Source organism: Brienomyrus brachyistius, chromosome 18, assembly GCF_023856365.1.
Source record: "Brienomyrus brachyistius isolate T26 chromosome 18, BBRACH_0.4, whole genome shotgun sequence".
NCBI classification, from domain to species: domain Eukaryota; kingdom Metazoa; phylum Chordata; class Actinopteri; order Osteoglossiformes; family Mormyridae; genus Brienomyrus; species Brienomyrus brachyistius.
The window spans coordinates 1,062,651-1,131,635 of NC_064550.1; the positions used below are offsets into that span (position 1 = coordinate 1,062,651).

Consider the following 68,985-nt stretch of genomic DNA (forward strand, 5'->3'; position numbering starts at 1 on the left):
TCCCACAATGGCATCTTTGATCACCTTAGCCCTGCCATTTATCAGTTCTAAGAAGTACTGTGTAAAAGTGCCCATGTTTGACTGACTTGGCAAAATAAAAGTCTAAACCCCCAAAAATTTCCAGCTGACAGCAAGATGTTGATATCTGAGCTGGCGTCTCCAGATTATTTTCAATCATTTTTTTTTTACTGCTGTTGAAACAGTACACAAGGCCGTTATCAGCACATGAACAAAAAATGAATTGTGATCGTCCTAAGCAGGAGAATGCTGTTCTCAGTGGTGCCCTACGTCTGACCGGCAACACCAGTGAGCGTAACGGTTACGTGAATGAGGTGCAGGCGGGGACAGTGTTGCGCGGTGAGCGGCACCACGAACCGCTCTGGGACCTGGGCATGGTCTTGCTTCCAGGATAACATGACAGCAGCTACTGCTCTGCTTGCACAAGGTCACGCCGTGCTCGACTGTGACTCGTGCATGAACACCGGGCTGTTTTATCCTTAGGCAGTCACTCTGAAAAGAGGATAATCCTGTCAAAACAGCGCGTGTGCCAGAATATGCTAGCTATTTATGAAGATTAAAAGCGCTTTTCTGATCTCTATCATCTATTGAAGCAACAATGAGGCTTTCTCAGTTGGAACAGATGCTGTACCAGAGCTAATGCTGTGGAACAGTAGACAGCGAGTAAGGCCACACAGCTCTCTACTGCCCCCGTGTGGTGAGGTGACAGCTCTGCTAATGAACTCAATCTTACAGCGTGACTCAGTAGGCGGCAGTATTGTCTCACACTTTCAGGGCTTGCTGCTCTGTGTCTGCAGTGTTTGGATGTTTCCCCTGAGCTGATACACCATTAGGGTAACTGGTGTCATTAGGGTAACAGAAGCCAACTAATTCAAAAATAATGACATGAAATCTGAAAAGTAAAAACAGTCTGGCAGTTTTCATTTTGGGACTTTTTTTATCATGATCGGCCATGTTGAGGGAAGAGGAGACAGAGCTGCTCTCTCCCCATCCGATGGGGGTTTTCTGGTGAGGGCTGCGGTTTCGGTGAGCTGCTGTGTCAGTGGTGTTTCTGCGTGGCCTGGTTCAGTGTCACGAGACCTTTCGGGCCGGTCTGAAAGTCACTCGGCGTTTGAAGAGGATGCTGCCTCTCAGCATGCGTATGACGGTGTCGCTCCTCTAGTATCCCAGGGGAAATACCTCTGACGACAGGCCGTAATTAGTCAGCATGCATGCAGACCTACAGCCGTGGGAGGAGGACTGGATCCGCATCCATAGGGGAAACCCCCGGTGATGAATGATGTGTGACATATTAAATAGCAGTTTGAAGACCTCTGCCTGACACTGAATGTCCACAAAAACATAGGCAGTCTTGTCTTTATTTGGAAAAACCATTTTCAAAATGCAACTTGGGGGGGGGGGGGGGGGGGGGGGGTTACAGTAAAGGGTTAGTGAGAGAGAAAAATATCCTAAACAGGGATGAGGAGGAGCCCATGAGGCAGAAACGGCCCAGGGTTGGAGCACAAGTCACTCAAGGCTCTTCACGTCAAAGCCGTTGCCCCCAGGTATCACCTGAAGGAGGGCGAGGTCATCCTCAGGCCCCCCCCACGAAAACAAAAATGCTTTCCACAGACACAGTAAATAGTACAGCTTCTCAAGGAACACCAAGGTGCATCAACAAAACCGCCAGTCACATCATCTGAAAAGATAACCAGCACAAAAAAATAAGACAAACGCCAAGGAGAGTCGGAGAAACGCACAGGAGCATGCGGGTGCGCACACACACACACACACACACACACACACACGCACACACACACGCATCAAAGTCTCCAGCACCTGGTCCAGTTCATAGTCGCACTTAGTTCTGCTCCCAGCTTTCAGCTGGCCTTACTGTGACCATGTGAAAAATGACACTCAGCCCTGTGATTCGGAACCTCACACAGCATCAAAGGGGCTCTTCTGACAGCATAGGGTGAGTTCATCTCCTCGGGGGGGGGGGACAACTTCAAAAAAAGCAAGTACCGGACTCAAGTTCAGCTGCTGCCTCCCACTGAAGATGGGGGAGACCTGGAGGAGGACCAGAGGAGGCCTGGGAGGAGGAACTTTAGTGCTTCAGCCTTATCAGAGCTCCTGCAGGCGGTATGGAGGAGCAGAGCAGGAGCGATCGCCGAGGCGCAGGCTATCGCACATAATTAGGGCGTCGGTTAAACAGCGTAAAACAAAACACAAATGGAAATGAGTCAAACATTGAAGATATTTGTAAATTGGGGGGAACCACGGGGTCACAGGAAAAAAAAAAAAAAAAAAAAGTTCTTTATTCCTGCTGGAAAATTCAGTGCATGATCAGCAGCAGCGATGGGATAAGCCCATAGCGCCCTCCAGTGGCAGACATGTGCAAAGGTAAAAAAATAAAAAAAATAAAAAAAGGCAGAGCTGCTGGTCGCCTGGGATTTGGGAAACCAAGCTATCTAGACGATCTAGAGTCAACTGATATGCTGTTAATCTGCTGCTCTAGAATCAGCATTAATCAGACTGGCAGGTTTTGGTAGCCACCATACTGACGTCTTACTAGAAATGCTATGGGTCACATCCACTCAGAAGCCAGCATGCAGGCCACATTAAATCAGGGCCCCCACATCGCTTGCAACGTATACCGGAAACTGACAGACAGAAAGAGCATGGCGTTTTACAGGACAGAACTGACAGAGCGAGTCACAGAGAGCGAGTCACGTGGAGGATGCCCTAGTAGGTGGTCATTATAGCCTGGCTGGGGCGAGCTTCTCTGGACCTGCTCATGGAGCGCAAGAGCAGGATGGGCAGATGCCCCGTTAGTCCAGTCAGTGGTTTGCAAAGGACGGGAGGTGAGAAAGTTAATGGCACTCCTGGGATTGGGGCTGTGCGTGTTCTCTGATCTGAAAGCAAACGAATGGCTGAGGGTCTACAGAAAAGCACTTGGGTTAGCTGTGGGGTCCTTCTGATTCCTGTAGCGAGCTGCCAACCACACCCCCAAGATCTGGAAGGGGAAAAAAGAAGCCATGTGTCACCAACAGGAGGGGGAGTCAGAGAGAGGCCGGCGCCTCACCAACAGGAGGGGGAGTCAGAGAGAGGCCGGCGCCTCACCAACAGGAGGGAGAGTCAGAGAGAGGCCGGCGCCTCACCAACAGGAGGGAGAGTCAGAGAGAGGCCGGCGCCTCACCAACAGGAGGGAGAGTCAGAGAGAGGCCGGCGCCTCACCAACAGGAGGGAGAGTCAGAGAGAGGCCGGCGCCTCACCAACAGGAGGGAGAGTCAGAGAGAGGCCGGCGCCTCACCAACAGGAGGGAGAGTCAGAGAGAGGCCGGCGCCTCACCAACAGGAGGGAGAGTCAGAGAGAGGCCGGCGCCTCACCAACAGGAGGGAGAGTCAGAGAGAGGCCGGCGCCTCACCAACAAGAGGGAGAGTCAGAGAGAGGCCGGCGCCTCACCAACAAGAGGGAGAGTCAGAGAGAGGCCGGCGCCTCACCAACAAGAGGGAGAGTCAGAGAGAGGCCGGCGCCTCACCAACAAGAGGGAGAGTCAGAGAGAGGCCGGCGCCTCACCAACAGGAGGGAGAGTCAGAGAGAGGCCGGCGCCTCACCAACAGGAGGGGGAGTCAGAGAGAATGAGATCAGGGCTTTCAGATGAACAGTCTGATCTCAGGAAGCAGAAGACACTCAGGAACAGATAATTAAGCATTAAGTAGCATCTGCTACAGTACGACATTAAAGCTATCGCGAGATGAATTTTGGTGATCTCCCCCAGTGACGTTTCACGAGGAGGGCTCAGGCTAAGCTGGCAGGCCCAGGGTGGCACCAACAGGATAGAGCTCACCTCCATGAAGCTGAAGAAGAGGCCGATGCCGCCCAGGATCTTCAGGGCCTCCGTGGCATGCTGGAGCATCAAGTCACCACATGGATGGCAGTGGTCCCCGAGTTTGCAAGGCTAGCAAATATGAAGGGGGTGGGGTTACAGAACAGTCTAAAATAGGGCTGCACAAGATCACGTCGCAATGTACACCCATGCGCGTTAAATCGACAGGGCTTTAGATTTAGATAGAAAATTTGTCCGTAAATCATGGAAGAGTACTGAAGTAGCGGTGAAGAAAGAGACAGCTCAGCTGACATAACGTTTTTTGAAAGAGGAGATATTGTGGATAAACAAGGTAAAAAGACAGTGGTGTGGCGGCAGTTTCTGCACTTTAAAAGTCCAACGCGTTTATTTAACATTAGAATACCAAATTTATACAAACAACCAACTAGCTAGCTATGGCTTCGTTAAAGCTAATTGCTAGCTCTTTTTTTTATTATTCTGAGGGTGGATGGGGGCACCCCAAAGTTACTTTAAGTGCGGGCCTAGTAACAAATGCGGCCCGGATGTTACCAGGAGGAAAGGGCACTCGAGCGGATCGGCAAAACGATGGAGACTCTCACAGCAGTGCAGCGCTGGTAGTCGCTGTCAAACTCCGGTTGGCTGAGCGAGGCGTTTAGAAGGCCACAGCAGTCCAGCTGGTGCTCCAGGTCCCCCCGGGTCATGCTGCTCATCATTTCCCAGGAGGAGTTAAGCAGCTTCTCCTGTTGAGGAGGAAGCGCGAGGCAGACAGGAAGGGGTCAGCTGGAAATGGCGGGTGAGAGGGGGGAGAGTTGGGGAGGGTCACCCACCTGCTGCTCACGGTTCATAGCCAAACAGGAGCAGGACACACCCAGCTGGAAGAGGAAGACGAAAAAGAGGATGACCATGTACTGGAGGTAGAAGGAAGAGCGTAGTCAAGGAGACCAAGAGGGAGGGAGGGAAATGCGGCATTTAGCAGGGAGTCACAGGAGACACTGTGGGCAACCGGCAAAGAGCAAAGAAGGAGGAGCAATCCGACGCTGCTGTCAGACTGAGCGCGACATCGCCCCCCTGTGAGACAGTGACTTGACCAGAACTGGAACAGCTAAACATTACCTGGCCACCTATGGGGTGATGTTTGGATTTCTAGTTGAACTTGCATGATTAATGTGCACTGGTTTGGTGGGGGGGGGGGGGGGGTGCTAGTTAGCTGACCTTTGACCTCTAGGGCTGTTTTCACTCTACTCCTCCACCACGGCCTGCCTCTCCTTGGTGATACGGTTCGTTGTGCGTTTGCACACTATAAACTGCCCCGGGTCCAAAAGGATACAAAGAAGAGCAGAACTTGGTGGTGCTTGAGTGCTCCGATGAGGCCGACGATGGCGATAAGGAGCAGGAAGACGCCCACGGCGATCACGCCACCGATGATGTGGATGCTGGACACGATGCCGAAGCCCTTTCCCCAGGCGGCCACACTGATAAGCACTAGGCCCACCTTCTGCAGGAGGGGGAGAGACAGTGAGAGGCAGACAGACAAAGAGTTAATAGCACACACTGAGGAGTCAGACAGATGCCCCCAGCCCAGCCCGTGTGCTTAGGGTGTATAATCAGAATCACGCAGCTGAGCGCAAATGGGCCGGCATCTGCCAGAACACGACCTTACTGTGTAAAAGCGGCCCGTGAACTGGGATGCACTGTCCAGGAGGCGACATGACGCGCAACCCAGCAGCGCTCAACTCTCTTTATTATGCGAGAACCATGCAGCCTGTGTTTCTTCGCTAAATGCGGACTCGGGGCAGCTGATTAAACAATGCACTGCACTAACCCTATTACGTACCATTTTTTTTTTGGCCAAAGTTTATACAAAGATTTCTAATAATTAACAGCCTGAGTACATCGCTAGCTGCGTGCTATGGCACCAGCCGTGTTAGTGTAATGTTTGCAAATTGTAAATGCAACACAGCAAGCGACATTATTATTAATAATAATACAAACGGCGCGTTTAAAGCAACAAAGATCATGTGTCGCGGCAGCATGGACTCACTATATAAACCACGTTGAGGGAGCAGAGCGCGTTTCTGGAGCAGGAGAAGCCGCCGCAGACCATGGTGCCAAAGCCGGGCTACTCGGACCACTTCAGCGCTTTTTAGAATAACGATCACCCGGAGAGGGGTGCACCGAGACAGCGCCGACTCCTTAAATGAGAAAATGTATTTCCTCCCAGCGGTGGCTGACTCCCCGCTTCCGTCACCTCACGCCGTGACGACGGCCGATCCGTGTGGCTGAGATACGTTCCATCATGGCCGGGTCCCGCCTTCCAACCTGTGCTAAAGGGCATATAGCGATTTCGCGTCCTTAAGGAGGAGATAATGCTTATTTAAAGCCGTCTGGAGCAAAGCAAAACGCCTGCTGCTCCGGAAGAAATGCCATAAAACCAGTACATTAAGATAGCATCCACACACTTTGCCAACCGTCTTGCAAACGCCCCTAAATTATAACAATATGATATGATCTAGGATGACCGTCAAGTGGGAAAACACATTACACAATGCGGGGATACACATTTGTATCACATACAATCAGTATCAGCGTCAGTATCAGTGTCTGTATCAGTATCACATACACACAGGATCACTGTCAGTATCAGTGTATCACATACACACAGTATCACTGTCAGTATCAGTGTATCACATACACACAGTATCACTGTCAGTATCAGTGTCTGTATCACATACACACAGTATCACTGTCAGTATCACTGTCTGTATCACATACACACAGTATCACTGGCAGTATCAATGTATAACATACATACAGTATCACTGTCAGTATCACTGTCTGTATCACATACACACAGTATCACTGTCAGTATCACTGTCTGTATCACATACACACAGTATCACTGTCAGTATCACTGTCTGTATCACATATACACAGTATCACTGGCAGTATCAGTGTCTGTATCACATACACACAGTATCACTGTCAGTATCACTGTCTGTATCACATACACACAGTATCACTGGCAGTATCAGTGTATCACATACACACAGTATCACTGTCAGTATCAGTGTATCACATACACACAGTATCACTGGCAGTATCAGTGTATCACATACACACAGTATCACTGTCAGTATCACTGTCTGTATCACATACACACAGTGTCAATGTCAGTATCTGTATCACATACATTTAAAATTGGCATAAATTTCAGAAAGTGTCTTGCTGACTTAAAGGCTATCGACTACAGCACAGACATCATACAACTTACCGACATCCTGGAACATACACACTGGATCTGATGTCTGGATGTGTGATTTTTAATATCCCTTCATTTGCACATATTTCGTAGCTTTAAACTTTCAAACTAAAGAAAACCCAGTTTTAAATGGCTAATTTAGTAAATAATGCTTCAAGGTATGAAAAATGTTCCAGGATAAAAGCCTTACATGACTTAGAAAACCTAAGCCTTCTACAGACGTGCTGGAGTTTCCAGAAGGGGGCGACAGAGCACGGACTGTGGCTGGCTAATACGTCTGAGGCGTCCCATGTCCTACATTGCATCTTTCCCTGTGGTGTTATGTAAGAATAGTATTTATCATTATGCCACTGCTTTCAAATCATTCAACCTGAGTGGAATAAACTGTAAGGCGGGAGTTAGGAGGGTTCAAGCACTCCTTAGTGAGTGAGGCTCTTAAAAACTTAATTGCATTGTTCTGAATTGGGGACCCAATATGATGTGCTTTATGGGGTCCAAAATCTCTAGCAGCACCCTTAAACTCTCGTTAGATATCCGTTAAATGTTTGTATGGACCCGTTTTTATAGCCTACTGTTGTTACAGTTCCAGAGGGCGACACGATGACCTCATGCTTCCAGGGTTGCGGGATCGAGTCTCACTCGAGTGCCTGTGCAGTGCGCATGTGCGCAGTGTCGCGCGGGTTTCCTCCCGGGTTCCAAAGACGCTCAGGGTGGTTTACTGGCAACTCACACTGATCAAGGTGTCAGACTATGTGTGCTTATAGCCGGTGACGGACTGGCATCCTGTCCCGGGTGTACCCCAGCCTTGTGGTGTCTGGGAAAGGGTCCAAGACCCCCGCGACACTGACCGGTAGGAAAATGGAGGGATAATTAGTAGTTATTTACTAATGTGAAATAATAATAATAATGACATAAATAAAGCAGGGCTGCACAGGAGTTACCACACATGCTGGTTATGTACTGTAACTAAATGATCCTCGAAAAAAAAATGTTTACAAGACCGTTTCTTTTTTATGCATACATTTTAGTTAAATATCCTGTACCGATAATTAAAAACAATTTCGGTTTGCTTACCAGTCTCACAAAACTATAACTATATGGGCTGATATTTGTGACACTAGATGAATGCAATAGCGCAGTGACGGAGGGTTGCCGTTTTTTGTTTTATATTGAGGTGATCCCGTTCTGAAAAATAGCACAGTGACTGAAAACGTAACATCTTCAGCTCAAAATGAAATTAAAAGATCTCCTTAGAAATACACTCGGTGTATTTTTCGCTGCATTTTGTCATGCATAAAATAACAGTGGGGGTAGAATATGTGGCTAAAATGACTGGTGACATTTTAACAGGATTGTGGGACTGTGCATCAGGTGTCAGATCTAAGCAGAAACAGCCCAACAGACATTTGTCAGCGCTTCACATCAGGAAGTGGCTTCAAAGAGACAAACTTATGAAAGTTACGGTGTCTTTCGTCTTCAGTCCTGCTGGACGGGTTTGAATTCGCACAGATTTTCGGGTTTTTTGCAGGTACTATATAGTATTTTTTTTGCCAGGGATGGATGGCAGGTGTAATTTGTGTTTTGAGAGCGCTCCAGTACAGACATCGAGATGAACAACAACCATAAACTGGCGCAGTCGAGCGCCATCCGTGCGGAGGTGAAGAGGCACGACACGGTGAGAAACACCATCAACAGACTGTTCAAACAGCTGGAACGGGTGGGTGACCAGCAGCTTCGCAATGGCCTCAAAGTGTTCCTGCACAGCCTCCAAGGTGAGCTCCCCCCATTAAGGGCACCTATCATGAAATTGCCGACTCGCGTTTTTAACACCGTCACGCTTATGTTAAAGTCGTTTTAATTACTAATTAGACCCAATGATAGCATACGCTCCCTTCTGGCAGCTGTTAACCTCGATGTTTTAACTTGCTGTAATTACTCAATATTTTGGACCATGTAATATTGTATCCAGGACTCTATTACTTTAAACAAAGCCGAATCCCCGGTTTTCATTTAAATCGTCTCCGTCTAATAGTTGTGATGCGTGTGTGAGATCCTGTCTCTCAGGCTTAGCTCGTGTGCTGCTTTTTGCTTCGAACTGAGACTTTTTCAAAAGATGGAGGAAATTGTTCAAGCACGTCAGCTCGTTTTTGAGAAGGAGAGCGTGATGGAGACCGCACTTAGCAGCTTCCTGAGCTGTTTCCGCCTGACAGAAGTCAAGTAGAAGCATGGCCCTGGCACGTGGGTCGGGCATACATGGGGAGATGGAGGGGAGGTGGAGGGGAGTGGGGGGGATCGGGCAATGCATCCTTGGTCTGTGGCGGTGGGGGGGCTGGAATCAGGTCATGCAGGCTTGGCCATGTGCAGTCATATGGTGAAGGGCGCCAGCTGGGCAACCTGAGGCCAGAATGTCCCTCTGCAGGAATCATTTGTTTTAACATAAAGCTTAAAAAGTCTCTTAATTTATATATATATATATATATATATATATATATATATATATATATAGAAAAAAACATTGACTGGGCAGAGGTTACTGTCGCACGATTAGCCCTCTGTAATCTGTTCGTTTCACGCTCAATGTGGTTTTCCGGTAGACAGGATCACAGACTCGAGTAAATGCCTCCACCAGAACGATATCACTGGCGTAGCAGCCGTCCAAGGCGCTGGAGCGTGTGTGAGGGTGTGTGTGGCTGTGGGAGTGCGTACTGAGCCGCCGGCTGACGCACTGCCCGGTTCGCATCACTTCCTGACTAACCTGAACTGCACTCTTCTGGGTACTTGACCTCCCTTAACAATCACAGTTATTGTATGATCTAAATTTGGTCCATATTGCAGGATTTCCTATATTTTGGGTTATTCAGGTTCACCTATGTCTGCATATATAATTAAGCTTTTAATTAAAGATTTCAAGGCTCTTAAGTTTTTTTTACAGTAATATAAATGGCTTTTTCAGGTTTTGTCCTTATTAGCTGTGAGGGGAGTCATTGTGCAACTTGCAACTCATCATTGTGACTCTAGGAATATTTAGTAAGGAGACCAGCTGCTGTAATGTGTAGCTGTTTTGTCTCATACGGGTACAAAAATACAACAGGCATTTTAATATGTTGAGAAGTTACTTAAGACAAAGGGCAGCTATTACTGTTCTCTACACTTTGCCTTTCACTTTTTAAAAATGCATTAATTATCCATCCATCCATCCATCTTCCATAGGCAGTTTCCTAATGCAGGATTGCTGTCACGGTGTAGTTTAGGAACAGGTGACCCAGATGCATGCAAACAGGAAGCCAATACACTAAATGTGGATCGAAGTCAGGGACGTAAGCAAAGGTCCATAAGCCTGAGCAAATGTGGGGATGGCGGGACACACTCACTGAGAGAGGGGATCGAGACCTGCACTCCCACCGAGATAGGGTATTGGAACCTGCACTCACAGCTAGAGAGTTGATCGGAACCCGCACGCACACAGAGAGATGATCGGAACCCGCACTCACACAGAGAGAGGGGGTCAGGAGAAACTCACGCCCCAAACTACACAGGAGGGAACTGAAACACTTGGGGGAAAGCGACAAAACTCTCAGTAACTGGAAATCAGCCTACAGTTCCTTGCAAGGGGGAAACCAGCTCCACTGGTTAGATGGCCAGAGCAATGAGAGAACGAAATACAGTGCGACTGTCAGAACCCGGGCAAAGGCAAAACTGTTAGCCTGCAGTTGATCTCAGGGGACACCTGACCAGTTGAATATCTATAGATTTCATTCTGGGAAGCTCCACACCTTCAGCTGGATTTGGATGTCCCCTGACCTGTCCCCGATCCATCTCCCAATCTTTCTTCTAAGACCTTTCCTGAACTTTCTTAGATTTTTCTCTGCTTGCTTTTCCGGATAGTTGGCCCCACCCTCAGAGCCGTGACCGCCTGGGCTCCCTAACAGAGCGTAGTTGGGGGTGGGTGGGGGGGCAAGCTGATAGCTGCTTGGATAGCGTCGAGCTGCTGATAGTGAGCTGCACTGTGCGGAATTTCCTAGCCGCGTGCAGCGTTATTAATATAGTGCGGCTCCTTGAGTATGTAATTTGCCATATTTGTATTTTTTAAATCGAGTGTTTATGACCTGAACTAAAAAAAGCTGGACACGCTAGACAGTAAAAAAAAACTTATGATTAGAAGCACTGACTCATGATAAGCCACAAAAGCCAGTTCCACGCTACCGTGAATAGGAGCACAGCTGAGCAGCGATGCTGTTTTATTATTTATATCATGCTGAGGAGAAACAGAAGTGTGGGGTATGGAGCACATAACACGACCAGGGCCTCGATGTTCTGCGACGTTCCATGGGACGGCTGCAGGTTCCCCCTCGCGGACATCAGAAAGATGTGCTTCTGTAAGAAGTGTGATAAAATTATGAAATTCCTTTGGATGAGGAACAAGCAAATGTACCAAGTACACAGTACAGCTGGTTTTGACAAACCTATTGTCATAATTGGGGAGGGTCTTAGCTGTCCCTGGTCACAGTGTGTGTTTGTTTTGTAAGACACCTGCGCAGTGACGGGGCTCTCTGAGTCCTAGATAAGATCAGCGGCTCGCTTCCTGTACCGCTCTGAGAAACGGTAGCAGCCTGATATTCCCCAGCACCTTCCTCTGGTTCTGAGAGATCCGTTAACCTGTCGATCCGGCACCGGTCCGGTTGCCGGGAGTTAATGTGCCACGCTGTAAAGAGGCGAAACATATGGGCCATCAGTAGTCAGTTGAAGGGTTGCTGGGGACCTGACTTTGCGTGACGAGCCACTTCCTGTCTGCCACTTGTCAGTCAGCCAGGAACCCACATCCTCCTGTGTTCAGGCAAGAAGCACAGAGCGGAGGGGCTATCTACCCAGAAACATGCAAAGCAGCGTAAACTCACCCCAGTGTCTCAGATGTACCTCGGTGTTCATTGCACAAAGCTGGGGTGACGTGCTGGCATGTCATTGCCGAAAGACGGGTACAACTAGGGTTTGGATATAGCCAAGCTCTGCCTCCTTATGTCCAAATCATGTTTTTGCATCAGCTTTAACATAAGGTTTCATTCGGTACTGTGACCTAACATTCATTTTTTGAGTGGATGGGGTATTCCTACATGATGCCTTGATTTCTATCTTGAGTTTTTGTGTTTTGACTCATTTCGCTTGCCGTACTGCTGCCAGAACTTCACTTACTAGTTAGTCTTTGCTGGAGGCAAGACATGTGTGAGAAGCAGTCTGTGAATAAGATAGGATTTTAATGTACTTTCTGGGACACATTACAAATGAATAAGCAAAAGTATTACTTGTAGTAATAAGCCATTTTGATGCATTTGTAAGTTTCATTTACATGTTATTTTTCAAAAAATGCAAATACGAATTAGTCATGCAATATGTACAATATCCTTATCAAATTATAAAATGAACGTTTGATCAGATTTCTTAGTGTATTTTATATTCCTTTTTATTTCTTTGTACCTGACTTCCCCTCTTCTCTGGTTCTGATTATAACCCCTGGGTACAACTACAGCTACAGTTCTTTGCTGTAGATGAAAGTTCTTTCCATTGTGCTGAATGCAGTGTCCCTATTCACAGTGACTTTTCATTGTGCTGAATGCAGTGTCCCTATTCACAGTGACTTTTCATTGTGCTGAATGCAGTGCCCCTCTTCACAGTGACTTTTCATTGTGCTGAATGCAGTGTCCCTCTTCACAGTGACTTTTCATTGTGCTGAATGTAATGCCCCTCTTCACAGTGACTTTTGTAGAGCGCCTGCCATGCTCTGTATTCTGTAGGATGTGAGCTTCTCATAGATGCACCATTTGACTTGCAGATGAGTCAAGTAACTCAATGCCGAATGTGTCCCCATAGCCCCAAACCCCAGCAGCCCTTGATTAGTCGGCTGTAAGTCAGCTCTACATGCTAGGGGGGAGAGTCGGGGCTATCAGAGGGCTCTATTTATGGCAATCATCAATGCATCACGGCATGTCCCTTGTCATACCGTTGGTTTGCATTGCTGCTTTTGTTGAGGACCGGCACTGAGAAAGGCACCAGCCCCTGGGATGAGGTCACACAGCATCCACCTAAACGAGGGGAGCAGGGTTAATCGGGGCAGTTTAGTCACATGGTAATGAGAGCGTCTTGGGGGGGGGGGGGAGGGGAGGGGGGCAGGCAGGACAGAGGGATGTCAGAGAAGATAGTAGTCTCCAGAATAAGCCAGTAGTGTGTGTGAATCCTTGGTTCATGCATTGGGGGGTGTAGCCCCAGCCAGCCACAGCCAGACTGGTGCTTTCTATATGGGGGGGTCTATAATGCAGAATGTCTATAATGCAGGATGTCTATAATGCAGGATGTCTATAATGCAGGATGGCTGTAACACAGGATGGCTGTAATGCAGGATGTCTATAACACAAGATGGCTATAACGCAGGATGTCTATAATGCAGGATGTCTATAATACAGGATGTCTAAAACACAGGATGGTTGTAATGCAGGATGTCTATAATTCAGGATGTCTATAATGCAGGATGGCTGTAACACAGGATGGCTGTAACGCAGGATGTCTATAATGCAGGATGTCTATAACGCAGGATGTCTATAACGTAGGATGTCTATAATGCAGGATGTCTAAAAAACAGGATGTCTATAACGCAGAATGTCTATAATGCAGGATGTCTATAACGCAGGATGTCTATAACGTAAGACACAAAAACAGTAAGGGATTATACCTGTGTCATTCAGGCTCAAATCAATAAATGTTTCACGCTCGATAATCTCAGAATTGAACCATTTTGTTACATTTTGTTTGCCTCTGGGCCCATATGAAAAATCCAGAATTTCTCTGGCCTAGATCAGATAGTTTAGCAGTTACATTGGCTTGAGATTCTGTGAGATTTTTCCGTCATTTCCAAAAATGCTTGCTTGGCTATTTTCAGATGCCTGTATCTTTGCAATGGTAACACATGGACACCTGGATAAAATGTGGATATATAAGGTTTGGCCTGATTCCAATTATGTTTTTATTTAACACGTACCTTTTTGGCATTACGCAATACACTACAACTGCACTTGGCATCTTTCTCTAATCTCTCAGGAGGTTTGCACAACAGACTAGCAGACATCATGAATTTCCATACTGGTGATCCTGCTACAGGCCCAGAATCTCAGGGGGTAATAAAAATATTGTCACTTTCATTGTGTCATTTGAAAGTTCTAGGTTCCTTTTGCGTCAAACAAAACAGAATGGTGTTTTTTTGTCTTAAAGGTTTTATTGAGCTTCGAATTGTCAGGCTTTTAGCCCTGGAAATGTCATTGATCCTGCAGCAGAACCCGTGACACTCCGTAACTTGCTTTAAGATAACGTGCCATTTTGCTTAATGAATTTGTGCCTGAGAAAAACACATGTACCTCTGACTCAAAAGAAATGTAAGCTTAGTTCAAATTAGAAAAAAATATCAATTTTGGTATTGCTACAATAGTAACAACATTTTGCAGATGTCTTACTTATTTAATTATAATTTAGCAAGTTCTTTATTGCTTCCCATTTGGTTTCTATTTCCTGTTTCTTTGTGTTCTAACTGTAAGTGTTATAGCTGAATAATAATAACTGTTGAATTGAACAATTTCAGAAGTGTGTGAATTATACAAAGGTAACATACAGTGCACTGAGTGATTATTGAGCTTCCTTTATTTAAATTAAATATTTCAATCAATGACACTAATCATTCATTCGATTTGCATTTTATATTTTAAACAACAAATGGTTCGTTTATTTAATATTTTTGACGATATATACTAAGCGTTCATCAATACATTGTCACAAAATAATATAAGATTATATTTACTTTATATATTTATTTGTTACATACTCTGAATTAAGTGAGTATGGTGGTTGAATGTGGACCATTTGTTGAGATACCAAATATTTGTTGAGTTGAGCAGGAATGACACGCCTGGTACTGCTCACATATAAACTCACCCAAATACCGGCAACCCACAGTTCAGTCAATGTGAGAGGATGCTGCCTTCCTTCATGTACAGAAGATTATGGGTGTGCTGTGGTGTGATGGTTTGATAGAGGGTCACGTTGGGAGAGAATCGGCCACTTACTGCATGTGGCGCCAAACCCCCTGTTCTTGTGCTGTCTGTGGGTGGCTTACATAGTGAAAGTCATGATCACCCTCATTTTGCCCCTTGCTGTGGATTTTGGTGTTTTTTGTGGGTCGTGGGGGGGGGGGGGGGGGGGGGGGGAGGGTGAGGGGCATTACCTAAGGGCACACCAGGGACAACGTGGATGGGAAAGACCACACCACAATACAGTAAAGGTCTAGGATTTACCAGTTAAACATAAGGTGTAACTGGAAAGGCAGCATGATCAGGCTTGGTAGGAATACATGGATCCAGGATCACAAAGGATGCTTCACCCCTTTAAACGTTGCTTCACGAATCGGATTTTCCGCAGCTGATGCCTTCCGTTTTTCGGCAAATTTTCCCATGCACCATAATGTGATGCTTCACAGCTGGTTCTCCGCACTGTGTGCGAATGTCTGACTGTTTCAGCTAATAAACACAGGCTAACAGATCAATAAACACATGGAGGGAAGAGAGGGAGAGAGAGGGAGAGGGAGAGAGAGGGAGAGAGAGAGAGGGACCAGCAGCAGGAAGGGGGAGAAAATGGGGGAGAGGCAGAGCTGGCAGAAGGGGAGGGGTGTTGTCATAGAGCGGGGGCCCGGAAGATTCCGGCACCTTGGTAACAAGCGCGCTGAGCTGCGCTGTGAGACTGAGGAGACGCAGCGGCTGCATCTGCTGCCACACCGACGGGCTGCGACGGATGCAGACGCTGCCACTGCTGCTGCAGAGAAGAGGGTCAAGCCAGCCTCCCCGTTTTCCTCTCCCTCTCTTTCTCTCCTCTTCTCTTGGTTTCCCTCAATTTGCTCTGCTCACCTCCCCCTTTCATTTTTTGGATGCCCCCACCCCCCCACCTCCAGCTCTCCGCTGTGCTTCATCACCGGGTCACACGTTTTTTTTTTTTTTTTGTGCTTATATGCTGCCTTCCCCTGCAACGCATCGCCGCTCTCTGTCTTTACGGCGGGGGGGAGGGGGAGGGAGCAGCGAGTGGGAGAGTGCCTCGGCGGAGGGGCAGGGAGCCAGAGAGGAAGCGTGAAAGAGGGGAGCGCCGAAAGGGTTTTCCTCGCCGTTATTTCCTGCTGAGGATGGGGAGTCAGATGTAGAAAAGGCACCGGGAAGACTGCGAGATCAGTGCTGCTGCTGGCCAGCCGTGGCGGAGGTAGGGGCTGTACCTGCAACGTACCTGTGAGCTTGGAGGACTGTGTCCAGGGGGATGTGCAAACAAGGGGAACAGCCACGCTGATTTTATTGCCGTGCTTTACTGGCTCGCTCACTTCAAAGGTGCTGGTGCCACAGACACTCAAGCCCCCCGTGAAGCGGCATTGTCTGCACCTTCTCCGTTTTTTGCCAGGATTAGGGGCCATTTTCTGCTCCCAGCTCCCCACCTTGAACCTGTTTGATTCCGGCCGTCGGATTGAGAGGTGTGGAGTGGCGTAGCACAGCTCCACCTTTTGCATGGTGTGTGAGCGGGACTCCCTGATCTGGCTGCCACCGCCCCTTCTGGCATTTTCTCCCTGGCCATACGGATGACCGTTTTCCGGTGAGTCGGCCGGGAAACCTGCTTGCGCATAGCTACACCTGCCGGCTTCTCCACCGGCGTCTGGCAGCCCTTGCAGGTGGTGCCGCCTTCCATGTGCGACTCCGTGTGCCGCAGCTTTCTTTGTGCTTCTCACTTTTATACCTTCTTGTCTTGCACTGTGGACTTACAGCTAAACGTCACACCATGTTTTACGCGAGGACAAAAAAAAGGCAGTCTAATTAATGAGGTAAACAAGGGGGACGGAAATAACATTAGTGGAAAAGAAAATAAATGAATGTCACATCAGCAAGACAGGTTGTAGAAGAACAGTGCCTGCACCTTGTTAACTGACGGCCCTGGGGACATGTGGCTGATGGATTGAGCCGCGATATTTTCATTGAAAAACAAAGACGCGAGAAGGCGGGCTGTTGTCATGAGCGGAGAACGTGGCTCGCCGCTGGCTTCTTCCGAGATGGAGGAGAGAGAGAGAGAGAGAGAAGCGCCGAATAGTCTGTAGATTTATTGCCGGTTCCAGGCAGATTGCCAGAGTAGAATGAGAAGGGATAGTAGAAGGACATCTCCGTCCAGAAGCAAGTTCCACAAGGAAGTCAGGCAAGAATCTGCCCTCCTGCTCATCAGAGAACCTTTCACCTCTGTGTGAGGCTTAGCTCCATCAACTGATTCTGCGGTGGACAGTGAAACTCTGCCTTCGTAACCTGAAGAGGTACCGCTGCCTATCTGTTACACTCTGTCCATTTCATCGCTGACTGGCCATCGCCTGAATTTATTGATCGTTTTCAAGTAATTATAGATACTGCCATCCTATCTGGCTGCAACCTATGGTCTATGGTCTGTCCACTGCAAGCGGACCACATGAGCCAATCCGGCAGTCTGCAGCGGCGCACCACCTACCTCATCTCCCTGACCCTGGTTAAAGTCGAGTCGGTGGGAGATGATGGGGTGCAGCACACGAAGAGCTCTATCCTGGGAGCGGCAGCAGGGAGCCGGGAAGGCGAGGGATGGGAGGACTGGGAGCTGCTGGCACAGCAGAAGAAACAGGATGATGAAGAGGAAACAGAGTTGGAGGAAGACGAAGTTACGACTGAGCCAGGGACAGAGTGGGCTACGCCCCAGAGCCGAGACAGATCGTACCCCAGGGTAGTTGAAGACAGGTGGTCCATTGTGGATGATGGCTGCCCCAAAGCAAAGGAGAGGTCAGTGGTCCGTCCCAAAGTGCTTCCTTCCACCCCTGTGAAGGACACTGATGAGGTAAGGACCAGATGGACTGCAGAGGAGGGAGAGATGGACAGAGAAGAATCCTCAGACAGTAAGACGTCCAGAGCGGCTCCGCAAATGAGGAAATCTGTCGATACCATTGCTCCTAAGCCCTCCCCCAGAAGCAGCGTTCCCATCCGCTCTGGTCAGCGGTCAGGGTCCCTACAGAAAGCCTCTGGTGGTACTGTGAGTCCGCGGGAGCTATGGGATGTGAAGGAAGGCATCTCTAAGTCCGCAAAGAGTCTGGACCGCAAGGAGAAAGCGGAGGCCAGGTCCCCCCTCAGCCCGGTCCTAGTGCCCAGCCGAGGGTCCTGGACCGGGGAAGAGGGGAAGGCCCGAGCTCCGCACAGAAGAGCTGAAGGGGCTGAGGATGCTGATGCGGCTGCCACAAGGGGGAGCCCCAGGACGGAGAGGCTGAAGACCGGGTCTGCCTCACTCCCAACCCCAGTCACGCCAATCCCTAAGCCTCCTCGTAAAGGTAAAAGTCGCACTTTGGATAACAGCGACCTGCGCATCCTGTCCGAAGACCTCCGGCGAGGCAAGGAGGGCCAGGCTCTGATGGGCATGGGACCTACTATAGGAACCACCCCAGCATATGGCCAGGCACAGAGAGCCTCGGCACGTGACCGCAAGATGTTAAAGTTCATTAGTGGGATTTTCACCAAGAGCACGCCCGTCCCAGCTGGCCCCATGTACGGCTCTGTGCAGCGGGAATCGAGCGAAGAGGAAGGTAAGAATCTGTCTACCCTCATTGTCTCCATCAGAATCTGCCTCAAAGCTCCAGGACCTGCAGGATCCAGACAGCTGTTGCATTTTCTTCATAAGTGACACCTGCAGTGAGGTCGTGACTCACCTGTGCACCCCAGGAGCCTGTGTGTGTTACACTGAGCAGGGTTACTCAGGATGATTATCAGGCTGATGCACCACACTCAGAGATGTCTTAACACCTGCAGAGTATGGAGATTTGGCAGCACCGATTTAACAGCAAACATTGCAGACATTACACCACATGACAGCCAGATCCTGCTGTTCTCACGTAGCTTTCTTGGCTGATATGACTCACGTGAATCAGGACTATAGATGCAGGTCTTAAGTACTGGGTGATAATTGGGTATTGGGTCCTCACTGAAACTATAGGGAGCTGTACATGCAGTATTGGAGTATTGGATTCTCAAAGAGACTGCAGGGAGCTGTGCATGCAGTGTTGAGGTACTGGGTCCTCACTGAGACTGCTGGGAGCTGTACATGCAGTATTGAGGTACTGGGTCATCACTGAGACTGCAGGGAGCTGTACAGGCAGTGTTGAGGTACTGGGTCCTCACTGAGACTGCAGGGAGCTGTACAGGCAGTGTTGAGGTACTGGGTCCTCACTGAGACTGCAGGGAGATGTACAGGCAGTGTTGAGGTACTGGGTCCTCACTGAGACTGCAGGGAGCTGTACAGGCAGTGTTAAGGTACTGGGTCATCACTGAGACTGCAGGGAGCTGTACAGGCAGTGTTGAGGTACTGGGTCCTCACTGAGACTGTACATGTAGGTTGTGTGTTCTTTTCTAGCTGCCTTCTCTGTGGCCCTCAAAGTCCACCCCTTCCATGCTTCTTCTATTTCCGTCTCTTCTGTTCTTCCTTTCAGCTTAGAAAATTTGCAGAAGACCAATGAAAATGGTAGAGAATGCAGCCGGTGCCTTAAACCTGTCTTTGATGCCCCACCCACTGTGTTTTCTCTCACATTTGCCCGAGTCTTTTTTGCTCAGATTTTGTTCCCTCTGTGCATTTCATGTCATATTCTAACCCACTGGGGAATTTCTCAGCCTGATTCATTCCACTGCCTGTGTTTTTGTTTTTAACTCATTACATGCCAGAAGTGAGGTCAGTTGTTGCATCCTTCATCTACTTTCCATCCAGGTGGCCTGGAGCCTATCCCAGGGTGCACAGGGGACAGAGGGGATTCCTGTTCACCATGGGGTACAAACACCCAGTCGCCCACTAAGGGCAATTCTGAGATGCCAGTGTACCTTAACTACGTCTTCGGTCTATGAGAGAAACCTAGAGCGTCCAGGGGAAGCTCACACATGCAGAACATTCGAGATCCAAGGCAGCGGCCAAGCACACAGTGCTGGAGGTGTGAGCCTGATGATTCTCCCAGGCTTCCCACCAACGTAAAGCTGTTGCGATATGCGGTAGAAGGGTCCAGAATGTCAAGTAGACACTAATGCGAAAAATGCACCTTCTCACAACTTTTACTCTTTACCATCTAACATAAGCCTCAGATATTCTTTAGCATATGGCAGCTAGAAAAAAATGACAGTGAGAGGTAAGAAGGGTAACACCAGAGATTAAAGGGAAATCTCTTACCTTTTCAGAGTAAGAGAAGTAGATCAGAGGTTAATGGGAAAGATACAGGGTAATCAGTGGTTAACAGGTAGACTGCGTCGCTACCAGGATGTCATCCTGGGGTGTGCATTTGGGTATGATGGGTGGGCACCACTGTTCAAATTGGGCACTGCCCGCCCGTAATCACAGCCTAACGAGAATGATAGACAGGGTGAAATGAGAGCCTCATGAGAGATGTCAATGAGGTGAAATAAGAGGGATGTGGAAGTAACAGATGGAGACCAAACCCTGAAGCTCACCCTGCAGTCCTCCTCCCAGCAGGGGGAGCTAAACCCCAGGGGGTCAGAGTCCATATGGAGCTCTGTGCCACTCTAGTAATGTTTCCGCAGATAGTGACAAATAAGCGTCTCTGGTAGCTGTAAGTGCTGAATAATTTGTCGAGTATAAGTGTAATATAAATAATTGACTGAAGCCGCGCACGGATCTGACTGCCTTCTGGTGCTGAGAAATAGCAGGGGGGATGGGTTCCGCTGATCTCCCGTGAAATCTTTATGACATTTATGATAGCGAGGAGGTGCTGGTCTCCAGCACCCCCATTCTCCCCAAAAAAAACCCTTTGCTCATTTTTTTTTTTTTTAATGTGCCACAATGCTGACTTGGATTTCGGAGGATTTATACACTTTGTTCATTTTGCCTTCATGTTATGCTGCTTTCCATATTTAAATGTGCATAATATGTTTATGTATCAATGTGCATCTGATTGCACAAGATTTATTTACATGGCTGTATGTGGAACTGGAGCGCAGTGGTGACTGGAGGGAGGGTTGCCTTGGCAACAGTGAGGGCCACGAACGATGCCTGTCTCACAGTGGCTGATGTTACGGAGAGGAAGGGAGAGACAGGGACGGATAGAGAAATGGCCGTGCAGGATGGAGTCTCCCCTTCTCTCTTCTAAGGGGAGTAGAAAGCAGCCTCTATTGATGCCACTTAGATATGACGGCTACACAGTATATCTTTGTAGAGAGTTGGTCCGGATGCAAGCGTGACTCCCGGAATATAAAGATCACACTGTCTGATTGCTCTGGCACCCGTCCGGATGTAGTAGTGTTGATAAAGCACCCTTTGACACCATCTGAACTGAGATAGAGAGAAGCTGTCTGCACGTGGAGGACTGTGTGCGAGTAGTGCCCCCCATCCGAAGAGATGGTTCGGATCCGGAGCTGCACCCTGTAACTGGTTTCCGGACTATGGGCGGTGGCTCAGACCATTGGGGGGGGGGGGGAGGGGCTGCTTTTTTTCAAGCTGTTCAGAAGTGATACGCATCAGACACCCCACTAAGATGCCCTTGCTGATTTTTTAGCAAAACTTTAAAAACTGCCGTTCGACTCCCTGGCCATAATGTCCCTATGGAAGGGAGCTGTAAAAGCGAATGGCTCCGTATAAGTGAATCTGAATCTTTATCTGCGTACTTTTATATCTGTTGATTTTCTGTGTGTTTTATAACCCTGTTCACCATGATCCTCTGTTTTCAGGGTCATACAAAAACATAGCCCCTTTTCATCCTTCTCTCATTTTTAAGTCTCTTGTTCTAGGATGTGGAGGACACTAATATGTAACCCTTAGGGCCTGAAGGCGATGTTATGTACCAGTTAGCACTGTGGTTCACGCTAGTCATTTGCTTGATCATTAGGGCGTACTCATACTTGGCCCGGTTGCTCTGCACTGTGCCCGAGCATGGTTGCCCGCCCTCACCAGTCCCCCGCTGTTCTGCGCTCACATCGCACTTAACCTTCTGGGTCCATGCACACTTTTATCATCGTCATGCATAGGCAGAAAATCGCTATCGCACAGCACAATGGAATTCATGATTAATGTCCTTATTTTGTGGCTCATTTGCTGTCATTTTGAGCACGATGACACACAGATCTCTTACGTATTTATCGAGTATGCAACACGACGATTTTCATTTAATCGTGCTGCACGTATAAGGAGCAGTCACACGAGATGTGTACCGCGCCCAAGTCTGACTGAACCATTCTGGCCCATGGTACCGAGCAATCATACGGGTCAAATGAACTGGACTTTGCTGGTCAAACATTGTCAAGTACATTAGGGATTGGCTGGTGTAAGTAGACCCTTAAGTATGCCTGCTGAAGCACACATTAGTGTGCCAGTTATCACAGATTTTAGTTTGTTCGTTAGTGTACCTGTTAGCATAGCCATTAGTTTGGGTGCTTGTTAGCTGGAGCGCATGTTAGTGTGACAGTAAATGCAGGCATTAGTGCATTTCTTAGCGTGCAAGTTAGCATGTTTACTGGAGCACAAGTTAGCGTTATTTCGTTCAGGCTTCAGTGTAACGGTAGTTTGTGTGTCTGTTAGCATGAGCCTATTTCATGTAGAGCTCTTCCCTATAACTGCGATACACCCCATCTAGCTGGGGTGAGTAGGGAGCTGCACGTCACACACAGTGGTATAAATCGGGCTGCATGATATCACATCGCAATATGTGAAATTACCACGAGTAATATTGTGATATTTATAAAACGATTACCCAAAATAAACTACAGCCAAATAAAACTTATCATCTACTAACAGTGTGTCAAATATGTTGGTGGTGTTGCTGGGTGACGTGTCAACAGACACAAAGCGGTGCTGAAAATGCGAGGAGATTACGCATAATCACGTTGCGATGACAATGCCAAGATGATATATCGTGCAGCACATGTATCTTGATGAAGTGTCTTACGTGCGATTTTATGCAGGTGCCCCATGGTGGATGCATATAACACACAGGTCTATTTCTGAATTTATTGGGTCTTTCCTTTGCATTTAGCAGTAGCTAACCCGCATTCACAAAAAACGCTGAGATAGCAAAGTTTATAAAAATATCAAATGTTCTGGCAGTTTTCTTTAGCTGTGTGGCCTGTACTGCCTGGCAGAGGCACCAGGTCCCAGTGAGTTTGTAATTTGTTATAAGTGGTTGGAACAAGAATGAAATTGCGCATAAAAATGGTTTTGACCGCCTTTAAAAAGAAGCACATTTATTTTTCCCTTTTGCCTGCTTTATATCACACACCGATCAGCCACAGTGAACGTATTTAGGTGTGTGGCTGGGACGAACTGCCTGCTTGCGCCCGGCGGGCCTCATTGATCACGTGCGGAGCTGTCACAGTCTTAAAATGCAAGGCTCCTGGGGGCCGTGAAATGATCTTAGCGGCGCCTCCATCGCTGCGTGTGCCAGGGTGACCTTGGGCAACCCTGCATCTACACCGTCCTTTCCGACACGCTAGAGAGGGACGGCACTCGCCGCTGGAGCCGTCTAGCGGGATGACTCACACTCCCCTCAGCACCCTGCTCATCCGTCAAGTTTCAGCCAACGAGCTGATATGATCGCTTGAGTAAAAAAGTGAATCTGGGCAACTTCCTCTGAGAACGCGGAGACGTCCAGCCTTTAGATGAGGCGATACGTCACTGCTATTGATGGGACTAATAATGCTCTCTTCCAGAGACAAGAACACCACACCGTTAGTAGATGTTATTAACAGATAAATTTTCTTTGGATTCTTGTTTTCTACCCTCCCCCCATGACTCTCCCTGACCCCATCTTCCAGCGGCCTGTGCCAACAGCCAGGAATGGACCTTGAGTCGCTCAGTTCCAGAGCTCCGACTGGTAAAAGACTCTCTTGAGTGTTCATGTTCTCTCCATATTTATGTGGTCTGTTGGCGTCCACTGTGTGATTGTTACTTGTCTGCTGATGTCTGCCATTCGTTCATTATATCCTTCCGTTTTAAGCCTCTGTTTGTCTATTTCATGCCTGTTCTTCTTGTGCTGTGTCCACAGGAGATATTTACAGTTCATGTGAGAGTGTTTGTCGCAGTGAGAATATATCACGCACAGGGTTATTTCAGTGTTGTCTGTATATTTTTTATACAAATAAAGTGAGACACCCTCATCTCTGTGTTTTCCCAGGGGGTTCTGGGTAGCCTGCGCAGTGGCCATTCTGCACTGGTGAACAGATATATAACTGGCAGCTACCTTCCGCTGGAGTCCCCTGAAGGTTCACCTCGACACACTGACACATGTGCTACTGGCCTCAGTCATGTGATGTGTACTGTGACCCGCTCCTCTCTGACTTGTACCTTAGGGGGAAGGCACAAGAAGGAAGTGCTGGTTGAGGGGCAGAGCCAGTTGCTACTGATCCGGGAGGAGTGCGGTCCCCCAAACGCCCAAGTATGTGCAGTCCGCAGTACAGTTTTAGGGAATTTATCTCACGCAGTGTTCAGTTTTAGTGGCAGTAAGTCGTTTGCCAGCGCATCTTGAGTTCTTTCTTGGATTTCAGCTTGTAATATTTGGTCTATTTATACCATTCTCCTAGTGAACTTGGTTATGTCACCCTAACCACCTCCTTCCACCCATCTTATCTGCTAACATCTGCAGTTCAGCGACTGGCTGGATGCTGTCATTCTGGTCTTCAGCCTGGAGAATGACGCCAGCTTCCAGGAAGTATATAACAACTACAGCCAGCTGAACAGCCACCGCAACATGGCAGAGGTCCCTCTGATTGTGGTGGGGACACAGGGTAAGCCGGGCATTACTGAGGGGCGGCGGGGGTGCAGTCTGCTTGGCGCGGCCGTGAATGAGTGACAGATCCGTCTCCACACCTAAGACAAGATCAGCAGCACCAACCCGCGGACGATTGAGGACGCACGAGCAAGAAGACTGTGTGTGGATGTGCGCCGCTGTGCTTACTACGAGACCTGTGCCACCTACGGGCTCAACGTGGAACGGGTCTTCACAGAGGGTGACTGGCGGCCTTTGCAGACACATCAATAACCTAATTCGCTCTTATTTGATTTGAATTTGTGCGGCACCATTGAGTAAAGGTGTCACATCCCCACAAAATTAGTTTTTCGTATCTTCACCACCTCCTTAAATGGGAATGGTGATTGCAGTTAATTCTCCGAGTTCATATCTGTCTTTGTCACAGTTGCCATTGTGTCCAGATCGTTTTTTTTTTCAGTAAATTATGAATTGTTCCTTACTAAATGTCCACTTGTGTCACAGCTGCCCAGAAGATAGTGGCCTACAAAAAGCAGCTAGCCTCCCAGCTGGCCTGCAAATCCTTGCCCAACTCCCCCAGTCATTCTGGGGGCTCCACGCCAGTGTCGGGAGCCTTCCCTGGGCAGGTGAGGCAGTGAAGCAGCTCTTACTGTGCAGGAAGTGGTCGGAGAACATTTCTTCACTGAGTGTCCCCCTGTCCATCCAACAGGCCAGCAATGGAGGCCAGAGCAGTGATTACTCGTCATCTCTGCCCTCGACCCCTGTTGTCAGCCACAAGGAGATTCGGGGGGGCACCGATGGAGCTGGAAATGCCACTCCAGGGCCCCTGCGGAATGCCCCCCGGCGCCGGACATCTCTCTTCACGGTTAGCCCTGGGTGTAGCCTGCTCTGGGGGCTCAGAACCACAAGGTCCATTTAGCCTGATGTTATTTATGAATCAGTGTTTTCAGCTCTGATTCGGAATCAGCTTGAGAATAGCTGGCCTCATTCCCCAGATTGGCCCACTGCAATAACACCAAATGGCCTCAGGATGGCAACATTACACACAAACCATCACAGTAAGGCGAACTCGGGGCAGGCAAAGCAGCTCCTTTCCGTCAGTGTTAACACTTATAGGAGCAACTTACAGAAGCAGCATGTGGAGATCTACAGCTGCAGGAGGAAGGCTGCGCTGTCAGCCCGTCTGTTTTCAGGAAACCCACAACAAAACCCCTAGATGGATCCCCAGCAGAGCTGATAACGTGTATCTGTTAGAATCACTTTTTCCTTCGAGTGAAACCGTTTAATTGCAGAACAGGCCCAGTCTGAGATGTAGGTGGCTGAGCCCCATTTCCAGTTCCCCCTTTCCTTACTCCTTCTTCGTGGTTAGTTCCAGAAGCTTCCGCAGAGTAACAGTGTAATGATGCCTCCTCCCCAGAACCGGCGGGGTAGCGACACAGAGAAGAGAAGCGTGGACAGCAAGGGGGACGCAGCCGGTGGGAGGGCCATGCCCATTAAGCAGGTCGGTGTGGGGTCCCTGGGGACCCCGCTGCCCACCCTTCCTGCAACGAGCCAGAGAATGCGCTAATAAACACCTAACGTCTGTCCTCACCTTCCAGAGCGTTCTGTGGAAGCGTGGTGGAAGTTCCCTCAACAAAGAGTGGAAGAAGAAATATGTGACCCTGAGCAACAACGGCATGCTGTCTTACCACTCGAGCCACAATGTGAGTCAGGGCCTCAGGGAAGGCATCCGTCTACAAGCAGACCCTGAGCATCCCAGCCTCCCGGCATGAGAAACCAGCCATCTGGATCCCTGACAGTATCTGCACTAGTGTCTAGATACTAAGCATCCTAATGAAGCACCCTTCTAGGTGGCATCCCGACAGAGCAGTAAGACACGGAAGTCGTGTGAATCACCATGCCGTGTAACCCTGCAGGATTACATGCAGAACGTCCATGGGAAGGAGGTGGACCTGCTCCGAGTCACCGTGAAGGTGCCGGGCAAGCGGCCGCCCCGTGCTGTCACTTCCTGTGGACCCTCGCCCGGCCTCAACGGGATGGTGAAAGATACCCCAGGGCCCGAGGGTAGCACCTCTGGTGAGTCACAGTCTGAAATGCACAGGAGTCCAAGAGGGGGGTTCTGAGAAGGCAGTGCCATCATTTTGGCAAGAAATGCTTCGTAGAATTCACAAACATTTCAGATAAAGTGGGAACGAGTTTCGCTCACATTTTTCTCATTTGCACTTTCCTGTGACTCTCTGCCAGCCGGCCTGTTGCGCGTGGATGAGGCGGGCGGGGGTGTTGTTTCTCCACGTGGAGAGAGGGGGGTGCAACGCTGTCCGTCCTCCTTGTCCAATAAGGCCCAGAGCGTGGGTACGTCCCTCAGAGCTTCAGCGCAGAGTCCTTCTGCTGCATGTTTTCGTTATACTTCTGTTTTTGACACTGCATACCAACGGAAGACCCAAGCGCATTGTAAGCGTGTGTGTTCATCGTCCTCCATCAGATTCTGCTGTCGAAGGCGTAAGTAGCCCCCCCACTCCGAAAGACCATGCCCCACCTTCTCCAATGTCTGACAGAAAGAAGCACAGGAGGAAGAAGAGCATGACCCAGAAAGGTGACGCTACAATAGGGCAAGCTGAGGGTGAGTAACTAACTGCATCATGAGAATGAGCACACTGAAAACTATCATTTGGACTTAGGTTCCTGCAAGTCCAAGCAGCGATTCTATCTGTTAGGGACACTCTTGCAGATTCCTGAAAAAGATCATTGGATCATCTACCCCACTGCTCACTGACTGTACAGCTGATGCCTGTCCTACTTGACTTTCCCTTTTCAATGACCTCTGTCTTTCTCTCTCTCTCTCTTCTTCCTCTGTCTGCCCTCTACCTTCCTGGGATAATGGCTAACCTATTGCTCTGCAGCCAAGCGCAAAATGTGGAAATTAAAAAGCTTTGGTAGCTTGAGAAACATTTACAAGACAGGTAACAGAGCCCAGGGTGACATGGGAAGCCACAGACCGTGTCGGTGTGTCAGTCTGCATTCGCTGTGCTTGCAAAGTGTCCATCAGTCTGACATACATGGGGTCGGCTGTTGAAGCAGTCCCTTCGTCTGTAACATTCATCCCGTTGGCCCCTGCCCCTCATTTCCATCGTACCTCCCCCTGCATGCAGACACAAACATGCAGAAGGATCGTAAAAGCATGTGTGTGATTGGCTGAACGGGCGAAGGCTCCATTTTCAGAGGTGGAGCAGTTCCTGGCACATTTCAGTCTAGCGGGTCACCTCAACCTGTGCGTCATCTCACCACAGAGGAGGAGAACTCCGACTTCATGATCGTGGCCAGCACGGGGCAGACGTGGCACTTCGAGGCCCAGAGCCAGGAGGAGAGAGACTCCTGGGTGCAAGCCATTGAGAGCCAGATTCTGGCTAGCCTGCAGTCCTGTGAGAGCAGCAAGAACAAGGCAAGTGGCTGCCCATGATAACCTGCTGCTGGGCGGCCAGGGAGAAAGGCTTTGCACAAGCTGATGTGCATGTGTGTGTGATCTGCAGGCACGCAGGAGCAGCCAGAGCGAGGCGGTAGCCATTCAGGCCATCAGGAACGCCCGGGGGAACGGTCTGTGTGTGGACTGCAACGCCCCCAGTGAGTGTGTGACCTGATTTCTGTCTTTCCATCTCTGCCTCTCCATCCTTCCTCCCTAATCCCCTGCTCCCTTTCTGCTTATGTGACTCCTGTTCTCCTGACTCTTCTGTGGTCCCTCCCATAGACCCTACCTGGGCCAGCCTCAACCTGGGCGCACTGATCTGCATCGAGTGCTCCGGGATCCACCGCAACCTGGGGACACATCTGTCACGCGTGCGCTCACTGGACCTGGACGACTGGCCGCGCGAGCTCACGCTGGTGCTCACGTCCATTGGGAACCACATGGCCAATAGTGTGTGGGAAAGCTGCACCAAGGGTCGCCGGAAGCCCACGCCGGAGGCCAGCCGGTGAGTGCAGGGAGAGTGTGGGGGGGGTGGGCATCCAGTGAGCTGGCCAGCCTTTCATCTGTGCCTGGACTGAGTTTCTGCCATGTCCCAGGGAGGAGAGGGAATCATGGATCCGAGCCAAGTACGAGCAGAGGCTCTTCGTGGCCCCCCTGCCTGCACCGGCCCAGGACTCCCCAGCGACAATGTACTCCAGGCTGTTGTCTGCTGTGAAGGAGAAAGACCTTCCCAAGCTGCTCCTGCTCCTCGCCCACAGTACTAAGGAGGAGATCAACACAGTCCCGCCCAGCGAATCCACATCCGACCAGGGCTCCGCCCTCCACACAGCCTGTCAGCTGGGCAATGTTGTGATGACACAGCTGCTGGTCTGGGTGAGAAAGCCTCTCTTTGGTGTCAGTCCAGGCCTTCAGATTGGAACTTGGCCTTTATCCATCCTGATTCATTCTGATGGTGCTCCATCGCCAGCTATGATGTTGCTAAGAGCATGCATGGGCTGAACTAACTCACAATTTTAATGTGACTCACCTTCAGGAATGTGCTTCTTAATCACAACTGGAAATCTACGTTTAGATTTTCAAGCGGCGAAGTCACTCCACCCCTCTCCCGCTTTCTCCGCAGTACGGCAGTGACGTGATGGCGAAGGATTCCCAGGGCCAGACTGCCCTGACGATGGCGCATCTATCTAACAGCCAGGAGTGTGCTGACATCTTGCTGCAGCATGGCTGCCCTCCTGAGCCCCCCCTCGTTGTCCCTGTGCCTGGTCCGCCCCGCAAGAGCAGCACCGCCAGCCTGGGTCGGGCCAGTTCTAGGAGAGGGGTTTCCTAGCCCTTGCTGACTTGGGTTATTGCAAACTAGGGTCAAATTCACTCTCATAAGCACAGACACAGATACAGGCCTCTGAAGTGGAATTGAAGCCTTCACTCATAGTGGGGATTTTATATGTCAGTGGGTTTAAAATTCATTTCCCCCTCATAACTGTGTGTGTGTGTGTGTGTGTGTGTAGGAGCTACAGATGAGACACGAGTGAGATAAGATGGCAAAATCAAGTGAAAAAGAAAAACACTTGGACTCTAGTACATTCAATCCATGAAGAAATATGTTTTTTTTACTCATTATTTCCTTACCATAGAATTATATTGTACATGCCTGGGTGTGCCCCATGACTCCACCCCTGGGTGTGCCCCATGACTCCACCCCTGGGTGTGCCCCATGACTCCACCCCTGGGTGTGCCCCATGACACCTCTTCTGTGTACTCCTCACTGTGCTGCCATCATTTGGGCAAGAGGACTAGGTAATAATGTGCAGTGGACCATGTCCCAGTGGACCTGGCAGCTCTCTGCATTCTCACAATCTTTCTAAAAAAAATGGGTTTAGCCCCTAAGGCTCTGCAGCTATGCTCCTAAGAGCAGAATCAGGCTGAACCAGGCCTCTCTCACTTGCAACTCCTGGACACTGAACAGCCTCCTAGTGAAAGGTCACTTGATTCTGCAGAATGTCACCTGGAAGCTCAAGCCCAGCCTTCAGCTAATTAGCCATGGGGATGGATGTGGTTGGCTGTGTGATAAGCACAGGATTATAGACTATGCATCTAGCCAGCAGTAAGTGTCTGGAGATTCCTTGACCTCATATCACACTCTCAGTTCCTTCTTATACTGAATATAAAAAATATAAAAGCAGAGCCTCAGCGAATGGACAAGATGGTCAGAACTTAATACAGCATCTCTCTGCTGGTGGGTTGTGGGCGACGTGTGGGTATCGCTGATTTGGTTCTGCTTCTAAGTCTCCACTTCAGCAAGAGACCGGGAGTTCTACTGAACCTGGACTTTGCCTGTGTCCTGCCTGGATACAAAACTGATGGCGTGATGTTTCGTGGAACATCGGAGCAACCTCTGGAGAACCTGGCTGAGAAAATGTCTCACTGCCCGGTAGACTCTGGTGCTATAGATTAAATAACAATCCAGATGTTCATATGAAGTGACAGAAAGACGGTATGTCTGGCAAATGGCATATGACAACTGTAAGAAAGAATCTCTTTAAAAAAGCAAGATATCCCACATTTTCCGAGCTTTAGAAGCCCAGTAATAAACGTGTGACCCAGAGTCAGTGTAGAATAGTTGTGTTCTGCAGAGCCTCTCCACTATCCTACCCATTCATCAATGGAGAAAGATACTCAAAAAAAATATAGGAAGAGAAGTGAATCAGTGTGATCTTCACACCATGCAGTGCTGAGATGAGCAGCAGTGCACGATTCCCATAGGCTTCATCTGTCAGTTGGTGTCAGTGGCCACGATTTTCAGTATTACGATAATTATTATCCAACAGCTAAATTGTAAGTACACAGAACTGTAGACGAATTATATTAAAGTCTATTGAAGATAATTAGGCTACAAATGATAAACAAGAGATGTATAGCTATATAATGATATTGTTGTTTAAATGTTGTTATGATTATTGGTAATGTATTTACAACAATGTACTTGTATGTAATGAAATTTGTACGGATATCTAGAGCTTGTTTGTATCTGTGTAAACTGGTCTGATTCATTATTCAGAAATTTGCATCTGATGTAATAGTTTTTTTTAGTGATTTTTCAATTTGATATTTTTTATGATGATCACTGTTCCTTTAAAATGTTAACATTTCTTTTATGACGATTTTAGGTCTTATCGCTGAATATACTGTCTGTCAATCATAACCTTAGTCCTCACATTTGTTCTGATCAATTGCGGAGCCCCACCCCAAACACCGTGGGACAGGTCACTCCCTGCTGTGTGCCAGGGCATCACAAGACACTCAAACAACAGTCTCAAGTTGACCTAAATAGCATCTTTTTGCTTTCTGGGAGGAATCCCACCCAGACAAAACATGTAAACCGGGTCAGGATTCTAAACCTGAAACCACTGCAGAATGGGAACAGCACTACTGCGCCACCTGGGGGTGAGGCGAAGGATCAAAGCGACCACAACAGGGTCGTCCTCACATTCCACCTTGGATGAAACACGGTCCAGGGGCCACAGCAGACAGAATCGGCAGCCTGCATTCCTGACGGTATGAGGTGGCTCAGCAGGAAAGCTCAGCTTCACAGTCAAACACTTTTATCAGATATAACATGGTGAATTTTCATGTGCCACCAGCATAGAAACTCCCGTGCAGCACATGTCTGATGTTTGGGTCAGATGTTAAACAGCAAATTCTCCCGTAAACATTTACCTGAAAGTGTTTGTAAGGGCAACAGATTTGTCATATAATCCCTCTTGTGGTTAATGGAATTGGTAGGCTGAGCTCTGGGAACTGGCCTCTTAATATTTTGGTCTTTCTGTGTTTCTGACTAACCAGTACATAAAGAAAGTTTTCTTTTCTTTGACATTTTTATGTGGAACTGTAATAACATCAAAGGGAACAGAATAAAGTTTATACAAACATACTGGGCCTTACATCTTATTTGAATGAGGAATTAATCACTTTTTAAGCTGTTGTTCAGTATATGATAGCACTTGAAACACTGATAAGATTCAACAGGACTGAGAGTTAGCATTGGGGAGCTAAAAAACAATGAAGGAAGCACAGGAAAGCATCCTGATGCGGTCTTACTTTAATTTTAGCTTTTGCTATTGTTTTCAGTAAAACGACTTCTGTCATTCGCTTCTGATTCTTGCAAATTCGGTAAAGATTGTGTTTTTCTAAAGCTGGTGCACTTTCTAATGTGGGTGCCCCAAACACTGCCAACGTAAGCAACAGCATTACAGGTGGATTTCAAGGAAACAAATTAAAAACAGTGTCACAACGGGATGCAATATTCCACAGGATAGTAAAGGACAGCATTGGGTAAAATCAAACACTGGAGTTAATGTATCCTACTTGTAGTGATGAGAAGCTCAATTCAATTCAAACTGGATGCTTATTAAAATCTAATCTTTATTCAACTATTGGTCATGTCCAAGTGTTGTTAACGTATATCAACCGCCTCAGGTCTAATTAAAATTAAAACCAATCACGTAAACAGGTTTTAGCGTTTGAAATGAAAACGAACAGTCAGCCTGGTAAAATCTTCAGTACCTTAAGAAATTTGCGAACATGTTGTCTAAAACGCTTAAACGATAAAAACCAACCCCAAAGCCACAACATACAGAACACAGCCAGCTCTGTTCGCAATGGAAATTGGTATCGACAAATTTACTTAACCGGTTCTTTTAGACAAGCAAAACACAACATGTGATTTCACAACACATATCTGTTCTAACTTAAGCTGGAGATCATGATTGCCCATTGGAATGCTCCTTTTCCATACATTCATTTTCCAAACCGCTTATCCTTCTGGGTCGCGGGGGGATTCGGAGCCTATTCAGGAAGCCACGGGCACATGGCGGGGAACAACCCAGGACTGGGGGCCAGCCCATCGCCGGCCACACTCACACACCATTCACGCACGCATGCACTCCTACGGGCAATTTAGGAACTCCAATTAGCCTCAGCATGTCTTTGGACTGTGGGGGGAAACCCCACTACGACATGGGGAGAATATGCAAACTCCACACGCATGAAACCCAGGCGGAGACTCGAATCTTGGTCCCAGAGGTGTAAGGCAACAGTGCCGCCATTGCTCTTTTTCCTAAACTCTTATTAGACGATCATTACCCAGCTAACTGAGAAATCCTGCTTCGTGAAACACTACCCTGGATGATACGGTAAAACAGCTAATATGGATGTAACTATATTATAATCCAGTATTATGCAAAGATGTTACTTGCATATTGTACAAAAATAACGACCTCTCAGCGCGGACAGTACATGTAAATATACATTAAATGTCGTAATTCCTCCCACCGCTAGGCAGCAGCCGCTGGCACATGAGCTTGTTTTCACTGATCGCCTCTCTTTCTCGCTTCGTACGCTCCGCTGCGTGCGTCGTTTGCCAGCGTCAGACCCAACAGGACTTTCATTGATGTTGACTGAGGCGAAAGGACGGAGCATAAAAGCAGCTGAAAAGCTCATCTTCTGCTGGGTGAATAGCCGCTCGGCCGCTTTACCGCCGCCAGTGTCTGAAAGACGTGCTGATACCTTCCAGGAAATAGCTCTCGATGCCGTAGAAATGCACTAACCGGCTGCTTGTAGTTTCTTTTGTTGCTCGTTAGCGGGGCAATTAACCGGCACCTCCACTGTGCCGTTACCCCGCCGTCCGGCTGGCGACGGAGCCTGTGCTCCGTCCCACTTCGGGTCGGTGTCGCTGTGCAACTTGGCTGCGTGCGGTGCCCAAAGACGGAAACGGGTCGCTTCGTAGGGGTAGGGAGATGCATCTCAATCGTTTGGCCCGGTCCGGCGGAGCCAGAGGGCCGCGGATCATGAGCCTTTTCTGGCTGGTTTATTAAAGCTCGTAAGGTAATGTAACTTCGGAGTTTAAACTTCGTCAGCTTTAACTGGCATAGGTTTACACCCCCCCCCGTACTCGCCGCCCGTTGTCTGTCTAGAATCCATCCTCTCCCTCCATATCTGCATGTCCCTATGGCACTTTTACATTAAGCATCTCACATGAATCTCTCTACACACTGCCTCTGTACAGCAGTTTATTTATTGGATGCTTTTTGTCCACGCTTACAGATTTGAGTTTCCAATGAATAACCAGTAACAATAACAAGATCATACGAGAAAAAGGTGCTGTATAATAGTTAGAAGCAAAATCTGAAGAACTCTAAGTGCAAAATACAGCAGCAACATTTGTAAATTACAATAAGGGAAAAAAAACACAATACTCACTACTCAGAGTAGCTTGTTAAAAGGTACTCAAACTTCAGTAGTTTTTGTGAGAGGTGTTTTTACTCTGCTTTAGGATAGGACTGCTTGTTTTTACCAATTTAAGCTGTCAGAGCTGCCCACTATCTTTAACAAGTAAATAAAATTTCAAGAATTTAGAGAAAAGTGCAGTTGTACTCTATGTAGTTAAAATTAAAAGCTCAGCAGCATGTAGTAGCAAGTGAAAATATTCAATGGAACGGATCAACTGAGACAGAGTGCTGGGAGGGACCTTGATAAGCTGCGGTTAGTTCAGTTGTTCTTGGAGGAAATGGCTCTTTGGATGTTCTTGGAAGGTTGTGAGGGACTTGGCAGTTGGATAGCTAGTTCCACCACTGAGGAACCACGCGTGAAGCATGTCTATTTCAAAGACTTATTTTCACACAGTGGAAGGATCAACAGGCAGCTTTTGGTGACAATGAGCAGCTCATAAGTGTAGGTAGGTGCTGCCCCATTAACAACTCTGAAAGGCAGCACAAAGGACCTGACGTGAGCACTTATAGGGAGAGAAAGATGGCCGTAACATGAGAGCATTTTGACTGATCGAAACCGTGGTCATGCTGCGAGATGCTAAGGAGTTCAGCAGTGTATTTCGATAGATATGTTCTGGTCTTCCCTGTGTTAAAATAAGCGACTCTAGATCAGGAAATATCTGGTCATCGATCATTACAAGTTGGTTTTGCCTGGATGACAAGAATCATGGCTTTTGAAAGGTTCTGTTGGAAGTTGCTATGTGAGCCATGCATGTGGAGCCTGTGGAAGAGGGCAGAGCTGACCGAACGCGGGCTTCTGTCAGTAGAGGTGCTTGCCAGATGTTAGCTGTTTCTGTCAGGAGCACATGAACGTTCACAGTGCTGTGCATGCACGTATCAGTCGTCATCCTGCTGCGACCCACAGTTCCTGATGAGAGGCTTTCCTGTGCTTTTCTTTGTCAGGCTGTGGTGAGACGGGCTACTGGGGATGAGGATCCGGCTGCAGGGGACGGGCCATGCCGCTGGTCTCCTCGCAGAGCTCAACCGCTGCCGGCTTTCCCGCTGCCTGTGTGACGTGGTGCTGCAGGTCGGGGGGCGCTCATTCCCAGCTCACCGTGCTGTCCTGGCCTGCGCCGGCACCTATTTCCGTGGCCTGTTCTCTGGCGGGGGCGGTGCCTCTTCCACCTTCACCCTGGACTTCGTGTCTCCAGCGAACTTTGAGAAGGTGCTGACCTTCATTTACACAGCGGAGATCCTGACAGACCTGATCGACGTGGGAGTGCTGTATGAGCTCGCTGAGAGGCTGGGCGTGCAGCAGCTGGTCTTGGCCTGTCACGCCACCTTCCCTGACCTGCAGAGCTCTAACCCCGGCAAGGGTCCCGCCAAGCCGGACCTCGACCAGCGCACCGCCCCCACCTCCGTGTGCTCTTCCTCGGCAGCCTCCTCCTCATCGTCACTGTCTTCATCTGCTGGCCCTTCTGCCACACCGTCCTCCCAGTCCCGGGATGGTGCCTCCAGAGCGGGCCGGGGCCACGGGGCCCCCATTCCTCCTCCTCAGGCCCCCAAAGCGGAAAACGAGGAGTTCTTTGTGGAGTACGGCCACATGTCCGAGGAGAAGGTGCCGGAGCAGCGGCCAGTGGCTGAGGTGGCGGACACCGTGAACGGGCCAGCCAAGGATGTGAAGGTGGAGCAGGCTGAGGAGGGCGATGGCACGGGGGGGCGGCGTGGAGGGGAGTCCCGGGTGCCATCTGCGCCGCTTAGTGTCTCTTACCCCGACTCCTCGGCTCAGCTGCCGGTGGAGGCCTGCGCCCCCTCGTCGTCATGTGGCGACCCGCTGGATGGCCTGCAGGTCAGCGCGGTGGAGTGCGGCGGCGCCGACGCCTCCGAGGAGAATGACGTGCTGTTTGAGGATGACGAGGACTCGGAGCGGGTACGTCGCCAGGGGGATGGCTCGGAGGCCGGCGACCGCTGGGGGAGGCTGTCAGAGGAGATCATTGAGCTGAGCGATGACGAGAACTACGCTGAGGAAGATGAGGTCGAGGAGGAGGACTTGGTGTGCCTGGAAAATGGCGCTGGCTTGGGGGTGGGCACTCGTGGCCCCGTGGAGGGCCCGGTGGCATGCGGAGCCTGCGGGAAGGCGCTGCCCGCGGAAGTGAGCGCTGTCACGGCACATGCAGAGACCCACATGTCGGATTCAGGCGCATGCCGACTCTGTGGTGCCACTCCAGTGTCCCGTGCTGCCCGCATCTCGCACGCCCTCTCGCACGTGGGGGTCCCACTCTTCTCCTGTGACATGTGTCACCTGCAGTTCTGCAGTCCAGCCAAGCTGAACCGGCACCGACGGCAGGCCCTTGCTGGAATCCCCCTGCCTCAGCCTAACCAGTTCAACAGTGCCTCCCAGGGACCGGGTGGGGAACTGCAATGTGCAGTCTGCTCCAAGCAGCTGACTAAGGACTTCCAGGTGAGTGGTGTGCTTGCATGCGGGAGGTGATCTGGGTGCCTCTGTTGTTCTGTCAGCTTGGTCAGTCGTCTCAGATTGTCTTGGTAGATTGTTTTGGCACTGGAAAGGTTAGATTATTTGACAGTGATATGCTAGTGCTCATTCCATCAAATTGTGTGTCCAACGCACGTCTCGCAGTCTGCAGCGTGGTCTGTCTTGTTGCCCGCAGGCCGTGAGGGAGCACCTCCTCGTCCACGTGTGTGTGTCGTCACTTCGCTGTGCCGTGTGCCACCTGACACAGACTTCCCTGTGCACCCTGCTGTGGCATACCCTCACGCACCTCTCCCTGCCCATCTATACCTGCCCCTGCTGTGCCTGCTGCTTCCTGGAGCGCCCCCTGCTGGAGAGACACATGGTAGAACACGGTGAGGATGGTACAGCTGCAGACAGGGAGCTCGGGGACTGCCATGTGCCTGGGGCCGATGCCCTGGAGGATCTGCGCTGCTTCTTGTGCTCTCAGACCTTCACCTCCACCTCTGCTTTCCAGTACCATTTGAGCTTACATACAGGCGAGCAGCCGAGCAGCCAGTCCTGGCAGGGTAAGCGCAAGGCAGAGCAGGCCCTGGACTACCCCTCATCTTGCTCATCATCCTCGTCGCTGGATGCTGGAAGCTTGGGCAGACTAGTGGCCGTGGGCTTCGGGCAGCCCATGGGCCCGGGGCCCCCCGACAAGCCACTGGCGGGCTCCCTCCCCAGCTTCCCGGTAGGACTCCTCCCAGATGGTAGCCCTGGTGGGCCATCGGGGGGCACCGCGCCACGGGTTAAGTGGTACCGCTGCCGGTTCTGCGGCAAACGCTTCGCCCACTCGGGTGAGTTTACGTACCACCTGCGCATCCACACAGGTGAGAAGCCCTACCAGTGCAAGGTTTGCCTGCGCTTCTTCCGGGGACGCTCTACCATGATCTGCCACCTGAAGACACACGCTGGCGCCCTCATGTACCGCTGCACGGTCTGCGGACTCTACTTTTCCACCCTCAAGCTCGTCTCGTCCCACATGGAACAGCACAAGGACAATCTGCCACCGGACTTCAACATCGAACAGACCTTCATGTACAATGACCACTCCAAAGAGCCCCTCTCTGGCCTGGACAGCTGATTGGCTGTGCCCCGTGGCCTGGACCACTGACTTGCTGTTTCTCTGGCCTCGGCGTCTGATTGGCTGTTACTCTCCTTAACCTGCTAAGGACTGGATTTCTAAAAGATGCTGAAGCTGTCTGTGTTTATGAGATTTTTGAAGGAGACAAATGAAAACGTGAGAAATGTCAGGAACATAGATATTAAGTAAGTGAAATTCATTTAAAGAGGTTTTGCTTCACCCCTTGGTGGCAGCACATGTCCGAGATTGGTGTGAGATGATATTGAAAGCGGTGACTGGAGAGCTATGCTCCCAGATTAGTGATGCCCAACTGGAAGTCAAGTCTGCTGCTCTGCTCTCTAGGCTAAGGAGGTTGAGCTTGGTTGTTGCGTGCCTTATTGTGGAGGAGAAGACTGCATCATGGTTACTGCTTAGGTGCTCCTGTGGGCACTTCCCATGGTGCCTTGCAAAAACATTTCCTACAGTCTCCTCTGTCAAGAAAGTGTTTCCACATGTAGACATTTTTATCCACCAAATTAATTTTAACTACATTTTTAACTTCAAAATTTTTTAAGGTTTATTGATTTATCTATTGTTTTCTAAAAAGAAAAATACTATTTCCTTACTGTAGCTGTAGAGATGTGACACTTCTAAATTAGAATTGATAGATTAATATTTATGGTGTTGTGTATCCGACAGCTTGACTTGGTCCTACTACCGCTATGCTTTAAAACAAGCATAATCCTGTCCTAACTTACAGTAGCAAAGTTCTGCTTAAGAGATCCAATATTGAAATAAAGTTCTACAAGCTTTGAATGTCTTAGTTTGATATTAAAGTGTATATGTATACATTTCATGTTGATTTGAATAAAGTAGGAGCTTGTCAGAAATCTTACAAGCCAGTAAATGAGGAGAAAGGTGCTATTGGATGTTGTGGCGTGGGCTCTCTCAGCAGGACATGCATGTAACACGATAGATACGTGTGTAACATGATGATACTGTGTCCCTGTCCGAACCCCTCACACCACAGTGGTAATACAAGTGGGAGCAAAGTTTTATTTGTTGTTGTTTATATATTGAGTGAAACACACCTTTTTCAATGTAAGCAGTGCACTGTGTTGTTTGCTAAAGTTCCATGGGCAAGCGGTCCGATTTAGATGGTTGACGGCTGATGGTGTTGACCCATATTGGGGAGGAGTGGCTTGGCCTTTCTGAAATGGCATCTTGCCACCTCCTTAATCAGGCTTGATGCTCTGTGAGAATGAGCTATAGCTGAGGTACCATGCCAGGCAACAGCTCTGTGAGGATGTGCTGTAGCTGAGCAACCGCCCCGTATGGCAGCTCTTTGAGGATGAGCTGTAACTGAGCTACCGCAGCTCTGTGGGGATGAGCTGTAGCTGAGGTACCGCCCCATACAGTAGCTCTGTGAGCATGCGCTATAGTTGAGGTATGGCTCCATGCAGTAGCTCTGTGAGCATGCCCTATACCTGAGGCATGGCTCCATGCAGTAGCTCTGTGAGCATGTGCTATAGCTGAGGCATGGCTCCATGCAGTAGCTCTGTGAGCATGCGCTATAGCTGAGGCATGGCTCCATGCAGTAGCTCTGTGAACATGCGCTATACCTGAGGCATGGCTCCATGGAGTAGCTCTGTGAGCATGCGCTATAGCTGAGGCATGGCTCCATGAAGTAGCTCTGTGAGCATGCGCTATAGCTGAGGCATGGCTCCATGAAGTAGCTCTGTGAGCATGCGCTATAGCTGAGGCATAACTCCATGCAGTAGCTCTGTGAGCATGCCCTATAGCTGAGGCATGGCTCCATGGAGTAGCTCTGTGAGCATACCCTATACCTGAGGCATGGCTCCATGGAGTTGCTCTGTGAGCATACCCTATACCTGAGGCATGGCTCAATGCAGTAGCTCTGTGAGCATGCGCTATAGCTGAGGTATAGCTCCATGCAGTAGCTCTGTGAGCATGCGCTATAGCTGAGGTATGGCTCCATGCAGTAGCTCTGTGAGCATGCGCTATAGCTGAGGTATGGCTCCATGCAGTAGCTCTGTGAACATGCGCTATACCTGAGGCATGGCTCCATGGAGTAGCTCTGTGAGCATGCGCTATAGCTGAGGCATGGCTCCATGAAGTAGCTCTGTGAGCATGCGCTATAGCTGAGGCATGACTCCATGCAGTAGCTCTGTGAGCATGCCCTATAGCTGAGGCATGGCTCCATGGAGTAGCTCTGTGAGCATACCCTATACCTGAGGCATGGCTCCATGCAGTAGCTCTGTGAGCATGTGCTATAGCTGAGGCATGGCTCCATGCAGTACCTCTGTGAGCATGCCCTATAGCTGAGGCATGGCTCCATGCAGTAGCTCTGTGAGCATGCCCTATAGCTGAGGTACGGCTCCATGCAGTAGCTCTGTAAGGCCACCTGCGTCCACCGTGGCTCCACTCCTCTACTGCTGAGTCATGCATTGTGTGGTTATTTTCAAATGTTTCGAAAGTGTTTCTGATGAAGGCACTGTGCTGCTTTGCAGAATGCAATGCCCTGCTCCCTACCATCTCTGTGTCCTGAATCAGGCTCCCTTTAAGTCAGCACTCACCTCAGAAGCAGTGATGCGGTGACATGGAGCCAAGTAGCAGTTGGCTTGGTGTCATCACATCTAGTGGGTTTTTTTTCTTTTACACTTAAAGCCTTAAAATGTCTGTGGAGATGCATGTACGTCGATGAAATGTCACAATAATGCTGTTCTTGTAAATCTGTTGGAATGAGGTATGGGTCTCTAAGGTATTAAAGGACCGCCCCTCCCCCATCTGACAACGGTTCCCCTTTTTGTCAGAATCTGCCTTATTTCATAAAGTAGGTCAAGGTTTTACCGTCTATTTATTGTATTTATACTGTGTTTTTTATTGACACTGTTATAACACGTCATGTTGGTCCTTGAATTCATGCTTCAGTTTTGTGTTTGTTCCATTAATAAAACAGAGTAACAGCAGCCATTGTTGAATTATTTGATTAATGCTGACAGTAGCTTTATGTAAGCGTAAAGGGGCAGCTTGTTATTGGGTATGTGTTATCTGTGAGAAATGCCCTTAGACCGGACTGCTGCGGAGCAGGACAGCCGGCCCTGGTTTCCCCTGAACGATCTAACCTGTGACCTTCCAACGTCGTCCGCGAAGCAGTAGCTTTATCCTCGTGGTTTCCTCCAATTGTACCTCTGGATCATATGACCTCCCACTCACAGGATAAGCAGCTGGAAGCGTGTGAGGTCTCTGGTGGCCAAACTAAGGAGCTTAACTTGATTGGTGAAGAAACATTTTCAAGGTACTATCATACAGCAGCAGCATTCGCCGCCAATCAAACCACGCATGTGTATATTGGACACAAATGGTCACTACAGTAAATATTAAATAAGAGCATTGCAAGACATGTTCTGCCAAACAGCTACACACTCGACTAGCTAACTGAAATGTCTGAGGTGGGGGGGGGGGCAGAAACAGATCCACCCTCCTGGTTTGCAGAAAGCTGATTGGCTGCCTAGATGCCATGTCTAGTCTGAGGCCCAGAAATGACAGCAATGTGCAGCAATGCCAGCAGGACTTATTACAAACCAGATTTTCTTCATTTAATGTACTGGTCAGGGTTGCCAACTCTCACGCTCACACAAGACATCTTATGGCAAATGTATATTATTCCAAAATAAACGTTAGCTGCATTGGGGTAGTTTGCAAACCCTACAGACTGTTTACAAGAAACTGTTACATGTAAATCTGTGTGTGTGAGTACAGTGAAAATCTCACTCCAAAACTGGAAACCCTGATATTGGTGCATATGAATAAAAACCTCACTCACTGGAAGACTGGAAGTTTTTTTAATTCGACTTACATGGATTGCAGGATTCACTTGGCTACACGTAAATAAAATGCTAAGAATGTGTAACGCCAGTAGTTCCAAGGGTAGAAATTAAGCAGCCATTCATATCAGCAGAGATACCCAGCCTGGTTCATACACGCCTGCCTTCATACTGGGGTATGTGGTGTGGCTGTCACTGTCCTTTCCTTTGCAGTCCTGTGTGACGGTTTCGTGTGCTGGGGGAGCAGCCCTCCCCTCTATTGGCGGTGGGTCCGTTTTTCCAAGACTAGGTGAGAGAGTGAGCACGAACATGGGGGAGGTGTGATTGATGTCGTGTCTACTCCGGTCTGTGCCTCGGTGGGCCGTCTCCCCCATCTTTGCTCTTTAAGGGCCCACATCTGAGTGACTGGTGCTGCTGGTGCTGCCCCGGCGGCCCTCTTTTGGCGGCCGCTTGGTGCGGTCGGCGTCAGTGCAGCCCTGAGCGTTGGGTGCCCTGCTGGACAGGCGCTGCAGCAACGTGTTGATGAGCATTTCCTGGAAGCCCTTGCTGAGGAAGTTGTAGAGGATGGGGTTGGCGACGCAGTGGAATAACGACAGGCATTCTGTGATGCTGTAGGAGAAGTAAATGATGTCCACCGTGTTGCAGCTGAAGAGGTGTGGAGCCATGTCATCCACCATTATGAGCATCACGACGAGGTGGTACGGCAGCCAGCACACCACGAACACCAGCGAGTACACATGCACCAGCCACACATCGCGCCGGCCCTCCACGTTGGCCACGGTGCCTACAGTGCGAGCGATCAGCACATTGCATGTGATAATGATGACTGCAGGTCCCACGAACTGGAAGAGGAGGGCAACGCAGCTCAGGGTGTTGAACCACATGGTATAGCTGTAATCAGGGAACAGGAAGCAGCCAGGTTCCTCAAACTCCAGCAGGTCCACATGCACGTTCTCGATGAGGGCCAGCAGAAAGGCGAGGGCCCACAGGCCCCCACACATCAGTGCCCTGCGGTGGCGCTCGGGAAGGCCCCAGCTGGTGGACTCCGGCTGGGACAATGACAGGTAGCGCTCGAGTGTCATGCAAGCCACAAAGAAGGTGCTGCTGTAGAAGTTCACCGCGTAGACGAGATGTGTGAACTTGCAGAGAAAGTGGCCCCACAGCCACACTTTGTCTATGGTGACCTCAAGCATGTAGAAGGGCATGACCAGCACCACCATGAGGTCGGATATGCTGACGTTGAGCACGCAGAACAGCACGCGGCTGCAGGACTTCCTGCGCTTCCAGTTCACCCACACAACCAGGCAGTTCTCCACCAAACCCACCATGAAGAAGAGCAGGTGCATCAGGAAGAGGAACACACGTCTGGAGCTATAGTCCAGGTCCAGGGTGCATTCGTACATGAACCAGTGCGTGTAGTTATCATGGTCGGATGTGATGTTGTGGGTGTCGTCCACCATCTGCAGGGCAAGAAGGAAGCTCTTAATGGGGTGGATGGGGGGCCGGACGCTGAATACTGAGGCCAAATGAGTGGCTCAGAGCATCACACACTGATGCTGTACCACTCGGAAACACTTTACTTAAAGCCATGGTTTTAGTAATTTATAAACACAATTATAACAAATAATGATGCTTTCATAAAGCATTATAAACATACCAAATATTTGGTAACGCTTTACATTAAGTGCACCTTCATAATGCATTCATAGAACATTCATAAGTAGCATGCAAGTACATCTTAACATTCCCTAACAGCTTTATATTATACATTAATAACAAACATTATATAACAAACATTATAATTGTATAATCATGTAATGTTTATTAATGTATATTACAGCTGTTAATGGATGTTAGGATGTTAAGGTATACATACATGATGTTTATGAATGTGTAATGAATACATTATGAAGGTGCACTGAACATTTTATGAATGCAATATAAAAGCATTATGAAAGTGCAGTTAATGTAAAGCATTATCAAATATGTATCAAAAGGAATAAGCATTATGAATGCTTTATAATGCTCTCATCTATAATACACTAGAAATACCTTAAAAATGCATTATAATGGTCAGCATAAGCATTAAGGATGCCTTGTACTGCACTATAAAGGATTCTATAGTGCGTTATAGATGAGAGCTTCATAAGGCAGTCATAATGCATAAAAACATGGCTATAATATATAATGCATATGAATGCATTATCATGCAATATGAATGTGTTATAATAAATTCCTCCTCTTATATTGTATTTTTTATTGTATTTTTATAACTTGTAATATGCTGGTGTACTGCTGCTGGAAACTAGAATTTCCCAGAGGAACCTTCCCGAGGGATTAATAAAGTTCTATCTATCTATCTATCTTATCTATCTTATCTATCTATCTATCTATCTATCTATCTATCTATCTATCTATCTATCTATCTATCTATCTATTCTATCTATTCTATCTGTGTTTATAAATTACTAAAAACATAGCCTTAAGTAAAGTGTTACCTACCACTTTGTTGTACCACACTCACACACGGTCCCTGTACTATATTCTTTGCCTTTCGTGCTATTGCAGAAAAGTCATGTGTTGAATTGTTGTCACTGGCTAACTGGGCATTTCCCAGTGTGTGAATGAAAGTCACTCACCCAAAGTCCGAGGGACTGAGCCCATCAGCAGACTAAGGCCGGGCTCGGGGAAAATTTTTCATGCGGTTAGGTTTGGGCCGGGCTCAATGACTTTATTTTGTGTTTATTGTGCTAAGCTGGACACCGAAACGGAAACAGGAAAGATTGGAGTTCACGTAACACGTGTCAGATTATGTTCTGAATGCTAGCTAACGTCCGTCATGGCCATAAGGAGTAAATTTGCAAAGCGATAGTTTTTGACCATTACAATCAGTTGTTTAGAATTATTTTTATTTAAAGTTGTAGCCAATTGATTCAATTTCTGATTTTTTTGTCTTTCCAAGCATTAATTTGTTGCACTTTTCATTTTAACAAATCATTATAATCATATATTGTTCATATATTGTACTTGTCCATTGTAGCCTCTAGTTTCCGCTTTCAGCCTCGCCCCCTCAGTTCACTCATCAGAATCTGACAAACCTACTGGGCACTGGCAACATAACTTTCCCCAGATAGCTAGTAATTTATAAATGTAGTACTGAAGTTGTAAATGCATGAACTGTGATTCATAATCACAACCTGAACATTATAAACTTGTGAAATATGGCACAGGTGCATATTTGCTACTCTGAATATGGATTTGCATTTCATAAAACTACGAAACCTTCACGACATTTTAATTACGATTACTTTAGATGTACATTTATCTCCTTAGGCTTGCACTGATGTTTAGGGACCATGCAAGATTTTACCAGACCGTCGGCGAGTCACTCTCTGGTTCGAGAGCGGCTTCCAAGCTTTTGTGCCATGAAGCTTGTCCCATGCAGCACAGGGGACATCCCAAACAGGATGACAGTCCATCACCGGGCACACACACACACACACACACACACACAAGATAATCGCCCATTCCTCTCTAAAGCCATGAAACAGGACCCTGAATGTCACCATATTTGCTTTTTCCTTCCTTCTGTTTCTACACAGCTTCCCGCTGTGTCCATTTAGCCTATGATTCTAGAAAATCCATCGGCTCGGTGACCTACCTGATCCATCAGAATAACATCTAAACGCACATCATTTGTAAGAAAACTCAGAGGAGCCCTCCATTGTGGGAGTGGTCCCTCGCCCACAGCTCGACAGGCTTGACCCAACGGTACGGTACCTTGGAGATTCTGCAGATCCTGGGTGACCAGTGAGAGGCGGGACGCTGGGAATGCTGGCTTGAGCGTGCAGAGACCTGTCTGAGCGCGGTATCCTAGACAATCTGGACTCAGCTGGCTGTCCCACACTGGCAAATTCAGCCAAGCCCTGATCCCCCCGTGACCTGCGGGACTAACAGGACATCCTGGAGGAGGTGCAGCGGCCTTGTGCTAACCCCCTGTGGCCCATGTGATAAGGCCTGACTTTCAGGCTCATCATTTTCCGTGTGATTCGTTCCAAGGACATCATTGCAGCCTTGCCGGAGGCCGAAAGTCCAACTGCGTGATTTAACCACGTCTACACTCAGTGGCATCACTTGCAACCATTCAAACCGCATGTTTGTGTGGCCTATTGGCCAAAACTCATTATACTAAATATATTAAACGAACACCATCCTTACTTAGATGCTGAAGTTGCATGTTCTGCTAACTAGCTAGCTAGTTACCCTCTTCTGATATTTCCTGACATCGGAAGGGGTGCCTCAGAAACGACAAACCGGCCCCCGTTTACATCTTTGCGAGTGTAGATGACATATTCAGCATAATCCACGCAGATTGGCCTCTCCAGGGTAAATCATTCACTTATGACATAATGCCAGCTGCCAGACAAGTAAAAAAGACAAGGAGAAGCACTATTTAGCCGTAGGGTGTGAATATTTTCACATGAAGCCAATCGAGCGGTCGGGAACAAACGGATACAGCGGCTGGCTGGCGAATAACTGACATCAGCACTTCAACGCTGTGGAAAAACACTCTCCCGGCTGTGATATAGTGCAGATACAAACGCTGGGGCCTCGGGCTCTGCTGCCAGGAAGCTCTGTGATTAAGGAGCATCAGAGGAAGGAATGAAGGCGGGAGTGCACCCTCAAAATAAAGGGGTTGACCTCCCCTCCAGAGCGGACCGAGGCGGCCGTCACTCTGCTCTCATGACCCAGGACGACGACTGGGCTTTCTGCCCAGTTTGGGTGTGACACACCCACCCTCCCCGAGGTCCTGAGGGCATGGGCGAGCCCCCGCACACAGCCCATGGGCCCTCCTCGCCTGTCAGCACATTCTCGCGGTTGCTCGTCCGGGATTGAGCCGTGTTTTTCCATCCTTTGTTAGAAGCAGCACTGTGGCATTCAGGAGAAACAGGAAGGGATCCGTCATCACAATTAGGGCTCCCGGCAAAGGGAGCCACCTCCCTGACCCCTGGCCCGTCTCCTCATCCATCAGGCACAGCATCCAGCTTGCCCCACCTCATCTGTACAGGAGCAGGGCAGCCAGTGTTCAGCTCTTCAAAATCAGTAAACCAGGAGTAGGCAACCCGATCCTGAAGTGCTGGTATCCAGCAGGTTTTCCCATCCTACCTGGTCTCTGAGGAACCACACCTGATCTCAGGCAGATAGTAACTCATCAGGTAGGACAGAAGACCTGCAGGATACTGGCACTGCAGGATCAGGGTTGCCTTCCCCCGCACTAAGGTGATGTTGCGCTTCCTACTTTTCCTGCCGTTCCATTGCCCGTCGGTAGGGGGCAGTCTCCAACACAGCCCCTGTCTTAGCCGTACACCAGCTGTCTGAAAAGCCCCGCATAGTTACGTCTGGATCTCCGGGATGTAGCGGTGACGTGTTTAAAACACTTCCCAGATCCTCAGCCGACGTCACCCATGTTCCCAGCGACGACGGCACTGTGCGGACAGTGATCACAAGCTTATCATTGATGCACAACTTTATTGTGTTTTTGTTTTTTTTTTTTTTAGAAACTGGGGACATGGAGAACAGGACAAAAATTTGGCACTGCACGGAGAGGGGCACCGCTGCGACCGCCGCCATTGTCCCGAACAGGATGTGAGGGCAGCCACTTCCTGAGGGCGGCTCGCGCTCCTCTGCGAGGAAGCACACACTTCCCACTTTTCTGCTTACCTTTCAATCCCAAAACTTCGAGGGACCTTAATGCGGTGCCTTCAGATCGTCCTCTCGTCAAGGGCTAACGACGGGCCAGGTATCAACCACTATAACCCTCATGTTATGTTCCTGGAATCTAGCGTAGGAAGTAAGTCTCTCTAAAAAGGAAAAATACCCCCAAAGGGAGATAAGGGCAAATACCAGAGCGGACAAAACTGACTATTATCTGTACGTGAAATCAGACCCTATTGGAATGGACAGTTGGAGAGAAAGCGTGCCACGCATTCAGAAAACTGTGCAAAATAGACTCAATCCAGAAAACTTTAAAAATATATATTAGCCATAACCAGCTAAGAAGCGTAAATGTAGTGTATTGGCTTTTTAAAAAATATTAAATACTCTGAGTGCCTTAAAAACTAATTTCACAAAGCACACTTTGGGCTGTCCTGGGGCTGAATTATTGGGGGGGGGGGGGGTTCTCACCAGTGCCATCTGCATTCTTAAGGGGGGTGTTTATGAAGTGGTAAACCTAGCCATTGGTCCCTACTGCTACGGTGAGTCCCGCCTCTATCTGTCACCCAGCTGTGACACTGTGTTTCACATCACCAGGGTGACAGACATGCTCGAGTCAGACAAGCAGCTCTGTCTGTATGCCAGTCCCTCACGCCCTCGGAGACGATTACGGCAACAGAAACGGGACTGCTGAGGTGGGGGTAGCTATTCTTTGGATGTTTGTCCTTTGAAGAAATACATAAGACAGGGAATAAAAACTACGTATAGAGAATGGAACGGATAAAATAAACAGCAGAGTCTTTTAGTGTGAAGCTGGCCCACAGCCGTAGGGTTCGGCGCGTCACGCAAAGATGTTGGCGATGAATTCCCGGAAGCGCTTGGCGTACTGCTCGGGGTGCACGGTGGAGATCTCTGCACCAGCCTGGAATGAAGCAGACGGTCTGCATCAGACCACTGAGCTAGAGGGTGCTATAGCTCTATCAGTCCACTGAGCAGTCCTCCGGCGGGAGAGGGGGCACTCACGCCGTGTTTGACGGTCTTGGCCGCGTGAGCTGCCTTTTTCTTGGCGTTGTACTGCGTCAGCACGTCGATGAGGCCCATGAAGTAGACCTCCCTCTGAGGGGCTCCTGGAGAGAGATGGGAAGTACTGTGTTACCATGGCGCTGTCTGCTTCCTGTCTGGCCTCACAAACTGTCCTTGGGCCCTGAAACAGGCTTCTCACTAAAACAGACCATTTACAGTAGTAGGGGAGAGATAATGGAGGCGTTCTCACAGTGCTTTCTGGCATGTTCTGCACACTCACCGGGGACACTCTTCAAGGCATAGACGTCGATGTAGGGATCAAACTCTCCTGGACCGAGGGGCTTACAGGAATTTAGGTAGCCGGCGATGCCCTCGGGGGATGTGCCGTAAGAGCCGGCCGTGGGGACAGTAGTCAGCCCGTTCTCAGGCTCCGCCTCCTCCTCCATGCACGGCTCCTCTAGCTCCTCCTCCTCCCGCTCCGCCCTCCCCACGTCGTGGATGCCCAGCAGCAGGCTGTAGTCCATGATCTTCAGCTTAACCAAGAACTGCAAGAGCCGTCCAGCATGAAAGGTTTGTGAGCTGATGTGTTTGGTACCAGAACAACAGCAAATACAACTGCCAAAACCCAGCCATGGAGTTTACCACCACCCAACCCACACATCTGCATGAGGTACACAAGATTTAGGAGGCCCCCACTGGCCAATAACAGCTACTACATAAATATTACCTCAACCCACTCCTTATTTAGGAGATGCTGAAGCAGCATGTTCTGCGAACCATCTAGCTAGCTATGGTCCTTCTCACTCTATTTGCTAGCTATTTAGTTTCTGAAACATCTCAGGAGGGACAATGGGTCTCAAAGAGACTTTCTGACTATAAAATAAAGCCAGAATGGAGATCTTCCACGCACCTCCACATCTCTATTCAGCTTCTCCATGAACTTCTCCTTCTGCTCCTCGCTCACATGCACCTTCTGCATGTCATTCCTGAAGTCCACATCCTTGTAGGTGGGCAACTCCTTCACCTGGAGCGGAAGCAACATCAAGTAGGGTTAGGGTTACCATCTCCAGCAGGTATCACTCACCATCTCGCTGATGCAGGCCTCTTAAGGAGATCCTCTTACCTTCTCTTTCTCGCTGGCTTCACGGGAGACGAGGGACCCCTGTGGAAGCACGACATTTCCCGTAAACACATCAGCGTGATCCACTTAAGGAAGAATGTCTCTCGGCAGCGTCCACAGCTCCGTGCTCATGCTGCAGCAGAGACTGCCCTCTATTGGCCACAGAAGCAGGTGCGACCCGACCCACCAGCCCACACCTCACCTTGAGGTCGTACTTCCTGTGGACGACCAGTCTGTGGCTAAACATGTTCCTCATGACCATGAAGTAGGTTTCCTCACTCTCCACAGTCACGCGGTACATTCCCAGGAACTGAGGCAGCAGTGTGCTGCCGTGACATTTCACTATGTGCTGGGGTGGGGGGGGGAGAGACAAAGGTGGCCTCAGGGACCCTGTCTGCACACGGTCTGTGTCCCTGTGAGGACGCACATCTATTGGTTCCAGCTGGTTCAGATCCCGCCCCCGAGGATGCCACATCCTACCTGGTGGTACTCAGACAGGATGTTGTGCATGTCCTCCACATCCTCGCTGGAGATCTGCTTGATGACCAGAGTGCCGTCGTAGGAGGTAAGCAGCAGTCCCTCTCCGGGGCCGTCACCCCCCCGGACGGGAGGGCTGCGGGTCACAGACACCTGATGAAGCGGGGAAAAAAAGACGCGAGAGATGGGTGATGCCGAGACCACGTCCTGATGCCGTATCTGCATCCCGACCCGGCAGGACCTCCTGATACCAAAACAGAGTCCTGATTCGGCCGGCCCTCCTGATATCGTGACCGCATCCTGACCCGGCGCCATAACCGTCTTCCGACTCGGCAGGCCTCCCTGACGTCACAACCGTTTTCCGACTCGGCAGGCCTCCTGGTGCCAAAACAGAGTCCTGATTCGGCCGGCCCTCCTGATATCGTGACCGCATCCTGACCCGGCGCCATAACCGTCTTCCGACTCGGCAGGCCTCCCTGACGTCACAACCGTTTTCCGACTCGGCAGGCCTCCTGGTGCCAAAACAGAGTCCCGATTCGGCCGGCCCTCCTGATATCGTGACCGCATCGTGACCCGGCGCCATAACCGTCTTCCGACTCGGCAGGCCTCCCTGACGTCACAACCGTTTTCCGACTCGGCAGGCCTCCTGGTGCCAAAACCCCGTTGTGCCCGACCTGGCAAGCCCGGCGCTGAAACAGCAGCTGCTGTATAAATAGGGTCAATTAAGCGGCAGGTTTTAAAAACAGCCCGAAATAATGAGCTGGTAAAAATAGGCTGCCTGGAGGTCTACAGGGACACGCCGCTTATCTGTGGCCCATTTGGATTCGAGCGCCATGGTGAGGACGCAGGCCGGCATGAAGAACAGCACGCAGAGAGCGGATCTGGCTGAGTAGGGCGTGGTCATCCTGCTGGAACCCCCCCCAGGTACTGTTTCCCCCGAAGGGGGTGTCCGCTGCTGCTCTCTGAAGTGACCAGGGAAGCAACTGAAGCTAACGGAGGTTTTAAAAAGCAGAGCGGAAAGGCAGCAGGCTGACACTGTCTGTGATGCAGGGAGTCCGCTGGCACACACACGATGTCCGGCAGATTCACAGGTGCGTAACCTTTAAACACCAGCCAGCCTAACAGACCGTGGGACGTGCGTCATATTCACCTGGTAATCGAGATCCTCGATGCCGAAACGCTCCCGGAGGTTCCGGAACACCTGGGGGCAGTATTCCTTAAACTTAAAATGGCCTGGAAGGTTCTCTCTGCGAAAAAAGAAGGAGAGCAGCTCTTAGGAAAACCAAACGCAATGGGACAATGTTCCTATTCTGCCATACACACGCACACACACACATGTACACACACACATGCACGTAGGGTACACCTATCCTTATGGGGCCCGCTCATTCACTTCTATGGGAAAAATGCTAACGCTAACTATGACAACCTTAACCCCCACCCTGCTCTAACCATAACCATAAGTAACCAAGCAAAATATAGGAGTTTTTGCATTTTTAGTGTTTTCATAGCAGTCACTGATTTTTATAAAATAGAGTTTTCCCTTAACTGGTCCCCATAAGGGAAAAAAAAACATATATTTATCACGTTATGGGGACATTGTGTCCCCATTAGGATAGGTATACCCGCTCGTATACACACACACAGACACACATGTACACACACACGTACACGCACAGACACACACCAGGGGAAAGCTGCTGATTCACCTCCACATACCCGTCCTGCTCAAAGCGCACAGGTAAGACACCCGTGAGACGCCACCGCACTGGGGAGCCGCCATCCTGTTGCTACACTTCCCCACCCCTTTCCATTGCCCCCCCCCCCCCAACCCTGCCTTTCATTTAAACTAGCAAATTTTAAAGCAAGCCTCAGATTCCTGAAAAGATTATGAGATCGTGGAAATCCACACCACAAGCACGGGAAAGGGGGGGGGAATGGAAAAACAGGAAATAAACATAAACCTTACCCCCCCCCCCACACACACACACGCCCTGGCAGGAACACAACACCCACAGGCTGTGCCATTTCCATCTGCTCCCGCAGAACTACGCAGCATCAGTGAGCCAGCAAGTCTCTGAATCGAAGCTCTATTTTGAAGGAGGACCAGGGATGATAACCTCACAGGAACATGTGCTTCTTTGACAACCACAAATTCCCACGGCTGGAGGCTGTGAGCGGGCGAGGAAACCTCTGTGTACAACACTGACTGGCTACTGACAAACATGCCTATGTAACACCTGCAACACCCCAGAAACAACAGATGAAATAACGACGCCAGACACAGATCTGGCTTGGAAGAAGTGGAACAAAACTCAAACAAAAACACTTTAAAGAAAGCCATGCAGACGAGAGCTGACTTTACTTGTTGAAGAGGTGGTTGTTAACTTTGATCTTGGTGTTGGCTTTGAAGTCATCCGGAAGCAGCATGACTGGTACAGGGACCTGGTTCAGCTCGCTGATCTGCGGATAGGAGGCGGGTCACAGGTGGGTCACAGGCGGGTACGGCCAGCAGCCGGTGGGGCACAGGCGGGTACGGCCAGCAGCCGGTGGGGCACAGGCGGGTACGGCCAGCAGCCGGTGGGGCACAGGCGGGTACGGCCAGCAGCCGGTGGGGCACAGGCGGGTACGGCCAGCACGATCACACACACAAAGGGAGTCACTAAACATGCCTGCATTTCTCACAGTCATACCCATTTACATGCACATACTACAAGACCGCCATCCCCATGACTCCGTTTGGTGCTACGTTCAGACCTGTACTGGAATAACTCTGCTGTGCCCCCCCCGCCCCCAAGAATTCGCGATCCGCCCCCCTGCAGTGCCGCATTTTAGCGGCATAACCTGATTACTCCGTGACTATCCGCACCCACCCAGCGCATGATATTCACGATCTGTGCGTTACTCCAGGAGTAAAACGGCATGAGACTTAGACCTTAAAGCGGCCTTGTGACCGCGGATGCGATCGCCGGAGCACTCCGGAGAGGTCTCACCGCGTACCGAGTGGTTCACTCCCCACATGAAAACGCCGATCACCGGGTCGCTGCTGGCCCGCAGCACCTTCACCTTCTGCTGCACGAAATGCTTCTTCTTCGTCTTGGTCTTCGGAGCTAGTATAACCATAGGGCTCGAAACGGCGCCCAGGTTTCCGTGGGACGCCATGGCGGAGCCGGACAGAAACCGGGACCGGGAGCTTTCACCGTCCGCTTCCGGGACAATCAAAGGATCTGCTGGAGCGCCGTCCGTCCGTGGAGGAGCTTCCGGAGGGCGCCGCGCCGCCCCCTTCCACAGGCCCCGCCTCCTGACACTCCCGCAATGAAATCCAACTGAACCTTCTAGATTTCCGTGTAAAGTCACATGATCGGTCACGTGTTCTCCGCACGGCCAGGTGGGCAGCAGGTGCGACTCGCGGATCGTAAGGACTGCGGTTCTCCGCGTGCTCTACCTGTAGCAGCAACGTAATACATGCATGCGGGTCCTGTAAACGTCAACGATTGTTTTGTATCTCTATAATATTAACATAAAGATCGTCTACATATATAAATGATTATAATGTATGTATATGACTTATGAATTTGAGGAAGCACTTCTTTACACAGCGTGTAGTTACAGTATGGAATAGTCTTCCTGTTAGCTCCTTTAAATCAAAGCTAGATAACATTTTAAAAACTCTGAGCTATTCTCCCCAAACGAGCATTCTCGTTTGTAAATTTCTTATGTTCTTATATATCATTATAATGTCATTCTCAATACATGACTTTCCCAGGCACCGTTTCGCTAAAATATCTCTAATTTATTAAATGGAGGTACTTTTAGGCTACCAAATGTTTTGCTACTTCTATTATTATTATTATTATTATTATTATTATTATTATTATTTATTGTTGTTGTTGCTGTTGGTAGTAATAGTAGTAGAGCGAAAAACGTAGAAGAGACAACTTGGGCAAGAGCAACGGCTGTCAAAGAACAGCTGTCTAATAAATACAACAGCATTACAGTAATACTGAAATTTTTGTTTTTAAACGTGCGTTAAAAACAGCATTTAATAGGAAATTCGAATACAATTGAATAACAAATGATCAACGTATAAATAAAACATTCATAAAATCTTAATCATTTACAGCATTTAAATGGATTTAGCTTTGAAGGGACGTCATTTAAACAGTAAGTCCCCAGTAAGGTGCCACAAATCGATGTATTTTGTGACCAACAATAAAAACAAGCTTTCAATTTTTAAATAAAGAAGAATAGGAAAATGTAAAATACTTAGTAGTTAAATAATATTGCAAACGTATGCGCTGTATATAAGCGAAATATAAAAGTGTACAAAAATATGCTTAGAATACACTTTTTCGTACAACACAGCTTCGAAAACTAGACAACCGCAGGAACAGTCAATGGCTGCGATGGCAGAAGTCATGACAAGGTACAAAATGACCGCGAATGTGTCCTTAATCGTAGACATAACAGGTTATGCATATCTAAAAAGATACAGCAGATGTAGATAGATATTCAAAGCAAGTGTCCACAATATCATTTTATTCCAAAATAAATAATATGAAAAATACACAAGATGCAATTTACGAGTCAGTAAAATAACGTTATCCGCGAAATAGTTCTGTAGATATATATACCCGCTGGCATTGTATATAGGCCTATAGAAGTTTTTGTTTTGAAATTACGCTTTTAAAATCGTCCACTTGGAGGCAGTGCAGCGCCAAAAATATGCTTGACACCTTACCTTTTTCACATCATATCAATATTTCTGGAATGTTCAGTCTAAATGCTTTCCGAAATGGAAGTTAAGATAATGCAGTAATTAATTGGCACTCTCTGTCATGTGAAATCCTAAGGAACGGCGGACCTCGTCGCCAAGCAGCGCTTTTAATCACTAGACGTTACATGTTCCCGTTTTCAGTGGTGCACTGGCCATATCATTGACGGCAGCGGAGTGTCACACGTGGGTGCTCAGTGGGAGGGTGACAATGACCAAGCATGACGAGTTTGTAATGCTCATGATATATCCCAGCCAGACAGCATCAAATCCAGTCGAAAGCCGCCCCGTCCTCTTCGTCTGACTGCGGGTTCAGGGCTGCTGGCTGAAGGGCGTCCCTCACTCTCCATCGCAAGGCAGCGCGCCGTCCTCTCCCGCACGCGCCAGCAGCTTCGTGCCATGCTCGTCCACGCACCAGCAGTGGCCGCGCTGCATACCTTTGGAGGAGCGGCACTGTGGGAGGGGGGGGATTAAAGTCACCATCGCTTTAAATGAAACGTCAGCTGTCATTTCAGTGTCAAGCCACCATCAGAGTGACACTAAAGTGTTAAGTCACAACTGATTAAAATGTCATGTCAGCACTCATAAAAGCGTTAAGTCACCGCTCGTAAAAGGTAGGTCACTACTAATTAAAGTGCCGTTTAGGAGGTCACAGCTGTTGTGCCCTGTGTCAGCTGACTGGACTCCCATTCCGTGAACTCATCTGTGCTAAGAGACATCTCTAGCTCTCTGCATGGTCCTCTTCCATAACCTGTACCTGCTTCTTCCTATAGAATCCGCGAGTGTCGCAGTTGGGGATGTAGATATCCCGGCTGGACGGGAAGATCGTGAGTTCAAGACCCCTCAGAACAGAATTTAACAGCTTACGGCAGGGAGCCTGCAGGGGGCGTAAAACATTACTTCAGTGACAGTTTACTTCGTCCATCTCTTTGAGTTCCTTCGTTGGGAATGATAGCATACAAATGTTTCAGCTTGAGTTCAATAAAATTAAAAGTTGGAGCAATTTGGTTAATATGTAATAATAATAAAATGTATTTAATTTTAATTAAATTAATTAAAATTAATTCACACGCTAATTTAATTAATTCACACACTGAATAAAATTTATTCATATACATTATACCTAGGGACAAGGGGATATATTCCCATAAATACAGGAAACATTATGCTTAAGGAATTATATTGGACTTCAAGTGATTTTTAGGGGCTTTAAGTGAAACGTTTCAATTGGGCTCCACTAGATCAGTATATACTGTAGCACGTGATCAGGGTTACTGAAGAGGTAAATAATGCGCGAAGACCTACCTTCTCCAGATCACTGCTGCTGGAAGGATGTGTAACTGAGCACCACAAGAACAGAGAAGAGAAACCAGCAATTAAAAATCACTGACTCTGGTCTGATATGAGTTTACAGTATCTGTGAGCAAATCTCAGCAAATCCACTCTGAGATGGGCACACAGGCACACGTACAGTGCACAAGGTGGCAACACACACAAGCACACATATAACATCTCATAGACACATTTAAAAGAGCACACAGACACCACACAGACATTCAAGAGCATTTACACACTTAACATCACAGACACCACACATACATTCAAGAGTATTTACACACTTAACATCACACAGACACCACACATACATTCAAGAGCATTTACACACTTAACATCACAGACACCACACATACATTCAAGAGCATATACACACTTAACATCACACAGACACCACACAGACATTCAAGAGCATTTACACACTTAACATCACACAGACACCACACATACATTCAAGAGCATATACACACTTAACATCACAGACACCACATATACATTCAAGAGCATGTACACACTTAACATCACAGACACCACACACACATTCAAGAGCATATACACACTTAACATCACACAGACACCACACAGACATTCAAAAGCATATACACACTTAACATCACACAGACACCACACAGACATTCAAGAGCATATACACACTTAACATCACAGACACCACATATACATTCAAGAGCATGTACACACTTAACATCACAGACACCACACACACATTCAAGAGCATATACACACTTAACATCACACAGACACCACACAGACATTCAAAAGCATATACACACTTAACATCACACAGACACCACACAGACATTCAAGAGCATATACACACTTAACATCACACAGACACCACACAGACATTCAAGAGCATATACACACTTAACATCACAGACACCACACATACATTCAAGAGCATATACACACTTAACATCACACAGTCACCACACAGACATTCAAGAGCATATACACCCTTAACATCACACAGTCACCACACAGACATTCAAGAGCATATACACACTTAACATCATACAGACACCACACACATTCAAGAGCATATACACACTTAACATCATACAGACACCACACAGACATTCAAGAGCATGAACACACTTAACATCACACAGTCACCACACAGACATTCAAGAGCATATACACACTTAACATCATACAGACACCACACACATTCAAGAGCATATACACACTTAACATCACAGTCACCACACAGACATTCAAGAGCATATACACACTTAACATCATACAGACACCACACACATTCAAGAGCATATACACACTTAACATCACAGTCACCACACAGACATTCAAGAGCATATACACACTTAACATCACACAGACACCACACAGACATTCAAGAGCATTTACACACTTAACATCACACATTCACCACACAGACATTCAAGAGCATATACACACTTAACATCACACTGACACCACACAATCATTCATGAGCATTTACACACTTAACATCACACATTCACCACACAGACATTCAAGAGCATATACACACTTAACATCACACAGACACCACACACACATATATTTAAAAGCACATACACACGTAACATCACACACAGACACACACTTAACATCACACACACACACACATTTAAAAGCACATACACATTTAAAATCACACACATACACCCACAATTAAAAGCACATACACACACGTAACACCACTTAGATACCACACACATATTTAAATATAGCATACACACTGCTAACATCGCACAGACATTGCACGCACACACACACACACACACACACACACAAATTTAAAAGCACATCTCACACACACACTAAAAATGTCTGCCTTGATATGCAATGAATTTATGAGCAGCATAATTATGACAGAATTATAACATTATGATACTTATTATGCTGTGGAGTAAGTCCTGTACATACAGTTTTATGTACAAGCAATCAACATGTAACACCTGACTTGCAGTGATAATGCAGGTAATTATAAATCATGCCATCATAGGTTTATAAATATTTTGTGGTGCAGGGCATCTCTGGGCTCTGCCCCCCCCATCCTGCATGAATCGCATGCCTGCCCCCTTAGCCCTGCCTGCTAGCGGCCTCGTACAGCCGCTCTATAAAAGGGTGTGGACTCTCCCTGGTCTGCTGATGCAGACCCCTGCTGCAAATAGCCTGGGAAGGTGCTGCCCGCACATGCCCCTGGGGGGCAGCGTGCGGATCAGAGGCTTCCTGTCATCAGTTCAAATCCTGTCCTTGGCAAAAGGGTCACATGTCCGCTGGGCCTTCCCCCCCCCCCCCCCCCCCCAGAATGCTCCAGGCCGACCTTGCGCTCGTACCCCGAGCTTCACCCTCACCTGTGAATGTGGGCCTGTCTCCGGGGCCGATGCGGCTTGGCTTGGCACAGACCCCCCTGCCCTGCAGCAGCGCCTGCAGGGGGCTCTGTTCTCGAGCTGGGGGCACGCAGCGTAGTCCCTTGGCACAGCTCAGGGTGTAGACGCCGCAGGGCTCACCCAGGGCCAGGGAGGAGGTGCTGCCCTCCCCAGCCCGGTCCGGAAGCCAACCCCGGGCTGTGGCTTGCGTGCCAATGGTCCGGGTTGCGCACTGGGCCAGCAGCAGCAGGAGCAGCACAGGCAGCTGGGGTGGGGCGGGCATGGCGTCGGGGTGTCTGGCTCTCGCTTGGCGGTACAGGAGGGGCGGTGGCAGCAAGGAGGCGCTCTATCGATACACTCTCACTTTCTCTGCTTTCCTCTTCAGCTCAGCTGAGCTGTCAGTCCATATGGGGACGGATGGAGCTGGGAGACAAACAGGCAGTGAGGGAGACGCAGCCTGCAACGGCTTTTAAAGCCTTAAACTGCAGGGGGAGGGGGGGGGGGAGAGGGGAAGAGGGAGAGGGACAGAGAGAGAGAAAGGGAGAGAGAGGGAGAGAGAGAGAGAGAGAGAGAAAGGGAGAGAGAGCTGCTATGACACCTAAACAGGGCAGGGACACAGGGGGGTGGGGGGGGGGGGAGCAGAAAGGAGCAGCGGGTGGGGCCTCTCATTTTCATGTTTGCCAAGCATCATCCACCCTAATGTAGGCATCACTGTGTAACTGTGTATGAGGGAGTGTGCGTGTGTGTATGAGGGTGTGTGTATGAGGGTGTGTGTATGAGGGTGTGTGTATGAGGGTGTGTGTATGAGGGTGTGTGTATGAGGGTGTGCGTTCATTCTTCAGGTCTTCACAGAGATTTGAGAATGCAATCGAAAAACTAAAAATGCCAAAAGGCTCATATTTTGTTTGGTTACTTATGGTTAAGGTTAGGGTTGGGTCGGGGTTAAGGTCGTTATGTTGGGATTAGCGTTATGCCCATAGAAATGAATGAAGAGTCCCCACAAAGATATAATTACAAATCGATATGGTATGTGTGTGTGTGTGTGTGTGTGTATGAGTGCACCCCCTGTTATCACTATAAGTATTACTAAATCACACAGTCCAGTTGTGTTTACCAATGAGATCTATTTACATTTATGTTTAATTAGTTTACCAGACGCTTTATTCGAAAGCAGCATACAATTGAGAAAACTGGGTCGGCCGGTTCCTGAAGCAATCAGGGTGCAGCTCAAGGGCTCAGTGGTGGCATCAATCGCTGACCCCAGGATTTGATCCTGAGATGGCATGGGGATGCTCATATCACCCTCTCTAACATCAGCGCCATCGGTCACCTACCATCTTAATGTCTGTCTCTCAAACAGCAGAATTTCAACAGAGCAAACCACTGATGTCGAAAACGCTGGTCACTTCATTTTTTAGAATGAAGCGGAAGGACCAACCTTTTGTTTATCCTTTACTTCCGAAAGCTATGCCAAGCATTTGCCAGCCGCCGGCCACTTGCACATCGTGTGCACTAGAGGGCGCCCCACACGACCGTGCTCAGAACCGCACGCAGACATGGGAGTGTTATTTTTGTTCCTTTCCAAGGTGAGGAGTTCAGTGGTTCAAAAGCACATGAGGCTGTATATAAATAAAAGAAAGAAATGTGTTACTGGTGCATTTCTTCTAGGGTAGGCGTCACCGGAGGCCGGAATGACTATAGGTGTAACAGTAGAATCTACTCGCAATTCGGTTCAATAGATGATTTCGAGCTCAAGGTTCGACAAAAATAAGACTGTTGTTATTTAATCCATTTTTGGTATGTGCATTTACAAAAAACTGTTTTGGCTCATAGGAGTTTTACTTACACAAAATGTTCTGAGGGTAGAATGAAAAATGATTGGTACAGAGAGACAACCAATCAGATTGTTGAGGGGGTGGGTCCAAGCAACTAGAGGAGGCAAGGCCAACCAATCAAATGTCTTGGTCCAGCCTCCTTTAGTTGTTTGAACCCACTTCTACAATCTCTCCGAACCAATCATTTTTTCGTAAAGTCAATCTCCCACAAGCACCATTTTCAGCGCAAACACTGCAGTGCAAAATGCAAGAAATAAATCTCAAATGCCTATTGTGCTCTCTTGTGTTAACGTTGATAAATGATTTTGTGCCACGGTGCATTGTTACACCGCTAGGAATGCTGTGTACCATGTACAGCAGGAAAGGCTGCAAGGCAAACTGAAGCTGTCCCGGTACTGATCACACACCCTGCCTTTTCACACTTATGCCTCCTTAGGGCATTAACATAAATGTTACTAATCAAATGATTATTAATCACACTGGTTGCTGGGATTACAGGCACTTGTCTTTTCCTGACATTTAGGTCTTGACCATAATTACAGTGCTTGGTTTGGCGGGAGTGTGGTACAGCTGCATGAGGAGTCTGACATCTGAAGTAAACACTGAGTGACGGGGTCATGTCAGGAAGGGGTCTGGCGGTGAGTGTTTAGGCCACGTCCTGTGGTAGGATGCTGAGCAATCAGGTGATCAGGAGCTGTCCTGGTGGTTTGGAATGTTTTTCTTCAGCTATTATGATGCTGTATGAGAGTCAATTTGCTGAAACTCTGGTGACATAACGACTGGCAGATAGTGTGCTAGAGTTTGCCCGACGATGAGGACATGTGTAGCAGGAATCAGGTGTCAGTGAGACACAGTGAAGAGTGCTCAGACACATCAGGGCCTAACAGGGCTCTTTTGGATCCTTCTATTTGTAGGGAACTTCATAGGCTCCTGTTCACATCAGCCCCAGCTGCTCCCCCACACTTCCTGTCAGGAGGACACTCATGTTCCCATCAGCCCCAGCTGCTCCCCCACACTTCCTGTCAGGAGGACACTCATGTTCCCATCAGCCCCAGCTGCTCCCCCACACTTCCTGTCAGGAGGACACTCATGTTCCCATCAGCCCCAGCTGCTCCCCCACACTTCCTGTCAGGAGAACATTCACATTCCCATCAGCCCCAGCTGCTCCCCCACACTTCCTGTCAGGAGAACATTCACATTCCCATCAGCCCCAGCTGCTCCCCCACACTTCCTGTCAGGAGAACATTCACATTCCCATCAGTCCCAGCTGCTCCCCCACACTTCCTGTCAGGAGGACCCTCACGTTCCCATCAGCCCCAGCTGCTCCCCCACACTTCCTGTCAGGAGGACCCTCACGTTCCCATCAGCCCCAGCTGCTCCCCCACACTTCCTGTCAGGAGGACCCTCACGTTCCCATCAGCCCCAGCTGCTCCCCCACACTTCCTGTCAGGAGGACCCTCACGTTCCCATCAGCCCCAGCTGCTCCCCCACACTTCCTGTCAGGAGAACATTCACATTCCCATCAGCCCCAGCTGCTCCCCCACACTTCCTGTCAGGAGGACGTTCACATTCCCATCAGCCCCAGCTGCTCCCCCACACTTCCTGTCAGGAGAACATTCACATTCCCATCAGCCCCAGCTGCTCCCCCACACTTCCTGTCAGGAGGACCCTCACGTTCCCATCAGCCCCAGCTGCTCCCCCACACTTCCTGTCAGGAGAACATTCACATTCCCATCAGCCCCAGCTGCTCCCCCACACTTCCTGTCAGGAGGACCCTCACGTTCCCATCAGTCCCAGCTGCTCCCCCACACTTCCTGTCAGGAGGACCCTCACGTTCCCATCAGCCCATCTGAATTGGCAATTCATTCACTTTCAGATTCTATTTCTGGGACATTTTCCTTACCAAGCTGATAGAGATAGACTGCCACGTGATTATGGCTATACAATACAATAAGTGTAACATTACTATTATAAGTGAATTAATTGCTGCTTTAATTGATAATGGATGAGCTATTAAATATAGACGCATTTCGGTTACTTTCCCCGCTGATTCCTGACGTTGTGTTGTGTGACCACGCACCAAGAAACTTAGTCTCACGACTAATTATGTTAATCTCTTCTGCTCACATGTTCATATCTGGTGTAAGACAAGCTTCTTCTTAGCATGTGGTTGCTGTAACCGTGGAGCCGAGGGCGGGGTGAAGTTCCAGATGAGTATGAGCCAATGTGGCTTTGGTCCAGGTCCAAAAAGCGCCTGAGTGTGCATGAATCACCCTGACATGAGCTGACCTCCCCTTTCAATGCTGCATCATTTGATGACTCACCCAGGTGACATTCAAGTCTATTCAAATTCAATTTATTTCTATATAGCGCCCTTCACAATATTGTTGCCCCTCGGCACTTGACAACAGACTGTGGCAATAGATTACTTATCGAGACCCCAGGACTGCAGGCTCTGGGACTCTGATTCAGACCCCCATGGTGAAAGAGAGGCCGCTGATGTGAGTGCTTGATTTGGGGATTCGTGTTTTAGTCAGCTTGGGACGTATAGCACAGTGTCCCGTTCCCAGTGTCTGACACTGTAGGCCTGGTGTCTTACTGCCCAGGTTCTTAGATTTTTTAAATGCTGTGATGGATGATGACCTACAACGGAAAAAAAGTCGGTCCAAATTTAGCAACCTGTTTTCTCATTGGTCTAAATGCCCTTCATTCATTCTCATGGTAGGTGCTGGTTGGTTCTTCATGCTTCACTGGCGTTTGTCACCACCAGTGAGCAAAGCTGAAGATGGAGGTGTGTTTCCTAAGATGCAGAGGCTGAAGATGAAGGTGTGCTTCCTAAGAAAGAGGAGCTGAAGATGGAGTCATGCTTCCTGAGATACAGGAGCTGAAGATGGAGGTGTGATTCATGAGCTATAGGAGCTGAAGATGGAGGTGTGATTCATGAGCAATAGGAGCTGAAGATGGAGGTGTGATTCATGAGATATAGGAGCTGAAGATGGAGGTGTGATTCATGAGCTATAGGAGCTGAAGATGGAGGTGTGATTCATGAGCTATAGGAGCTGAAGATGGAGGTGTGATTCATGAGCTATAGGAGCTGAAGATGGAGGTGTGATTCATGAGCTATAGGAGCTGAAGATGAAGGTGTGCTTCCTGAGAAAGAGGAGCTGAAGATGGAGTCATGCTTCCTGAGATACAGGAGCTGAAGATGGAGGTGTGATTCATGAGCTATAGGAGCTGAAGATGGAGGTGTGATTCATGAGCAATAGGAGCTGAAGATGGAGGTGTGATTCATGAGATATAGGAGCTGAAGATGGAGGTGTGATTCATGAACTATAGGAGCTGAAGATGGAGGTGTGATTCATGAGCTATAGGAGATGAAGATGGAGGTGTGATTCATGAGCTAAAGGAGCTGAAGATGGAGGTGTGATTCATGAGATATAGGAGCTGAAGATGAAGGTGTGCTTCCTGAGAAAGAGGAGCTGAAGATGGAGTCATGCTTCCTGAGATACAGGAGCTGAAGATGGAGTCATGCTTCATGAGATACAGGTATTGAAGATGGCGACACTATAGCTCAAAGCCTTTGGGAAACAGCTGGTGAGATGCTCATGATCCTGAACCTGAAACTGATGCTCCACCATATGAAAGATCCTCATTCGTCCCCAGGATAAGCTCAGTGTTTATGGATGCAAGACTTTAATAGCCATTATGATTTCAGCATAGCTCTGCTCCCACAAGCATCGTCACTTGTTCTACATCTTGTCTATGTTTTATATTCTTATATTATTTTATAATTATGTTTATATAGTTTACATTCTCATTTGTTCATTTATTTGACTTAATCTAGTATCTTTTTTCCCTTAATATTCACACATACTTCAAAGCATCACTAGGGAATCACATGCATTGCACCTCATGTTTCTTCAAAGTCTTGTGTTTTGTTTGGTTACTTGTGGTTAAGGTTAGGCTGTGTAGGGGTTAAGGTTGTTAGTGCTGAGATTAGGGTTTTTCCCATCAAAATGAATGGAGAGTTCCCATAAAGGCATAAATTCATGGACTGTGCGTGCGTTTGTGTGCACACAGAGATCTGACTCCAGCTTTGAGCACAAACAGTCCAAGTCACTGACTGAAACAATTAAAATGTCAGGCATTGTCAGGTTGTTACAGTAACAACACCGTCATGGGCACCCTCGCGTGAGCCCTGGCGTGTCTCTCCAGTATGGAAGTGGAAATAGTGAGTAACAGTCTCTGTTTCCCTGGAAGTAACAAGACAGAGAGAAGAGAGTAACAACCCACAAGAATGATGCTGCATGTTTACCCAGAAATCTCCTGAGCATTTGTTGTTGGTATATATGCGGTGCATCGTGGGATTGATAGCTTCCATTACGGGGTGTCCGGCTGGCACCATTTCCCCGCTCCACAGGTATCTGAAGAGGCTTCACTGGCACACAGTTGCAGTGTCACTGCTGAATCGCTGCCCAGACACCGCTAATACATCATTACACAGAGCATCAGGCAGGAAGCCATTCACCGGCATGGCAGGCCGAGTGATGGTCACCCACACGCACCTCTATTTTGATTCTAAGAGTCATATGTATTAATTAAACTGAGCAATGAATTACCCTCCTAGGGAATGCAGTAAGGAATAAACTTTTTGCCTTGATAATAATTTTTTTGTTTAACTGCAGTAAAGATTCACAGTTCCATACCACCTTTGGAGCAGATGAATAATCCTGTATAATTGTGGAACAGCTGTGCCTACATATCTTTTGAGGACAATCTCTGTCCTTTTTACCACCTGATGTGCTTACTCTGCCATTCCTGACGCTCGTACTTACACTCGAGTTTTCCTTGAAAGCAGGGAGTGAGGAAGCTGCTACAAACCAGCCAAAACAAAAGGGTTGTGGTTAGTTTGTTAGCATGTTTGTTCCTGGACTTCGCGGTCAGACCCAGAACCCTGGGTCGTATCCTCACTAGCGAGGCCTTTATTGGGCTGAAACTTGCTACCTTTAGATAAGGAAAGGCTGCAGTTCCCCCTTTGTCCACTGGGAGGGGTGTGTACAGAGAGCACCTGCACATGCTGTGGATGTTGATTGTACTGTGGGCTATTATTCCGGTGCTTTTGTGCTGACAGACGGCTGCTGATGCACTGACAGCTGTGAGGTTTCACACATATATTAGCCATATAGGTGCATTCAGAAAAAGAAACATTAAGAGCATCCACATAACAGCTGTTGTAAGCAAGACACGTTCAAAACATTTTTAATGTAAACGTGGAGCGCAGGTAGACCAATGTTCCCCAAGTATTTTTTCCTGAGGGCCAAACTGACTGGAATGAGGGGATTCTGGCATTAAAATTTGCTCAGCAGTCGAGAGGGAGGGTCGATTGCACGGTCTGGATCGAATGATACTTTGCTTCGAATGTAGACCGAAGTTCACCAGTAGGTGACCATTGCAGTACAGTATGATTGTGTGTGTATGAACCCTGTGATGGGCTGGCGTCCCGTACAGGATGTACCCCGGCTGTGTGTCCTGTGCTGCCTGAGCCCTACGCTACCGTATGTATTTATGTATGTATGTATGCATGGAGGGATGGATATGGAACCAGACAGCAGAGATTTCATCCAGTTCTGTTTGCCTACTCAGTGTGTGTTCACAAGCATGTGCGCAGCATTTCGGCGTTAGAGTTTCTCTGTTCTCCTTGATGCGGTCTCAGACATTTACATTTCACACCATGACCACAAACGCAGCTTCAGACTAGGAAGTTCAGGCTGATGGGCACATGCAGCTGGTTCTACTGGGCACCCTAACTGTAACCCTAACCCTAAGCAGCCCTGTGACTCTCCCCAGAGCACGTTGCTGTGATGCTGTTTCAGTCACGGACCCACCAGCTGTCCAACATCTCGGGATGGCGGGTTGTTCTGGGTCGCTCCACGCGTTCCTCCTCAGGACCCTGGCCTCCCTTGGCAGGCGCCGGCCAGCGTCGACTTGCCGCGTTCGGAGATTTGTGTGTCCCTGTGTTCAGCAGCTGCTCCATTAACATGGTTCAAATGCGAGATTAATTAGTCTCCAGGATGTAGAGTGGGTGGTGTTTCCCGCTTGTTTCCGTGTTTCCGGTCCCAACAACCGGTGTATGCAGTCAGCCTTTGCCCCATCATACCTCCAAGTATGAAAACAATCCAGAGAATATAACCAGTGCCTCTTAGAGCTGACATTTTCCAGTGTGCCTCCTGTCCTTCATCTCCACCAGTGACTGTCTTACAAACACCATGCATATTTTTATTAAGAGTTTGGAGGGTCTTTTATACAAACGTCACTGGTAGCGGCTCCAAAGCTCAGCACTGCAGTACGTGACAGATGCCTGGTCTCTGCACTAATGCTGCTTTGGCACAGACGGGTCCTCGGTCTCAACTCTAGCGTGTCGGCTGCTTCTGAAATTAAATGCCTTGAAACGAATTCAAGGTGAAGGCTTCCACTGGCCGCTGAACTTGTAAAACCTCAAACGGCTTCTGGTTACGATCTTCATCCTGTTTGGCAATTAAGCATTTGTTATGTGTGAGTCATGTGATAATGTTTCCTAATAAAAGAACAACTCAGAACATTTTCAACCAGTTTCTTTTTTTCTCTTCTGTGGGCTTGATGAATTATTTAGGTTTGGACGATCTGGGACTGGTTTGGAGGAACTGGTCACGGCGTCATCAAAACCACGTCCCGCATTGATCTGATGCAGTTTTCCCGAGTGACGCACGTCCGGTGTAAATCTGCCCCAGTCCAACAGGTTTACAATTTCCGTCCAGCAAAGGTCAGATTCCAGCCTGGAAATGCGTCACCAGCATCCTCGTGTTTCTCAGATTAACGTTACCGCTCTCAAGACTTCTTTGGCCTTTATTGCAACCTCACCGGGCGTGACCTCATGATCTCGCATCTGCCCTGTGAACTCCTGCAGTAAAACCTCAAGTGTCCATAACGGGAGAGAGTGGCCATGTGTGTCCATGTGTGAGGTGGGTGTGTGGGGACCCCCCCCCCCCGCCCCCCCCGTGTCGGGCATAGGAAGCCTGTTATTCACGAGATGATGCTCCTGAGTGTATCTTGCTAAACAACAGCCCCGCACCTCTAACGTTCCTGTATGACCTTCTGACCTTCCAGCTTCACGTTGACTATTACGAAAACAGCCCGGCGTTGTTTTCCTGATAGAGGAATACCCGACTCGAGTCGTGATATTACTTTTGGTAAAATAAGGTGGTATTTTTGGATGTCTTGGAGGTGGAGAGGGGTCAGATTGCTTCCCTGATGAATCATTGGCAGCCTTCGTGAGGACCTTAAATGACATGGACAGGAGTAAGTGGACACCCATCACAACTCGTTATGCTGGACCTATTTGCAGACTGCACTGATAAAGGTATGATGGATGAAGATGAAACAGGGACGGTGATGTTCAGGAGATTGGGAATCATTGCAGGGATCCGTGGGAGACGACCCATCTGTGGCCCACTGGAAAACTACTGGGATAGAGGATTTCCATGCTGAGAACATAGCAAGCTCAGGACATTGTGATGATGATGATTATTATCATAACCTTCATCTTCAGGAACTTCATCATACTTGTCCAAGTCTTCATCGTCATGGTGACCGTGGGTGTGATTTGCAGGGATGTGATCACATGACCTGAAGATGGTGATGGACTCAGGACACACCAGGAGAGTGCCCATGGTAACCCTGATATCACGGTGGTGGGGTGTGGGAACAGCCCAGAGCAGCTGGGGATCGGTGGGGAAGCTGCATACATCATCCAGACAAGCCCCTCAGGGTTCCTGATTTGAGGTGTTTACTGTGCAGCTCCTGAAAGTTCCTCACGTGCCCAAGATTCTGCCAGTGAGATCTTTAAACGGAGATGTCTGCCAAAAGCCAGATGCATCATTCCGTTATTCCTCTGTGTATACGAAGCCCACGCCCAGCAAGGACTGCTGCAGTTTACTTTGGAAAAGATGAAATACAACCAGATACAGACTGGAAGCTGTGTTATGAAACATGGTTGGTGTTATTATCACTAGCTGAAAAGGTCGTCTTTGGTTGCGAATTTAATGACTCTCTGTTGTGTTAACTCTCTGTAGTAGTGAGTTTCTGTAACTGTGACTCTGTAGCTGCGACTGTCTGTAGCTGTGACTCTTTGTAGCTGTGACTCTTCGCCGCAGTTAAAATCTATAGCTGTGACTGTAGTTATGGGCTTCTGTAGCAATGGATCTCTAAAGCTGAGACTCTCTGTAGCCATGACTCTTTGT

The 68,985-nt window shown here is 48.6% G+C and overlaps 6 protein-coding genes across 18 annotated transcripts; 2 read left to right on the forward strand and 4 right to left on the reverse strand.

The window, feature by feature from the left end:
* Positions 1-1,360: 1,360 nt before the first annotated feature.
* Positions 1,361-6,104, reverse strand: tspan31 (tetraspanin 31). Its single transcript, XM_048983947.1, has 6 exons — positions 5,889-6,104; positions 5,175-5,342; positions 4,675-4,755; positions 4,447-4,587; positions 3,848-3,958; positions 1,361-3,013 (listed from the first exon to the last, which is right to left on the reverse strand). The coding sequence occupies exons 1-6, from the start codon at positions 5,949-5,951 to the stop codon at positions 2,939-2,941; spliced, it is 639 nt and encodes a 212-aa protein (XP_048839904.1). The 5' UTR covers positions 5,952-6,104; the 3' UTR covers positions 1,361-2,938.
* Positions 6,105-7,819: 1,715 nt separating this feature from the next.
* Positions 7,820-32,297, forward strand: agap2 (ArfGAP with GTPase domain, ankyrin repeat and PH domain 2). Of its 4 annotated transcripts, none has more exons than XM_048983923.1 (19): positions 7,820-7,956; positions 8,661-8,878; positions 23,960-24,018; positions 24,319-24,579; positions 24,787-24,928; positions 25,016-25,150; positions 25,414-25,535; positions 25,619-25,774; positions 26,327-26,410; positions 26,508-26,612; positions 26,826-26,985; positions 27,154-27,261; positions 27,392-27,529; positions 27,810-27,869; positions 28,197-28,348; positions 28,437-28,527; positions 28,652-28,874; positions 28,966-29,242; positions 29,490-32,297. In XM_048983923.1, exons 2-19 carry the CDS (start codon positions 8,716-8,718, stop codon positions 29,694-29,696), a joined length of 2,643 nt encoding a protein of 880 aa, XP_048839880.1. In that variant the 5' UTR covers positions 7,820-7,956; positions 8,661-8,715; the 3' UTR covers positions 29,697-32,297. The 4 variants fall into 4 exon arrangements, with proteins under 4 accessions (XP_048839880.1, XP_048839881.1, XP_048839879.1 ...); XM_048983922.1 differs by lacking the exons at positions 7,820-7,956; positions 8,661-8,878 and adding an exon at positions 16,137-18,747 and having other exon boundaries at positions 24,319-24,406; positions 24,494-24,579; XM_048983924.1 differs by lacking the exons at positions 7,820-7,956; positions 27,810-27,869 and having other exon boundaries at positions 8,088-8,878; positions 24,319-24,406; positions 24,494-24,579.
* A 1,476-nt stretch (positions 32,298-33,773) lies between these two features.
* Positions 33,774-41,197, forward strand: LOC125713095 (zinc finger and BTB domain-containing protein 39). Of its 10 annotated transcripts, none has more exons than XR_007383473.1 (5): positions 33,774-33,875; positions 35,596-37,093; positions 37,302-40,149; positions 40,195-40,239; positions 40,510-41,197. XR_007383473.1 is itself a non-coding variant. In XM_048983926.1 (3 exons), the coding sequence occupies exons 2-3, from the start codon at positions 35,621-35,623 to the stop codon at positions 38,226-38,228; spliced, it is 2,400 nt and encodes a 799-aa protein (XP_048839883.1). In that variant the 5' UTR covers positions 33,774-33,875; positions 35,596-35,620; the 3' UTR covers positions 38,229-41,197. The 10 variants fall into 10 exon arrangements, 1 of the variants encoding a protein (XP_048839883.1); XR_007383474.1 differs by having other exon boundaries at positions 40,555-41,197; XR_007383472.1 differs by having other exon boundaries at positions 37,302-40,239; positions 40,420-41,197.
* Positions 41,198-42,057: 860 nt separating this feature from the next.
* On the reverse strand, positions 42,058-47,437 carry gpr182 (G protein-coupled receptor 182). Its single transcript, XM_048983936.1, has 2 exons — positions 45,836-47,437; positions 42,058-43,515 (listed from the first exon to the last, which is right to left on the reverse strand). Exon 2 carries the CDS (start codon positions 43,513-43,515, stop codon positions 42,439-42,441), a length of 1,077 nt encoding a protein of 358 aa, XP_048839893.1. The 5' UTR covers positions 45,836-47,437; the 3' UTR covers positions 42,058-42,438.
* Positions 47,438-47,564: 127 nt separating this feature from the next.
* pip4k2ca (phosphatidylinositol-5-phosphate 4-kinase, type II, gamma a) lies at positions 47,565-53,684 on the reverse strand. The gene is made up of 10 exons (XM_048983935.1): positions 53,391-53,684; positions 52,756-52,853; positions 51,541-51,637; positions 50,394-50,543; positions 50,116-50,262; positions 49,917-49,955; positions 49,704-49,817; positions 49,074-49,338; positions 48,794-48,897; positions 47,565-48,692 (listed from the first exon to the last, which is right to left on the reverse strand). Exons 1-10 carry the CDS (start codon positions 53,550-53,552, stop codon positions 48,612-48,614), a joined length of 1,257 nt encoding a protein of 418 aa, XP_048839892.1. The 5' UTR covers positions 53,553-53,684; the 3' UTR covers positions 47,565-48,611.
* Positions 53,685-54,394: 710 nt separating this feature from the next.
* Positions 54,395-59,308, reverse strand: LOC125713107 (insulin-like growth factor-binding protein 3). The gene is made up of 4 exons (XM_048983950.1): positions 58,860-59,308; positions 56,470-56,504; positions 55,922-56,041; positions 54,395-55,617 (listed from the first exon to the last, which is right to left on the reverse strand). The coding sequence occupies exons 1-4, from the start codon at positions 59,155-59,157 to the stop codon at positions 55,504-55,506; spliced, it is 567 nt and encodes a 188-aa protein (XP_048839907.1). The 5' UTR covers positions 59,158-59,308; the 3' UTR covers positions 54,395-55,503.
* Positions 59,309-68,985: the final 9,677 nt, after the last annotated feature.

Excerpts from the sequence above, each read along its gene's own strand:
- tspan31 (XM_048983947.1), bottom strand. The coding sequence starts at position 5,951 with ATGGTCTGCGGCGGCTTCTCCTGCTCCAGAAACGCGCTCTGCTCCCTC. Across the intron at positions 4,756-5,174 it reads ACCAAGTTCTGCTCTTCTTT|TACATGGTCATCCTCTTTTT; the intron begins GTATCCTTTTGG and ends TTCTACCTCCAG. Across the intron at positions 3,014-3,847 it reads TCTTCTTCAGCTTCATGGAG|ATCTTGGGGGTGTGGTTGGC; the intron begins GTGAGCTCTATC and ends TTCCCCTTCCAG.
- agap2 (XM_048983921.1), top strand. The coding sequence starts at position 17,589 with ATGGTCTGTCCACTGCAAGCGGACCACATGAGCCAATCCGGCAGTCTG. Across the intron at positions 25,536-25,618 it reads CGGGAGCCTTCCCTGGGCAG|GCCAGCAATGGAGGCCAGAG; the intron begins GTGAGGCAGTGA and ends TCCATCCAACAG. Across the intron at positions 26,411-26,507 it reads GGGCCATGCCCATTAAGCAG|AGCGTTCTGTGGAAGCGTGG; the intron begins GTCGGTGTGGGG and ends CTCACCTTCCAG.
- LOC125713095 (XM_048983926.1), top strand. The coding sequence starts at position 35,621 with ATGAGGATCCGGCTGCAGGGGACGGGCCATGCCGCTGGTCTCCTCGCA. Across the intron at positions 37,094-37,301 it reads AGCTGACTAAGGACTTCCAG|GCCGTGAGGGAGCACCTCCT; the intron begins GTGAGTGGTGTG and ends TGTTGCCCGCAG.
- gpr182 (XM_048983936.1), bottom strand. The coding sequence starts at position 43,515 with ATGGTGGACGACACCCACAACATCACATCCGACCATGATAACTACACG.
- pip4k2ca (XM_048983935.1), bottom strand. The coding sequence starts at position 53,552 with ATGGCGTCCCACGGAAACCTGGGCGCCGTTTCGAGCCCTATGGTTATA. Across the intron at positions 51,638-52,755 it reads AACAACCACCTCTTCAACAA|AGAGAACCTTCCAGGCCATT; the intron begins GTAAAGTCAGCT and ends CTTTTTTCGCAG. Across the intron at positions 48,693-48,793 it reads CCAAGACCGTCAAACACGGC|GCTGGTGCAGAGATCTCCAC; the intron begins GTGAGTGCCCCC and ends GCTTCATTCCAG.
- LOC125713107 (XM_048983950.1), bottom strand. The coding sequence starts at position 59,157 with ATGCCCGCCCCACCCCAGCTGCCTGTGCTGCTCCTGCTGCTGCTGGCC. Across the intron at positions 56,505-58,859 it reads AGACAGGCCCACATTCACAG|TTACACATCCTTCCAGCAGC; the intron begins GTGAGGGTGAAG and ends TGTGGTGCTCAG. Across the intron at positions 56,042-56,469 it reads GCAGCAGTGATCTGGAGAAG|GCTCCCTGCCGTAAGCTGTT; the intron begins GTAGGTCTTCGC and ends CGCCCCCTGCAG.